This window comes from Gouania willdenowi, chromosome 7, assembly GCF_900634775.1.
Source record: "Gouania willdenowi chromosome 7, fGouWil2.1, whole genome shotgun sequence".
Lineage (NCBI taxonomy): Eukaryota > Metazoa > Chordata > Actinopteri > Blenniiformes > Gobiesocidae > Gouania > Gouania willdenowi.
In genome coordinates this window covers 28,519,312-28,575,148 of record NC_041050.1, presented here as the reverse complement: position 1 = coordinate 28,575,148, position 55,837 = coordinate 28,519,312, and the positions used below count along the sequence as shown (strand labels likewise).

At 38.0% G+C, this 55,837-nt stretch overlaps 1 protein-coding gene across 2 annotated transcripts; it reads right to left on the bottom strand.

The window, feature by feature from the left end:
• Window positions 1-14,925: 14,925 nt before the first annotated feature.
• calcoco1a (calcium binding and coiled-coil domain 1a) lies at window positions 14,926-36,490 on the bottom strand. Of its 2 annotated transcripts, none has more exons than XM_028453498.1 (15): window positions 36,335-36,490; window positions 34,467-34,631; window positions 34,284-34,386; window positions 29,244-29,446; window positions 27,947-28,159; window positions 27,696-27,844; window positions 27,552-27,621; window positions 25,797-25,952; window positions 25,463-25,717; window positions 23,464-23,589; window positions 22,801-22,896; window positions 21,576-21,636; window positions 21,222-21,469; window positions 20,892-20,983; window positions 14,926-16,836 (listed from the first exon to the last, which is right to left on the bottom strand). In XM_028453498.1, the coding sequence occupies exons 2-15, from the start codon at window positions 34,596-34,598 to the stop codon at window positions 16,809-16,811; spliced, it is 1,932 nt and encodes a 643-aa protein (XP_028309299.1). In that variant the 5' UTR covers window positions 34,599-34,631; window positions 36,335-36,490; the 3' UTR covers window positions 14,926-16,808. The 2 variants fall into 2 exon arrangements, with proteins under 2 accessions (XP_028309299.1, XP_028309300.1); XM_028453499.1 differs by having other exon boundaries at window positions 21,222-21,466.
• Window positions 36,491-55,837: the final 19,347 nt, after the last annotated feature.

Sequence of the window (55,837 nt, the reverse complement as noted above, 5' to 3'; positions counted from 1 at the left end):
AAAGAGACACACAAGTGTTTTTTTTGTGGATGAGTCATGAGATTTGATTGAAAGTTATGGTTGTATTATATTAAGTGTATGATTATCACACTGAAAAGTCTTAAAACAAGTCACACAACTATTAGATTTAAATTCAGAATAATGACACATCTGTCAGTCAATAGAAAAGACAAAGCCTTGAATAAGTTAAAAACTGTTTTAATATTGACACTTTGAACCCTTGTTTTTTTTTTTTTGTTTTTTTTTACCACTTTTCTGTTTGTTTTTGGCCACTTTTAACCACTTTCTATGGATTTTAAAATCCAATTTCACCACCTTTTCCACGTTTTTTGGTCACTTTTAAAGTTTTTCTCAGTGGCTTTGGTACATTTTTCAAATCAGAATTGAAATTGTCAAAACTATCTTCACATCATTGTGTCACTTGGGCACATAAAAAAAAAAAAAAAAAAGTTTCTCATTTTTTTTAAAACACGTTGCAAATGTTTTGGTACATCCATGCAAACGATTATGTACAATTATCTGTTGTTTCCTACATTATCAATTGCCTACGTGGTGTTGATCATAATGTATTGTAATGGGTCTCTGTTTAATAGTCTGACCCCCCACAACATTTAGGCATTAGTTCATAGCATCAGTCTTTACATGCAAATTAGTTTAACACGGTGTCATAATATGTCAAGAATATTTCTATACATTTCCATTAGACTTTTTTTTGTCCTGACTTGATAAATTGCTCACAGGTGAATCTTGACTTTCTCTAACGAATCAATCAACGGGTAAGTACATATATATATACATGTATACATGTATATATATATATATATATATATATATATATATATATATATATATATATATATAGGTGGAGAACAACATAATGTTATACTTTCTGACAATGAAAGAAGAAAGAAATGGATGGAGTCAACAACCAGAGAGAAGAGGAGTGAGGATGTGGAGGATATATCATATCTGTATCATATTTGTACATTTTGTATTATTCTCTATCATATTTGTACATTTTTTATTTATTTTTGTAAATATCTGTTTATAATTTGTATATTATTATTATTATTATTATTATTATTAATAATAATTTATTATTATTATTATTATTATTATTATTAATAATAATAATAATAATAATAATAATAATAATAATAATTATTATTATTATTATTATTATTATTATCATTAATTTATTATTATTATTATAAACCATTCTCTGCTATCTCTGAGAATGGTGTACGAAGGCATATTCCCATTATTGGGCCGTACAATAGAACATCTTGTCACCTTTTTAGACACAGTCTACAGGGATCTCATCCCTGAAGACGAGAGGGGTCAGATTGGAGATGACCTGCCAAAGTACGTGATAGTTTGGGACTATGTCAGTTTCCATTGCTCCAACATCATCAGGCGATGGTTTGCGGCCCACAACAGGATGCTGATGGAGTTCCTACTACCCTACTCCCCATTCCTTAATCCCATTGAGGATTTTTTCTCAGCATGGAGATGGAAAGCACATGATCGCCAGCCACATACACAGATGACCCTTTTGGCTGCCATGGATGCAGCGTGTGATGACATCACAGCAGATGCCTGCAGAGGCTGGATAAGACACTCTGGCTGTTGTCAGTAGTGCAGCTACAGGTCTTCAATTTCAAATGCCTTCGTCGGCCATCTTCCCGCCTTCCCCATCCCATCCGTGCTACTTGGAGGTGTGGTAGCAGCGCCCATCGGCAGCACGCCCATGTCCCCAAATGGCTGGAATCCTGTTCTTCTTCCCACCCGTCCCCCTCCCCCAGCCCACCTCCATACCCCACCCTACCCACGTGGCTTGTCTCGTGTCCTTTGAACTGTGTCCTGCTTAAATTTATGTTTGCGGAGGTTTTTTTTTTCTCCTGGTTTTACACTGCCTTCTCTGTAGGGAAATCAGTCTCAAACTCACCCCTCCTCCTGTTGTTCATCCCTTTTTCACCTAAATATGTGGGCGCCGCAAATGGCTGCTCCAGTGTGTTGATGTGTATTTTTCGCTGCAACTACCAAGTCAAATTCCAAGTATTGTTCTAAACTGTACCTGGCAAATAAAGCTGATTCTGATTCTGAAAAGATCATTTCCACGCTGCATCGCAAGAGAAAATATTCGTTGTGATGTGGATGACAATTTGTGGTCCAACAACAGAGGAATATCAGGAGGTGTAGGAGGACTTCCTAGTGCATGTACAGGGAGATTGTCCTATGTCTACATTTCTACTTTTGTTTCTTTTGTACTATACAGCTCTGTCTTTTCCTTCCCGTATCACAATGACCTGGTCTGTCAATAAATTACAGCGCAAACAATAAAAGCGCGAATGTGAATTTTGTCCAGTCTCTTGCAATCAAACTCCCACATACACTACGGTCTAACCTCCAATTTACAGTAATTGTCATCAAAACTTTAGCCACAGTTTACATCAGAACATCCCTCCATAGTACAGTGTTATACTGACAACATGACTAAGCAATTTGACTCTTATTCATACGCAATGACTCGTCATTTTGATGGCACTGACATGTTCACTGACACGGATATTTACTTTTGAGAGATGAACTAAGGATTTTTGAGCAAGAGAATGACGTTTGCATGTAATCCATGGTGTTTTGCTATTTGTAAAAATTGTTTTGAGAAATGCACTTATTGTCGAGGATGATTCGAGAAATGTCCCAAACTGTAGCCCATTTTATTTCTGAATTAAAACAAGGGTTTACATTTTTAAGATGACTATACTACGGTGCAAATAATAATACTGAACTTCCTGGATAACAGTGGATATTATTAAGATAAATGTGGTTCTCACAGATTCATAGAAGAATGGACCATCTATGACATGTGCATCAGATTGGTTTGATTCACCCATAGAGGGCGCTGTGTGTTCATTGTTTTCATAGCCCAAAACTGTCTCTCTTTTAAAACTGTGTTTACAGCTAATTTCACTGATAAATTATGACTACACACAATGCTGCATGTGCAACAGGACAATTCATTTATAAATGAATTATTGTTAATTAATCCAAGTTGTATTGTATATGTATATATGTATAATATTCATGGTATATTATTTAGCATACTATAATTAAATGTCCAATAGTTCTTATTTACCCATAATGAAATATATTCAGGTCAACTTTCTCACAGCCTATATTTTTTGGAAAAGTTTTAGAACATCTGATTTCAACTTAATCTGAATCTAACAATAACCCAAACAAGTACGTAAGCGATGAGACAAATCAGATATTAATAACTAGGACACTCAGATTAACACAAAAAAAAATAAAAGACAGTTTCACCAAAGTGCACAAAATCTAAATCCTTAACAAACAAGAATAATTCTATTTTAAATATTAAAATTAATACATATTAAACAACTCATATAGATATACCTAATAAATCAAATAAACAGACACAAAAGACCCCTAAATTATAAAATAATAATAAATCTTGAACGTAATTTGTATTGCTTTATGTCAGCAGTAAATGTCATCTTTAACTACCGTATTTTTCGGACTATAAGGCGCACTTAAAATCCTTTAATTTTCTCAAAAATCGACAGTGCGCCTTATAATCAGGTGCGCCTTATGCATGAAATGAATATGTCAAAATGTTTTAGTAGAACTTTAGTAAACTATGAAGCTGCACCACTTGATGGATTTTTGGCGCTTCAGGGCTACCGTAGTCAGACGCCTCGTGGAGTGATATGTACCAGTGCTGTGCTTCAACATGCTGAACTGAAAAAGTGAGTGTAATGTTCTGTATTTTATGTGTTAAACCTGAACAATGTTGAGAATTATTGTTAATGAGTTGAATAAAGTTTGACTTATCTGACTATTTTGTTTCGCTTAATGAGCCTTAATAATAATAATAATAATAATAACAATAATAATAATAACAAACCGGTGCGCCTTATAGTCCGAAAAATACGGTATCTATAATAACTGATTGTTTGATTTCTAAATGTAAAACATCTTCTAATTCAAAGAATACTGTTAGATTTAAACTTTTGATATCTATGCTTTGACCTATATACTTTGTGTATGTATGTTGACCCTGACAATCATAAATAATAATAATTAGCCTTTATTGTCATATACATAGGTACATATACAACATCGAACCCATCCCTAAGGAGCAGTGGGCAGCCACGGTGTGGCGCTCAGGGAGCAGTTGTGGTTAAGGGACTTGCTCAAGATCCAACAGTGTTGGCCCGATTGAGACTTGAACCAGCGACCCTTCGATTACAATGTCTCAGTATCATAACAAAATAAGACACATGTGCTGCCATGCCGAGAAAATGACGTTAAAGGACCAGGAGTGAGCCGACCCTGACGCCCACAGCTGTGCATTAGACGAGTGCCTGTTATTTACCGTTGACTTGATGTTGTTGCTGTTGATTCGTTTTCTGTTCATCTGTAATAAATTGATTGATTGATATGTCTCTCTGTATGCAATCTCAGGTACTAAACACGAGAGTATCTCAAAACTCTAACACTACCAACAGTTTGCAAAACTATTTTTGTTACACACGAACCACTCAGCATGTAGAAAAAGAAAAAAAACAAAACACTACTGTAATTATGGACATTGTTTTTCAGTCACAGTTCTTGGTAACTGTAGTCACTGTCTTGATTACGAGGAGAAGAAGAGGAGGATGAAAACTGTCGCCGCATTGATTCAAGTACGTCCTGGATATTCTCATTAGTCTGTTGAAGCCTCTCCCACCGCTGGTCCATGAGAGCCAACATATGGGTGTGACGGACTTCCTCGGCCTCCATAAACTCCCTGTGGTGCCTCTCCTGCATTTGGGACAAAATCGCCATCTCTTCCACCATCCTCCTTCTTTTCCTGCTGAATGAGGGGGTGAGACTCACAGAGGACCCACAGGGTGCAGAGGACCGGCTAGTGGACGAAGAACAGTTCACCTCAAAGCCCTCGGGTGAGCGTCTGCCTTAAGGGAGAGAGAAAAAAAACAGCATCATAAGTCATGAGTCATGCTTTTGGCTTCTCCCTCCAAAATGGTTTCCCTCTCCATAATATCACTGCCATTTAGTGAGTGGTCAAAAGCATTTCTCTACCTCAGATAGTAAATCCTGTGAATAAGTAAAGCTTGCTATTTGAAACTTAAAGATCCATGTGAGCAAGATTTGGTCACAAATGCTCAACATGTGGTCCACGCCCACCCCCCCAGAAATAGCGCCAAAATCATTACTTGTACATTGATCTAGCAAATAGAGTATAATAATAATATCTTTATTTTTATATAGCGCTTTTCAAAAAATACCCAAATACTGATGATAAAAAGAAAAAAAAGGTTTTTTTTAAGGCCATTGTAACATTAAAAGTCATATGATACGTAGTTTTAGCAGTTAAAAGCAAGTCTGAATAGCGTAATTTATGTTGAACAACTATTTTTTGTTATGGTTGACGTACAATGTGTTGTTGTATCATCTGATGGTTCCTGCAGGACCATCGACTCGAACACCACAGGCTGGCTGCTGGGTTTGGTACCGATGATGGCATCAATGGCTTCATAACACTTAAACTTATGAAGGGGACTTCCCTCCGGAACCATAAAGCATCTCTGTGTTTGTGATACAAAGAGCGTTGTTTGTTTATCATGTGTCTGCACTGATTCACAGAGTGGATAAAACCACAAAAACTGAGGAAATCACTCATTATCTTATAAGCTTTCGCGTTCTTGTGTGTCCGATCCAGAATATTCTGAATGACTTCCAGCAAACATTCCACTTCAGCATCGGACCAACGCACACCGTTCGCCACCGCCATCGTAAAAAAATAAATAAAATAAAATAAAATAAATAAATAAATAAATAAATAAATAAATAAATAAATAAATAAATAAATAAATAAATAAATACATGGTTGTTTTTTTAATTAACAAATGAAGTTTACAGGCTTACATTTTTCAAAGAGCAGTTGCACATAAAAAAAAAAATGAAATGAGCAGGAAAAAAAGAACATTACAATTTGTAACAATTGTACAAGCCAACAACATTACGGCATAGCTATTAGATTATTATAAAGCATACAACCTTCTTGGAGTTACATAGTTTTAAAGAGTCCTTCAGAGATAATAATAATAATAATAATAATAATAATAATAATAATAATAATAATAATAATAATAATAATAATAATAATAATAATAATAATAATAATAATAAATAAATAAATAAAAACACATAAATAAATACATGTGCGATTGTGCAGGTAAGCGTCGCGCGGTATTGACGTCATTTCCCTCACTGACTTCACTGACGTCACCTGTGGGCGTGCTCACCTGTTTTTTCAATGTCCAATAACTCTCACATTCTGGAATTCAATAGAACGCTATCTTACAAAAAAAAAAAAAAAAAAAAAAAATCATAATATAATACAGCAAAAAATGGAAACCATCATCACTTTTTCTGATCGGAAAACACCCATAACAAAAGTCTTCTTAGCCGAAATAAACAATTATATCATCTCTGCCAAACATTCTACTAATAAAAAAAGCAATATCCTTTATAAACATCTACAACAAATACGTCACTACAACTTTGTAACCGCCTCTATTGTTTGTTTCTTAATCCTGCATTAAATATGTATGTTATTTTTGTTTATTTATTTTTTTAATTTTTTCTGTCCTCTCAGAAAATTGTTCATTGTGGAGTGATTGTCTGTCTGTCTGTCTGTCTGTCTGTCTGTATATAATTTGTAAATACTGTTTATACATCTGTAAATAAAAAATTGAAATAAAAAAAAGAGGCTATGAAGGCTTCAATCTCTTTAATGCTATTTATAGCTTGAAGCACTTGAAATAAAGTGTAGAAATGTTGCCAAAAATAAATACACATAATAAATGGTGTGTATTATGATAGAGAATATTATTAATCTCAATATTTCCACATACTGATGTGTAGTAAATATTAAATAGTATATTAATAATATCTACATGCATGTGTACGTTTGCATATGTGTATATATTTGTATGCATGTGTGTAAATTTGGGAACGTATATGCATATATGTTTGATGTGCATATAAACAACTTGTGTGTAGAATATATATTGAAAACTAGTAACAGTAGCTATAGTAACTAGTAGAACTAGTAACATTAGTTTCTTAATTATTATTATATTTTTTGTGATTTTATCTAAAGCAGCGGTTCTCAAACGTTTTAGGCTCAAGTCTAACCTTTGTCCAACTACAACATTTTGCTCAGAATAATGTGAAAAAACCTACTATAGAGCATAATGATGGAGTGAATGAGTGATAACACACATTTTAAAGAATCTCATTTAGTAAATTAAAGGAATAGAACAGTATTTAGTGCTTCCTGAATAGATTTATTTCTATAGTTTTGATCATTTCCAGTGATCTCCCCACTGATCTAAGACCTAGACTCATGCTTGTATTTTCAGTTTATTTTCTTATGAAGATCATTTCTATCATTATTTTGTGTGTTTTTTGTGTCATTTTATGCATTTTGTTGAGATTTGTTTCATTATTCAGATATATTTTTGTCGTATGTTGTGTGTTATTGGTATTATTTCAATTAATCTCTCTCAGAATGTGTGTTTTTGGTGTCGTTTGGTTGTTTTTGTGAAGTCATTTTGTATGTTTCTCTGTTGTTTTTGTGTTTTGTAGTAATCTTGTGTATTTATCCCTAATTTATTGCGTCTTTGTTGTCGTTTTGTGTGTTGCTGGTAATAGCAATTATTGTTCTCACTTAGTTTGTGTGTTTTTGGTGTCATTTTGTGTTTTTTGTTGTTGTTTGTCAGTTCTTTTTATTATTATTCAGTATATTTTTTACTTATTTTGTCTGTTTTTTGTTTTTTGTTTGTCATTTTGTGAGTTGCTGGTGATATTTTACAGTGGCAGAGAAATGCAAAACACATTTACAAATACCACAACACTTTTAGAAATTATCGCAAAACTTTTCATTTGTAAAAATTTTGCAACAATTTGTAAATGTGTTCTGCACTAATATTTAGTGTGATTATCAAACCCCATATTTTTTCATGCTTTAATTTGTTAATTTTCCTCTATCTCTCACGTACCCCTTTTAGTGCCATCGTGTACCCCCATTTGAGATACACTAGAGCAGTGGTTCTCAACTGGTCTCACCCTGCGACCCAATTTTGCCACTATCATTAAATCACGACCCACTTTTTTTTTTCTTTTTTTTTTTTTTCAAGAATTTAACCAACCAAATTTAATCTTATTAATCCATATAATCTTTTTTTTTTTTTTTAAAAAAAACATAAATCTATATATTTGTTCATGCAACAAGCATTTCACAACAGGCCTGTCAAATGAAAAGTTTCTTTCAAAATAAAAGACAAGTCCAACCCAACATGGGAGACATTTATTCATTTTTGACCAGCTGTTCGCGACCCACTTTTGGGTCCCGACCCACCAGTTGAGAATCACTGCACTAGAGAGCCTTGTTTAGTTTGCTGTGATGGGGTAGGTGTGTGTTTAAGCTTTTGCTTCAACCTAAACCTTTTAGGTTAAAGCTGTACCTTAAACTTTTCATGTAGTACCACCATGTTTAACTAGAGGGCACCATGGCTTCATGTGTGGAGGAGATGGAGCAGGATCTGTAGGGTCATCATGGAGGTGTGTGTGTGTGTGTGTGTGTGTGTGTGTGTGTGTGTGTGTGTGTGTGTGTGTAAATGTCATAAATCACAGCTGGACACTGAACAAGGACATCAGATAAAGGTCTGTTTCCAGTCTGCAGTTGGAGGAGCGCAGGTGGTGGCGTAAAAAGTCATCACACAATCACTCTTTTCAACAGTGATGTAAAAGTTCAAGAATAAACCCATCGATTGTGATTTATTTGGTGCAGCTCAGAAAAAGGTCTGCATGTAATCTAAAACTGGGATGCACCATAACAAACTCTAGAAATTCAAAACACATTTAAATGGATGACAGTTTTTCCATTGGCCAGTGTATATCAACAGTACACGTTTAACCAACACGAGTGAAATTAATTATTCTGAAAGACTTGAAGGTGTCTGTTAGGAGATTGTTTTTCCATAATATAAAAAAAAAAAAAGATGAATACTTAGATGCTGTAGATGTGATAGAATATGTCTGCAGAGACAATAAAAGCAATGCTTTGGATCAATACGCAGCCCCATCTGCTCTGAAATGATATAGAAATTCCAGCTTGTTGAGAAGGGAACAGAATCCAATGGTTGATACAAAAATCAGGCCATTTATGAAAGACATACAGTTATTCTAACTGGCGGCTCAGGAGCCACATGTGGCCCTTGGTCTAATTTTGTGCAGCTCTCAACAACATGAACGTACAAAAAAATGACAGAAATACACAAAATTACGGCACTCCCAAAAAGCAGAAAACGAGTACAAAAATACACAAAAATACTGAAATATACAGACATGACTCCGAAAACATAGAAAATTACATAAAATACACAAAAAGCACTCCACAAATATGCAAAATTATCAAAAAACACAAAAGTATGATAAACATAGACAAATCTACTACATACTAAATACCTAAAAAACACACAAAAGACAATGAAAATTCTCAAAAAGCAGAGAAATACAAAAAAACAACTACTAAAATAACCAAAACAACAACAACAAATGTACTAAATGATAAAACAACAGAAATGCAGAAAAAAAAAAAAACCTCTTTGTTCTTATGTATTAATGATGGCCATTTTTCTAAATGTTCACATGAATGTTTGTGATGTGGCTCACATTCTTGTGGCCCCCATTGTGATCAAAGTCGCCCATCTCTGTTGTAACCTATCACTAAATAGATAAAGGCTATACATTATTGAGCAGCACACATAAGTTAAAGCCATAAATCCTCTTCCAGTCATCCATCTGACGGTGTTAGGACAGACGGTCACCGTGGCGACCTTGATACTGAGGATCTAGCACTTTTCTGTCAGAGTAAGAGTCATCTTCTTCAGATATTGCAGACTGACAGTTGGACACCTTTCTTTGTAAAGTTTACTTCTGACATTTTTAGAGATGCTCAGACACAATAGCGTCAAAATCACATTTTAATATTCGCATCCTTTTAATGGACATATTTTCTGCTTTGATGTGGATCCAAAATAATAGAGTTATTTTTCTGCTTTGGGGCGACCGTGGCTCAGTGGTAGAGTGGGTCGCCCAATAACCAAAGGGTTGGAGGTGTGAATCCCGCTCTATCCAAGTCATTGCCTTTGTGTCCTTGGGCAAGGCATGACTTTAACCACGTTGCCTCGTATGAAAGGGTGTTAACTGTACATGAATGTTGGTGGTGGTCAGAGGGGCCGTAGGCGCGAAATAGCAGCCATGCTTCTGTCAGTATGCCCCAGGGCAGCTGTGGCTACAATGTAGCTTACCACCACCGTTTTGACTGTTGTGATTGACTGGTGTTAATGAATAACGGGTTCTGTACGCACTTTGAGTCTCCTCGAAAAAAGTTCCATATCAATCCAAGCCATTGTTATTATTAGTATTATTATTATTATTATTATTATTATTATTATTATTAGGGTAAAATACACACTAAAAAAAAATGTTTTAAAGAAAAAAAAATCAATCAATTAATTAATTAATTAATTAATTAATTAATTAATTAAAGGTATAGAGGAGGATTTTCACAAAGTTTAAATAAGAAATACCCTCTCCACTTTTTTGAAAAAATGCACGTGCAACACTACCTGCTCCCAAAAGGGAACCCCTATTAAACGTGTGCGAGAGCGTGCACGAACCTAGTTTTCCTTGTGCACAGCTCTGTTTACAAGTTGGTGTCAGCATCGCTCATACAAGCTTACTTTACAAAATAAGACTTGCACTCAGAGAGAACGGCGAGCTTCAATGAATGGCTGAAACCGTAGCTCACGAGACACAAACACTTGAAGGAGCGCATGCGCAGCAAGCAAAAAAACTAGCGAGGGACGAGCACGTGTGACGGTCTTACGACTGGCCTTAATGATTGACATGTAGGAGGACCAATAGTCTTGATGATCCACCTGGAATTTGAAGCCAAAATAACATCCTCTACAAAAGACCCTTTGATTGTTTAACTTCGAGGCAAACCACCACAGACATATATAAACACTAGATGACTTGCAGGCGCTGTTAGACAATGCATGTACTATTTAAATAACCCTAATTTGCTCAATTTTCAACCAATTTTCAAACGGCAAGCGGCAATTTCAACATGTACAAGCATCCTATGTCATACCTACGTATAATAAGGTTTGTAATAAGGAAAATCGAGTCAAGGCTATTTTTGTTTAAGCTGATCACTCACCTTCCAACAGCTACCGTAGAGTGCGTCAAAATGTCAGAACGTTAGTTGTCAATGAGTCTGTTTTTTTCACACAAACTACTAGTTTGATGTAAAGCTGTCCTTACATAGTGACAGCTTTAGCAAATATGACAAAACGTTACTCTTATAAGAGTTGCAGACTGCACCTTTAAGGCGTCTATACCTTTAATAAAAACCTCTGCTCCTATTTTGTGCAAAGGTCAAATTGACTGACCCAATCATGTTGAAGCTCTGCAAAAAGAGCCAATCACACACAGGTGGTGCACGCATGTGAAACTAAAAACCCAAGTCATTTCTAACTAAATACACAATTAAACATAAGAAAGACCTCATAAAAAACACTGAGGATCAATGTTTCAAAATCAAATAGGCCTCAATCTGCTGGTGTTACATAAAGAAACAATCTGTGTGATTGATCTCACAGGTCATCATCTTATTGTAATGAACTGATGCTGCACAGAGAGACACTTAGTTTCAAACACAACCTGTGTAGACCTACACGTACGGTAGAACGCAGCTTATCCGTAATAAACTATTGAAAATCAAAGAACAGGTCAGGGCCCTTAAACGCCGCAGATGAATCACAGAAACAAACGACAGTATGGTACTGGACTTCCTTCTGATTTAAAACCCCTGACAGAGTAACAACAGGTTGTAGAAACTATTAAAAAAACACTGGTTTATTCTCTACAAACTGAACAGCAACAACTCTTGGGGTTATCGTACCAAACTTGACCATCTCAGTGACATTCTCCTGATTAATCACTAATCCTCCAAATGACGGGTCACTTATTGTAACCACTTCTTTTTATTTGTAGGAGCACCAATGCGTCACCGGGGCCGTATTCATAGAAAACTAAAGATGGTGATAAAACCCAGATGAGATTCTATCAATTATATGAATGCTTTAATTAACTATCATTAAAACACAGATCAATATCACCAAGCTGGAATTGAAATAGGGTCTATACATTATACAGCGTTTTACAAGGAACAGTCAAATTGCCTCGTATACTGAACTCTGGGTGTTGCCATGGAAACCCATGACTGGGTTTGGGTGTGCTTGGTTGAATTTAAAGGAGCCTTGTTAGACTGTATGAGCTCTCATCCTCATCCTCGATTAGGTGATAATTAAAGAATAGAAATGTGACATCTGGAGGTTGAACTGTACAAGGAATCAATAAGATAATAGAAGAAAAAAAAAAAGGCTCCCTTGAAATGTTTTTAGACATAAAATGTGAATTATTCACAAAAACTATAGGGAACAGTAGGGAATCTATAAAGTTGGTCACAAGTGTGGCAAACAAGGGAAATTCATTCAAATATTTAAACTCAGACACGCCTGAACCTCAGTAAAATACAGCATCGCCGTCGTGCACAGAAGGAATAAAGGCCCAACCGTGTGCTGCTCCACAGAGAGTGATGGTGACGATAAAGCTCAGTGAACCCACGTGCTCTTAGCAGCAGTCAGGGATAAAGATTCCAGGCTGCAGGTGTTAACATGCCACAGTGACCCGTGCAGGATAGTGTGACATAAAACAGTGTTTCCCAACCAGGGCTACGACTACGAGCACCTCTAGGCTGGGAACTTGTTGGAAATATGTCTGAAATGATGTGTGGCATAATGTGAAGATGCATTAGAAGCTAATTTATACATGTTAATCTCAGGCAGCGTTCACCTGTACTATTGTACTATCAAAATATCATTAATACCTGCACCAAATCCTTTCTAACATGTTGAGGATTACCAACCTTCTAACCAAATATTTATTCACCGATAATGAAATGCACACTAGAAATTATTTTTACTTGTTAATACTGGCTGTATCACCATGAATAGGATTCATATTTAGCTGTAAAATGACAGAAAAATTTAGAAAGAATCAAAATCAGGAAACTTTAATCATTGCTGTAGGTCAATTAGAGTGCATATAAAGAAAGAAAATTGAGGAAAAATAATAATTGGAATGAAAACAGCACTGATAATATGTATTATTATTATTAATAACAATGGCAATAATAATAATATAGAGAAAACAAAATAGAAATGTAAACAGCACTAGTAAAAATAACAATTCACACCCACACAGCAAGACAAGGAATGATAAAGTGTTGAATGTTTAGAAAATATGATGAATGAAATAAAATAAAATATAAATACATATGTAAACAGATTTTTACTCTGAATAGATGCAGTGATTGTATTTGTTGGGTTTTTCCCTTTTTTTTTACAAATCTTATATTTTGATAGCGCTTTGAGATGACTTTTGTCGTAATTAGCGCAATATAAATAAAGTTGAATTGAATTGAGTCCCACCACTGTGTAAGTTTCACAACTGTAAAGTCACACCATTTGTAGGCTCAGCTTTGTTTGCCAAATTTTGTTGAAAATGTATATTTTAAATACATTTACTCATTTCCACCTCAATGTTTGACCAATGAAAGACAAACTTTTTTTTTTTAAATTAAAAATCAACAGGAAATTATCTTCAACAAAATGAATTGGTGGTGGTCTACAGCTGCACTATGGCAACCTCGCTTCTGTCAGCCCGCCCCAGGGCAGCTGTGGCTACAATCGTAGCTTACCACCACTGTGTGTGGAGTGAAATAATAATTTACATCAATGTAAAGCACTTTGAGTGCCTATGATAATGCGGTATAAAAATCTAATGCATTATTATTAAAGCAGAGATGGGCCACATTATCAACGTCCATGACAGCATTGGGAATTTTATGAATTTAAGAAAACTAATGCAAACTTTTGACCCGCAAACATGTTAAAAACCCCATGACAGTTCTCGTGGTCAAGTGTGGGTCATGATGGGAAATACCAAACCATTTACTCTCTTATTTGGGCTGGAACTGGTGCTGCATTGGGTATAACCTACATGTGCAGACACGATAGGAGGGAGAACATAAATCTAACACTGTCCTCCTGTTGGAGCAGCCACACCATCAAGCTGAGAGGATAATAGAGAAAGACTTGAAGAAACCAGTGAGGGTGTCTATGACATGAGCGAGGCCAGTAGGGAGGTAGAGGACGTAAACAAGCCCAGGTAGAGTTGAAGAGCGTGATTTGGGGAGGGGGAGCGATCCTGGGCGAAGGCAGGCGTCTGCTCCATAAAAGCTATAGGAGATGTGTTCTGGCCTCGGGGTCTTCATATCTTTTACATTTCTAATTAAAAGAGATAAAGAGTGAGGGAGTCGTCAATCCCACAGTGATTTCCCAGTTAATGTTTTAGAGGGAGCTGTAAACTATGCAGCCCGGCGTCATTGATTTTATAATTAGCTATCGTCACCTCCGATGCAGGGAGTGAAGCACAGGGGTGCGAGCAGAGCTTAAAAGAGCAAAGGGTGCTGGGAGGCACGAGGATAAAGACGGATGAGGAGGTCAACCCCTCAGGGTGAGGGAGAGCCACCAGCTGCACGGGAGTCAAGAAAAATAAAAAAAAAGAGACAAAGGCTTTAGGACGCAGGTAGAGCTGAAGAATTAGCATAGTTTATTAGCAGTGAAATGTCATGTTGGGAACAAAACATTACTGTGATCTTTGGCTAGAAAAGACACATTCCACACAATAACGGACGCATAAACCATTTTATTATATCGTGTTCCACCCGAACCCTGTTACATGATGGGTATGAAAGTACAAAAAAGGTGCAGAGGTGGGAAAACCTTCACACACACACAACTACAGAACAAACTACAACCACTGGAGCTTTATTGCAGACATGGACATGGAGCTCTCAGCGGCAATAAAAACTAAAACTCTCCGTCCGACTACGACTTCAAACAAGAACCATGGAGAACACATGTAGTGTTTTAAGTTCGGGGAAAGAACACCAGGCTCTTCACAGGTGGAAAATAAACGTTATGTATTAATAATACCAACAGTAATAATAATCCTGCTCCTGTTGACTCACTTCTTCAGCATAGTGTACATAAAATCATCTTTTACATACGTTTGCATGTATCGATCTCTTCCTTTAGCATCAATAACATCTCACACGGATGTTACACCAAACCCAAACATAACACACACACACACGTTTAAAGCAAAAGTGAAAATGTAAAATAAATCTGAGTAAACACGCACACAAACAAAGCAACAACAATGATTAAAATAACATCATAAAAGTATCCAGAAGTCGACATTTCATCCAAAGCTTTTCTATAGTAAAAACTGAGTGCAGGATAAAAATGAAGCTTTAAAGATTCTCAGCCAAGCAATGACATTTAGTTACACATTGCACTCCTACATCTACCAAAAAAAAAAACCTATATATAGTTTAAACGCAGCATAACTCAAGTTAATTATAAATAGAAAAACATAAAAAATGCATATAGTATTGATTAAAAGGAAGGCAGCACTTTTTTATTAGGCAATACATTGCTGCAGGTCATAAGGAAATAACCAACACCATGCTGATATCAGGCTTTATAAAAATGACCTTTTTTTTTTAAACTCTGATTTTATTGTTTTAGGTACAAATTTAAGCCTTGTGCGTCTCTGTATACAAGTTCTTTACAATATAATTTGTAGGAAAGATTGACTCTAAATATCAAAATAAATGCCTGATAAACTCTGATAATTCTGCTTTGTAAAATGCATGTTGACAGAGAAATAAAAAGTGCAGCTGATCTATAACCACAAGCACATCAGCTTTAATAGTAAAATATTGATGGCATGAAGTAACTGAAGTAGAAAGCTGCAATCTGTTAAAAAAAAAAAAAAGAAAAAAAAAAAAAAAGCTCCTTCTTTTCAAAATTTCATTTTCCAAAGCGACAACGTTGGCAAATCATCTTAACTGCATCTGCGCAACCGCCATTAACTGCTAATGCATACAAGTGAGTGCATATCAAATCTTATTTCTGAGCAAATGGAGGAAAAATATGATGTCATAGACCTACATTACTGTCAGATAATCATCCCGTGTTGCTGTATCGCTGCTTTACGCTACCGTGAACTGCGTTCGAAGCTGCTGAGGAGAATTTAATGCTCCGGGAGAGTTTTGCTGGGATTCCAGTGGAGCCGGGCCTGCACAAAACATCGTAATTACAGTGCCTGTCATGACTCCTAATCACAAATGCCATAAAAACGACATAACATCCGTCGTAAAGCCCTCGACATAGCAATGATTCAACAGAAATCACTCCGCTACAGCCTGCAAACTCTCAAATGCCAGCGCCCGTGCCTAAAAGCTGGGTGTTTAAAACCGTGCACCGGGCTTATGTCAGACATTAAAGTGGTGTTAACCTGCCACCTCTGGCAAAATAATCAGAACTTGATCAATGACAGGAAATATCAAGGTGAGAACAGAGGGGATGTGATTACATTTGAACCTTTTGCTTGTGGATTTAGCAAAGCAAAGGAAGTAAAGTGGACCACGATAACTCTTAAAAATGAAACAAACTTTGTTTTTTCTTGCTGTTGTTGTGTATCTCTTGTGTAGTAGTGTCTTCTGGTTACCATAGCGACGTGTCAGCCAGATCACTGGAGGAAAAAAAGACAGAGTCAGACTTTTGAAGAAATAATAATTACGTTTTTATTAGCTGACAAAAATATCAATATATTTTGATATATATATATATATATATATATATGGGTTAAAAAAGGTTTAAATCAGTGGTTTCCAACCTTTTTGGATCATGACCACATTTTGATAGAATTTATTTGATAGAATTAAACATTTTAAAATGTTTTTTTTAAATCAGTAATTTTTTTTTTTTTAATAAATTACTAGACACTTCAGGTGACCCCATTTAAATTTCAGGCGACCCCATATGAAGTCACGATTCCAAGGTTGAAAAAAACTGGTTTAAATGCATAAAAACATACCAAATATGTAGTAACTTAAGTTATATATGTTCACTTTGATCTTTTTTTCATTTTTAAATGTTACTTACTAAATAACTCCTCTGTACTGGTAATTTATTCTGTTATTCAAAGTGTCAAAATATCATGTGGTGCCACTGCTGTTTTGAAAAAAAATCTTTAAAATGACTTTAAATCTATTTAAATTCATTTTCTGCCCTAATTCAGTTATATTATAGTCCTCAAAGTATTTATTTATATATTTAGTTTGAAGAAACAAACAAAAAAATGAATGAAAACAAAAAAAAAAAAAAAATCTCAACAGAAATCTCTATGAAATAAACAAAATTTAATTTTAATATAATACATTTGATTCTTTCGATGAGGGATAGTTGACAAATATTTTTAGTGGTCAAAAATGTGCCTGTATGGGATAAACTAATAGAGGTTTTGGCTGATGCCAGAGTGTAAACCAAGGCAGTGGTTTGAGTAGGAGAGCCAGAGTCTTAATGATGCTGAAAATTGGCCCTGTGACTGCGGTCCACTCCTCTGCTAAATCAGCGCTACAGCTCGCCGTCAACTTGCCCGTCCCCTCGTCCTCCCTCACGTCACCCTGACTCCACTGCTTTTATGAGCACATATTCAAAACTTCCATCCACTGGGCTAAAGCTGCCGCGGCGCCGTAAATAATGGCTTGATTATTTACGCTCTGATTTCAGAGTGTGTGTATGAACAGAAGGACAGAGAGGGACAGTAACAGAGTAGATTTATGCAGGATTAAAGTGCGATCCTGCACAAAAAAGAAATAATCATTTTTTCCTCTATTACACATGCATCAGGGATTTGTTCTAGAACTACTTCTGAACTGAGATCGTGCACACAAATCAAGTCGCGCGCTCATAAAGGATGACACACTGCTGGAGTTTAAAAACCAGCCAGTATGACAGAACCATATCCAGCAACTGGTTTGGCCTCCAGGAATGTTTTACTCCCGTTATCAATCAGCGATTGGTGATCTCTAGTTTTAACATTAAATCCTCATCTGTGCTCATTGGGATTGTGATAGTCTTTGAGGCTTGTTTAGCAAACTTTCATCCTTTATAGAGGAGAACGTTCTTTAATATATTCTGAGTGCTGACATGTAGTTACTTCGGCATTAAAGTGGCTATAACAACCACGGTTTATGAAAGTGTGTCATATCATCTGCCACATTAATGACTTTTTCTGACGTTGGTGAACAGCGATATAACAAAGTGAGGAAAACTCTGAGATTCAGCTCAACGTGCAAAAAATACATGATGTGTAAAGACTGTCTATAGAAAGGTTGTTTAAGGAAAACCCGAACACCAAAAAATGTACCAGATATATTCACAGTCGTCACAATAATGCATCAATGCAGATAAAAGCGAGAGTTTAAAGAAAATCCACAGAGGCTTTAGTCGGAAACAGCATCTAAAAACACAATAATTCTTCTTTGTTCTACATACACCTACATCTTTTTATCATTTAACATTTCCACCACGATTTGTTAGCACTTAGAGGATTTTAAAATGTTTAAAACTCTAACCAAAGGTAGACTTTACACCATGGAAGAGGATCCAGATCAAAATACGGATTAGTGATTACTGAATACTGATAGAAATCCATATCTATCATCATTGGTGAATTCCTAAAAACCTAAAAATTGACAGGCTGTTATGAAATGTGACTCGATTATGTCGAGTTGATTCCTCAATTACCCTATCGGGTTTCATTCAGATTGGATCCAGATTGCATGTCGTCGCAGTTTTTTTTGAAAAAATGGGGGTTGCCCATTAGTAATGTCACGTATTGCCGATATCAAGACACCGTGGTAACACAAGTGCCTCGATATCGTCGTGGTTCTGTCACGGTATAAAATAATGAGCCGTTGTGCTTAAAATAAAGTCTTGGATTAGCTGTAGCGGACCATTGCAGAGTGAACTACAAGTACAATAATGCCTTGGGGCGTCGTCATAGGTTACAAGCAAATGAGCCAAAGGCGTGCGACAGTGTGAGCACGGAGAGGAAAGGAAACACGGTGGATGGTGGCACCCAGCATGAATAATACATACATATAATAAATACAGTCAAAATGGTGAACAGACAAATTCTCAATGGTTTCCCACAATATCGCAATAAATACCGTACCGTAAGGTTACCGTGATTAGACCAAACAATGAGATTTAGATATCGTTACATCCCTAGTGCCCATACATTTGGCCATGGGGATACAAATTTCCTCCAAGCCTTTAAATCAGAGGTCACAAACCTTTCTGAAACTGTGAGCTACTTCATAGGTACTGTACAGTCCGAAGGGCTATCAGTTAGAAAAACACTTCTTTAATACTACATTTTCACGATTTCACTTTAATTAGAGGGTAAAATAACAAGAAAGTATAGCAGTAACTTAAAAAAGTAGGAAATGTTAGAAAGGTAGAAAAAGGTAAGAAATAGTGGGTGACTTTAACATTCATCTTGATGATGAAAACAAGAGCCTGAATAAATTATTTACCTCACTATTAGATTCAATAGGCTTTAAATAAAATATAAACAAACCAACTCATTATCTTTATCATGCGCTGGACCTTGTTCTAATATATGGTTTAGATATTGATCACCTGACAATATCGCCGCAAAACCCTATTCTTTCTGATCATTTTTTGTTATCCTTTGAATTCCGAATATCAGCTTGCTCAAACTCTGAGAGAAAAGAACACTATAGTCGATCACTGTCTGAAAAAGCTGTAGCTAGATTTAAAGATTTAGTTCCATCACTGCTTACCTCTGATCCATATGATATCTCAACAAAGAGTAGCTATCAATGTCTTACGACGGAGAAAATAGATGATCTTGTCAACAGTGCAATGGTGTAAATCCCTGGTATAAATCTGAATTGCATCTTTTAAAACAGGCATCGCAAAAATTGCGGAGGAAGTGGCTCTCTTCATTAAACATGGTAGAAATTCATATTGCCAGGAGAAAAAGTTTGTTAGCTTATAAAAAAGCTCTTTGCGAAGCTAGAACTTCCTATTACTCAACTTTAATAGAGAAAAACAAGAATAATCCTCAGTTTCTATTCAACACTGTAGCCAGTCTCACCAAAAGCCACAGCTCTGTTGAACCCTCTATTCCAGTCAACCTGAGCAGTGACGACTTCATCAACTTATTTACTGATAAAATTACAGTACAACAAAGCTAATGTCCCCCCTGCAGGAGTGCTCAATAATTTCTTAAACAAAGCAGCTCCTGAAATAACCCCAACATGTAGCTTTTATTTACAAAGTTTCACTTCAATTGGTCTATTTGAACTGACCTCAATAGTTAGTGCTTCTAAACCAACAACCTGTCTTTTGGATCCAATCCCAACTCCACTATTTAAAGATGTTTTTCCACTAATTAATTACTAATTAATACATCTCTAGTAACAGGTTATGTACCACAGGCTTTTAAAACCGCTGTAATAAAACCTCTCCTTAAAAACCTACTCTGGAGCTCATTGGTGACTAGAGCTCCTGAGGGCACCTCACATGGTCCATGCGGGCTACAAGGGTCACCAACAACCCCTACTTTAAAGTGAGAATGATCAGAATCACTGATCCAAATAACTGCTAATACTGTAATTGGTAAAGAGGATATTTGGCACGATATTTGTTTAATGTATGGATCCATTAAATGTGGAGGTGAGACTTTTGGGGTTGTGAGGTTGTTCATACCTGAGACCTGCGTCCGAGTGCTCAGGCAATAAAAGTGCCGTATCCTCGCCTGAGGTGATTCTTCTGCACTGAAGTGGGTCTGATTCCTCCTCCTTAGTGACACACACACACACACTGGCACTTAACACATATCTGTCCAGCAGCACTTACAGTCTAATAGCTTGCAGAATGGCAACCTAATTGCTTCACGGAGATAATGTCTGAATCAAACGAGCCGCTGCCTGCGTTAAAGTTTTGTGCGTGGCTATCAGCAGGAAGACGTTTCTCATTTTCACTGTTCCACATAATTGCGCTACAATGGTACTCAACGACTTAGATAGCATGACTCACCGAGTCCGAGCTGTGCGTCAGAGACTCAGCGCTAGCCTGGTGAGGCAGGGAGAGAGGAGCTGGCTGGTTGATGACCACGGCGCTCCTGTAGCCCTCCCTGGGAGACGGAGGAGGAGTGGAAAGCAGCATGGAGTCCGGCTGGCCCTGCTCACAGAGCCCATAGTGCCCCAAAGCTCTTGGTGGATGCAGGATCTGCAACGCTTCTGGGTTCTCATCCTCAGAGTCACATAATTCACTGTCAGGAGCTTCTGTCAAAGAGGAAGATAACAGCCATCATCATCAACCAGACCATATTACACAATATTAGGAGTTAGACCAGATTAACTAGTGTATTTGTTGGGCTGCTCAGATCACCTGTAGAGGCGACAACTGGTCCAAGTTTTTGCTCCAGCTGACAAATGTACTCCATCAGCTCCTGTAGAGAAAAATAAACAAGAGCTTCCTCACATTAAGGACTCATGATACTGGTTTCATAGTAAACACATACATTTGATCTATTACTAAATCATTAGAACAATAAAAACAAGAGCACTCAGAGAGAGCAAACCTCCACCAAGTGCCAAATATTCTCTTTGCCAGAGATCTTGATCATTCTACTATGATCATTCATACTTTACAGGATTGGAATACATTTCTACCCCATAAATAATGATTCAGTAGGTCTAAATGTATGGGTACCCCCATTTCTTAAAAAATAAATTCAAAAAAAGTGATTAAACGTTTAATGGGGATCTGAACCAGATGAAAGATCAACCAATTACGAACCGAGATATGACTTTTCGGAATTATCCAATGATGAGAGACAGGGATTTTTTTTTTTCTTTCTTGAAAGTGAACCAGAATCAGTATATTATATGCATCCAGATGCCTTTCAAAATAAATCTATCTTTGGTGAAAATTCTGTCAAAATCTAAAGGTAATCAAACAAAAATAAGCTGCTTTATGAATTATGTACATTAAACCGGTGCCAACTTTCTCTGATGCTCAGTGGTTCTCCATTCCCTCCATGCGTGTTCTCTGGGTACCACAGTTTATACACACATCTTACTAAATTGTCTCAAAGGCCTTGTGTTAGCCGTCTAATAGAAACGTGAGCTGTCCAGGCTGTTGACACAGGCTCAAACCTTAAACAGGACAATCCTATAATATACATGTATTGGATTGATGGATGTTTCTCTGATAGGCCACTAGAAAATGTGATAGATGTTAGCCAACAGCAACTCTGCAGGCACTTTAATAGCATTACACTCCCTGCCCTGAAATCCACCAATTTATATCACACCATAAACCTTTTATACGGCACAATAACAAGAGGACAACAACAGAGAGAAGATTCCCAGCACCCAGGGGCATTTCTAATTCCTATATAATGGTTATCTTAGTATTGTCTAGGGACAGTTGATGTAATAATGTGAACATTAAAATTAAACTTTGCCAGGTACAGTTAAAAGTAGCTGTGCACATTCAACATGTGTAGTAAAATCTAAAAACTAAACATGAAAGTGAGATTGCAGAGTCACATGCAGTATCTTTAAATGTAGTTATTTATTTAGTTTAATAGTGACATGTGGTGTCAAACCTGTTTTTCAGCCAGAGCCTGTTCCTTCTCTTTCTGGGAGACTTTCAGGCTGAATTTGAGCTCCTGCAGCTCCCTGCGAGTTTCACTCAGTTGAACCTGCACATCCCACATCAGAATAGGCCAAGCAAGGCAAAGTTATTTGTATATGGCATTTCATACACAAGGCAAATCAATGTGCTTTATATGATCAAAAACAGCTTAAAATCAATAACAACATTAAATTCGGTAGCAAAAAACATTTAAAATCATCAGTTAAAACATTTAAAATCATCAACAAACACATGACATCAAACAACAACATTGACCAAAAATCTCCCTGTCAGTCATACGCAGTAGAGAAAAAGAGCCTTTAACTTTGATTTAAAAATGTTCACATTAGATGCTGACTTCAACTCTGCAGGCATTTTGTTCCACTTCTTTGCAGCATAACAACTAAAAGCAGCGTCACCATGTTTACTGTAAACTCTGGGCTCCACTATCTGACCTGCGTTCATAGATCTGAGAGACCTGCTGGGTTCATACCCGACTAACATCTCACTGATGTATTCTGGACCAAACCCAGTCACAGATTTATACACCTACTGCACAGAATAAGCATTCATCACTCAATCATAGTTTTCATGTCTACTACATGTCTATCTTTGTTTAGGTTTTCTTTCTCACCCGGTTACAATCTTTTTCTCTTCCGAGCTCAACCTCCAACTTGACCTTCTCCATCCTTTCCTCTTGCAGTTTCTCCTCCGTCTGCTGCATCTCTGCATTGAGTTTGTCCAGATGCTCGTGTTCCTTCTGTAGATTAGATGAGCTTTGGTTAGTACAAGTCAGAAAATAACAAAGATGCAGACATTTTACCTTTGAAATCTTCACATCTTTGTCTCCAGACTTTTAAAGTTTGACTTTGGTTCCAATCATTTATTCACATCCTAAAACTGTTTTAATCATAGTCTTGGTTCTTTTTATTATTATCTTTTAATTATTCCAAGCTTTGTTAAGCTGTTATTTCTATCTTATCAGTAAGAAATTTTATGTATGAATTTTATTTTCTTTACCTTCAAATTTCTTCTTTTCTTTAATTGTGTTTCTTCAGCTCGTTTCTCAGAGCTAAAGCCAAAATAAGAGTAAGTGAGTGTGTTTGTTAGAATATGTAAAGCACATTCTATTCTTCTAGTAAATTTGACATTCATATTTGCATTTTCTATTTGACAATTGTATTACCAAGTATTTACAAAGATTAAATAATCCAAAAGAAGGGATCGTGGTTCAAAGAATTGAAAGACTTAAACTCTCTCACCGTACAGTGCAATAAAAATAAATATGTATTAAATTGGATTAAGATATAAAATTTGTTTTATTTTTTCAAAATTACGTGTTTTCCACATTATTTTTTTTTTAATTACATTTTTTAAGAAATATTAATACATTTTTTCAGAAAATATTTGTTTTTAAATCCTGTGAGGAAACAAAATAAATACTAATAACAAATAAAACCATAATTAAACAAATTTATGTAAAAAATAAAGTAAGACACATTTAAAAAAATAGATATAAATTGTACTGACATGGATTATTCTGACTGCTCCTTTTTAATTATTTATATGTCATATAAAGATGTATGTGAGCAGCATTAATGTCACCCAATTTCCCCTCAGGGATCAATGGTTTTCTGAATCTGAGCAGGTTTATTAAATAAGTTTTGATCAACTTAATCTAACGTAACTTAATTAAAATAATCCTGATGACATGGACGCAAGGATGCATCAGTTATTTCACCACTAGGGGCTAGAATCTTTTACAGTATTAGAAGACAATCCCTGGCATCGATGGTCTCGTCCACAACAACAGACAACTTGTTCCCACAGATCTTCTGTAGCACTGATGAGATGTTGTTCAAAGACTCTGAGTAACAAGCTGAGCTTCACAGACATTAAGCAGGAACTGGTGGCTCTGTATTTTGGAGTCAGTGATGGTTTGCATAGTTTTTTGGCAGTTTAGACGGTGTTTGAAGCGGCCAGCACGGTAGGGGGGAACATTTCCCCATAAAAAACGTTATCTGCCTCACGTTGATGGCATATCAGCCACATTCTGTTAATTTCCACGTTCAACAGTAGATACTGTTTTCATTGGTCGATTCCGTGATTCGGTCCGCAATTGTGTTAACGTGGATTTTATAGGGTCCTAGTATAGCTAATAATACATCGTGAAGCAAAGGTGTCAAATTCATTTTAGTCAGGTTGATCTTAACTAGGCCAGAAAAATGCTGTATTTCTTTAAAAAAAGTTGCAATTTCAACATTATGTCCTTTTAAAACTTCCACGAGTATTTGGTGATTTACCTAAAGATAAATGATATCACTGTAATTTTTATTACAACATAAACCTTCCCGTGGGCCAAATTGAAAGCTTTAGCAGGCTATAACTGGACTGCAGGCCTTCAGTTTGACAGGCCTGCTAACAAACAAAAACAACCTATGTATGAAGTTACAATAGTGCACATAGCATATCAGTAACAAGGAGGGCAATCGTGATAAATGACAGTTATAGCCATGGAGAAGTTTTCAAATGGCTTTTTATGGGAATAACCTTTCAAAACTTTACCTGCAGCATCATAAACCTGTAAAAGATTCTTTACTTTATGGCTTGTGTGTCCTGCAGGGTCAGGGTACCTCAGTGGCGCGCTGAAGACTTTGCCTCTCCTGAGCCCAGTGGGCTCGTCCCTCCCTCAGGGCCAGACTGCAGTCAGCGAGCTGCAGGGTGAGCTGGGCCGCCTGCAGCCGAGCCTGATGCAGCTCAGCCTGTCCATGGTCCCTCTGAGTTACCAACGTACTGAGGTCGCTCTTCAGGCCCTCGGCGGCGCGCTCGCTAACGTGCAGACGCTCCCGCAGGCTTCTCATCTCCTTCAAGGAGGCTTCGTTCTCCATCTGATCAGAAAGGGATAGATGGAGGATGATGAAACACGAAGCATGTGGGTGACCTTTCTGTGCGTGTTGAAGGCCGCACCTCCTTCCTGTGGGCGGTGGTGAGTTTCTGGGTGAGCGTGGTGATGGTGTTTTGAAGCTGCAGCACGCTGGTGTCTCTCTGGGCCAGTGAGTTTCTCAGGCCCTGAAATTCCTTGGACAGACTTCGGAGTTCACCTTCAGTCTGCTCCAGCTTGGTCTGAAGAACAGAAAACGCGACCCAATGGCCATGGTTACATGATGTTTTTTTAACTCGGAATTAGTTATTCTGAATGAAATTATTCGGAATTAAAGTGATCTGCTTCGTGTTTATATGGAAATAGTAATTCCAAATTGAGGTTTATATGGAAAACAGGTTTATTCTGCTTTATTTAATTCCACTTTAGGTTTGGGGGTTGGGAAGGTTTCTGATTGGACAGGGGGAGAACAAGACGTATCACGTCTATTGGGAAAAAACACACAACAAACCTTTTATTTTCGGTTACAACATAGAAGACCACATGAAAACTGTTTTCACTTTTAGGTGGATTGTAGTTTTGAAGCTTCAGCTCGACAATAAGATAATGTTTCACTTTGGTCCGCGGACCGGAAGAGAGACAGGAATTGATCATCGGTAAATAAAACCCAGTAAAACTCCGGAAAACAATAATCCGGAATACATATTTGCTCCCTGGTAAAGACAGCAGCTCTAACAACTGGTACAATGATAAACTTGTTGATATTACTGCCTGTGCATGCAGTATGGGGCCGCATTTACTCCATCTCCTGAATCAGAAATGTTTTAATGGCCAAGTACAGTTTTTAGGACAGTACAAGGAATTTGACTTGGTAGTTGGTGCGCGAAACAAAAAACAAAGAAACAACCCAGCAACAACAATAATAATAATGATAAATATAAAGAATGAGGGATAAATAAAGGATAGATAGAGAATAAAGGATATATATATATATATATATATATATATATATATATATATATATATATATATATATATATATATATATATATATATATATATATATACAGTGAAGCAGGTAATGTCTTCATGGAGGTGGTGATCGGGTGGGGTGGGGAGTGGGGTCCAGTGGGTGAGTTCACGTGGATGGTGGCAGAGGGAAAGAAGCTGTTTTTGTGTCTGGAGGTCCTGGTCCTGATGGACCGAAACCTCCTTCCAGAAGGGAGAGATTGAAACAGTTTATGACCGGGGTGGGAGGGGTCGGCCACAATCTTTCCTGCACGCCTCAGAATCCTGGAGGGGTACAGGTCCTGGAGGGAGGGCAGATTGCAGCCGATGACCTTCTCTGCTGAGTGGATGATACGCTGCAGTCTGGCCTTGTCCTTGGCCATAGCTGCAGCGTACCAGATGGTGATGGAGGAACAGAGGATGGACTGGATGATGGAGCTGGAGAAGTTCACCATCATCTTTGTTGGCAGACTGAACTTCTTCAGCTGCCGCAGGAAGTATCAACCGTGTGTGTATCCATGTCTTCTAAGGCTCCTATTAAATTGTCTCGGCTCCAGTTCGGGCCGCCATCTTGGATTATGTCATCACCGTGCGTCATCGCAATTGGCCAAGCATGCGCAGAACGAGCGGAATTAAAATTGGAATAAACCAGCCACCTAATTCGGATTTAAGTTTAATTCGGAATTACATTTGCATGCAGAATTAAGTGTTTAAAGAGGATTTAACTTTTATTCTGAATTAAAGAGGAATTAAACCTCCCATGTAAACGTGGCCAATGAAATAAAACATTTAAATGTAAAGCAGAGGAACGTGTGGTTTTCAGTCGTACTGACCAGCAGGCTCTTTCGCTCACTCTCTTCTTCTTTTCTCAGAGCTGCTGCCCTCTTGTTTTTTTCCTTCATTCTGCACAGACAGATTCACTTAATCACAAATGCTGTTTTAAACAAAAGCAGAGAAAACAAAAAAAACAGCCCAACCTCTCCAACTCGGTTTCTCTTTCCACAACTCTTTGTGTCAGAGTTTTGATGTCCTCTTCTAACTCTCTGATTCGGGCTTCACCAGCTTCCTTTGCATCCATTAAAGCAATTTTCTCCAGTGTGAGTGATTCTCCCTGTGCTTGATCCTCCTACCAGTACACATGTACATTTCATTTCAATGGGAATGTTTGATAAACCATCATCAAACAAAACCTGATATGTGTATATTTCTGACAGCCTGAGTGAAGCACCTTCTGCTTCCTCTCCATCTCCTCCATCTTCTCCAGACTGGATCTCAGCTCCAGCTGGATCCTGATGATACTCCTTTCCAATTCATTCTGCTGTCTGTCCCAGGCCTCCTTTGCTCTCCTGTACTCCTCCTTCTCTTTCTTTCTCTGGTATTTTATTGCCTCTTGCAACTGCAGCTGCTCGGCTCGCTCCCGCAGACACTCTTGCAGTCGACTCTGCAGAAAATGTGAACGGAAACAGATGAAGATTCAGTGCATGTGTTGTTGCTGCGATGTAAGGGTATATTCTAAATCAGCTAAAAATGGATGCAAATAAAAGGGAATCAAAATCAATACAGCACAGAATGTGCTTCGATGCTCAACAATAGAGGGTGCTGTGACTGTTTTAGTGCCACGTTTTGACATTCAGCCGCACATTCAGCTAAACCAAGAACAGCATTGGGAGAAGAGCTTTAGGCCCGAGCCCGACAGAACACGCCCCGAACCGCTCAAGTTCTATTAGTTTGAAGCCAGAGCAGGTTTGTCAGCCTTTTGGCTTTCTGAAGTCGTAAAACTAATAAAAATGAGAAGATAACATGCAGTAAGAACAAAGACTGTATGCAATTACAGACACATCATGTGTGTATTCCCATCTGTCTCTGCGTGTGCGCGAACGTTCTTGTCGTGTGTGTGCATCGTCCAGTGTGTATAACTGGCGTTCCAGCCTGTGTTCAGCCATAAACAGAGGCTGGAACACAAGTAATAGTGTGAGAGATCGTGTGTGTGTGATTGTTGTATTTTATCACAGATGCTACTGCAGCGCTGCCTGACTGGGCATGGCTTACTGCTTCTGTAGTAATGCCTATAATCAAGGCAGTTTTTTTTAATGGCAGGTCAGCAGAAAGCAGGGGTTTAGTTACTTTTTAAAAAACTCTTAACAAATTAAATAAAAGAATAGGAATCTGTATATTTGACTCATCTTTTTTTTCCTTCTCCAAAATATAATCTCTATGTATTGAAATACAAAGAAGTTAGGTTTTGTTATTTTGGACACTCAACAATCGTGTCAAATGAATGGGTGAGTGTCTCCTCAATAAATAATATTATTTATCATAATAAAGAATAATACAATAAAATATAAATAAATAAAATATAAATAATAACAAAAAATGAAAAATGATCCTTGATGTGTTGCATTGCAGCAGCGACCAAAAGACCTCTGACACGTTTTGCACGATGAGACTCCTTTTGTTTAAAAATGTTTAGAAGCGTGCCTCCTTCAGTTTGGAGTCTCTATAGAGGATATTTCTGTTAAGTTCACCTGCAGCAGTTCAGCCCTGGGTATGACCAGCAGCATGTCTGTGCCGTCCTCCTCTCCACACGTCTCTTCCTCCAGGGTCACCAGATCCTCCAGAGGCTTGGGTGCACAAAAAGTGAATTTGGAGCTGCAGGAACAAACTTCCCCCTTTGCATCGACGAACACAAACTCATACTCCTGGGAGCTTGGCTTCGGCAGGTAGGAAGCTAGAAGAAGTAAAAAAAAAACCAAAACATCAATTTAGAATTAAATTAAGCTTCAACAAAGTAGCTGTGTTTTTATTTCAAGCTTCCTTCACATCGTTTCTATGTGAAACTTTAGTTGTACTGTATACATTTGTGAGCACTAAGTCTCTTTTATGATGGCGAGTCATGAGCGCTCTTTTCTAAATGACCTCTGCGCACATGTGTCTGTTGGCACCAGTTTCATCTGAACTCACGGCACTTAAACCAGTGGTCGTCGCCGCTTGTTTAAATTGTAAATTCTAAGGTCACAATAAATTTTAATGTTCTGGTATTCATAAACCACAAACCAATAACAAATTTATCTGCGTCTATATTGCTCTTTTAGTGCGATAAATAAAGAAACATTTAGAGAGAAAAAAGAAAAAGAAAAAGGATGAAATCAAAAATCCATTTTACAGCCAATATTTTTTCATTGCAGATATTTGGGCCTGTCAGAAAGCAAACAGTGCTGGTATATTATAGTGATGGCTTTGGGGAGGTCCTGCTCTCGTGCATCCCTGGAGACCGTCACGACTTGTGGGACTCCCATTTGGAAATGGACGTCATTAATTTCACTTCTGCTTTGCTGTGAAAATTACACCGCCTGCTGAAGAGAAAGCCTCTTGATTTTACAATAACAATGATTTATGGGCTCTTTCTATTTTTTCAGTACAGCCTCTGACCACTAGCAGCAGCAAAACAAACATTGACTGGGGATGAGCAAGGACCAAAGACAAATTCCATCTAGATGTAACACTTTAAGCCCTTTGGATTGTTTTATGATATATGTAGGATGGAAACCCTACACACTCCAAAAGCATATATTGAATTCATTGGCACCTCAAAAAGTACAACATGATGTAATATATGTTTATATTGGTTTTTTTGGTGAACTTAATGTTACAAATGAAGTGATCAATTAAAAATGACAAAAAGTAATTAAATTAAACTTTTTTTTTAATAATAAAACCATTATATTAGCAAAAAAGTTTATTATTCTATATGGCAGGGGTATGCAATAATCTTGGACCAAGAGTATGAATTCGACAATAATAATTTATTATCAATTCACAATTTTACTCACTTTTCATTTCTTGGGAATAGTTTTAAAAAATGAGTAAGTAGTGGGAGTGTTAAAACTGTAACATGTTTTCTTTTTAACTAAGCTTCAATTACTGCAACGTAACAGTAAAAAGCATGCCGGTGCATATATTGTTTTGATTGGTTTTTAAGGGTGTCCTGATCAGATATTGATATTGGTCCAATATTAGAAAAAAGGGTATTGGATTAAATAGATCTGCATCCACAATCTCTGATACAAGCAGTCCATTTATTGAAGTAATTTTCCAGGAACTTCTAATTTATTTGTTTCATTTACTTAGCGGAGCCCAGCGGAGCCCAGAGTTCACAGTAAACATGGTGATGCTGCTTTTAGTTGTTATGCTGCAAAGAAGTGGAACAAACTGCCAGCGGAGCTGAAGTCAGTATCTAATGTGAACATTTTTAAATCAAAGTTAAAGGCACTTTTTTTCTCTACTGCATATGATTGAGAGAGAGATTTTTTGTCATGTTGTTGATGTAATGATGATTTTACTGATGATTTTGATTGATTTTACTGATGATTTTAAATGTTCTTATTGATTTAAATGTTCTTATTGATTTTAAACAATTGAATGTTTTATCATGTAAAGCACATTGAGTTGCCTGAGTATGAAATGCGCTATATAAATAAATTTGCCTTGCCTTGCCTTGCCTTAATGGTAGAATATTGTTGTTCTATTTAAGGTTAAAATGTATGTAGCCCATTGGTTAATAATAAATGGGTGAGTTTTTCTCATACCTACTGTTGCTGACTATTGTTCTCTGTGTAATATTGGGTACCTTTAGTGGAAATGTATATAACAAAAATTGTGTTTCATGTGATATCAATAAACAAAATATCTGTGCCTTTTTTATACAAATAAGAAAAAAAACCCACACATTAAAAGGACCTTTTAGAATGATTTAATACCTTTGGGCATAAACTAAGGGGAGCTGCCATTGGTCAGGATATGAAGTTTGTTGATCGGCATGGCCTGTTGCTTTAAAGAAATGGTGCATTGTGGGCCTAAAGGCGTAACAGCTCCGTTTATATTGCAGGAAGTGCAGTTTTATTCTGTTTGCTCATTGGCGAAGCAGCCATGTGTAACTTCTCTTTCAGTGATAAAGTGTAGCATCCAGGGTGTATGTTACAAGAATATTAAAAATCACTTTTCTCAGTAACTATCTGATTCTTGTATGCGTCCCTGCACTTACTCAGCATGCCAGATTAGCCTCACAGACAGACAGTGCTGTTGTTATAAGCAGAAACATACAGTACATTGCTGAGTAATTAGGTGTTAGAAGTGCAAAAAATATAACTAGCAACTGCAATGAAAGCTGCGTGAAAGGATATCTGTTCATGGATGAGATGATGCTCCACTACCTCCAAGGATCAGCACCTGGCGGCGCACTAACAAACAGGTAAGTTCTCCTCAGAGAGTTCTTAATTTAGTCACAAGGAAATAAAACTGAACAATCTGGGGAGGATGCGGTTAATGACACGACAGCCGCCCATAGTATCCTCTGTCAGCAGAAACGTAGTAGTGCTCTGAACAAATACGTTTACTAGATGCATTGAAACTTTTTGTGAAGGAATCCTGTCGGGATCGCGTCTGTTTTCAAACGTAACGTTGGCTTGGTGCCCATTAGCTTAGCCTGCAGATCCCTCTCATAGCAGCTCAGCTTGAAGTGGTCTCCGCATATCACCAAATTCCGTCCGAACAGAAACGTTTTAAGTGTGTATCCTGTACCAATAATATGAAGCAAAAGTCTGGCTAACTCTGACTTAGTGTCGTTACTTGGCTTAGACACACAAAGGAAACGTTTCTGCAGGGTTTTTTTCTTGTTGTTTTAAAAACCATTGGCTTTACACCACACCATTGTTTAGAAACTGTAGATCAACGGAACACGGTTGCCGAGCAACAGCTGACACAAATCAACATACTTGCGTCATATCCTGACGAAAAATGGTGGCTCCTCATAGTTTATGCCCCAAGGTATAAAATCATTCTATAAAAGGTCCTTTTAATGTGTGTGTGTGTTCTTTTTTTTTTTTTTTAAAGGTGCACATATTTTGTTTATTGGCAATACATTCAAATCATTTTTGGTTATATACATTTCCACTACAGGTAACCTTTAGGCCATTTCCAACATTCCACACTAAAAAATAAGTAATAAATGTATGTATGATTCCAGCTCATATTGTATCAGATCAATACTGCATGAGCCGGAATATTGGTATCATAACGGAAAATAAAAAGTTGCTTTTGTACACCTTGATAGGTTGTATACTGTAAACAAACACCACAGATTGAAGGGGTTCAACATGTTTCTTATTAGAGGTGATTTTTTTTTTTTTTTTTTAAACAAATAAAAATAAAAAATAAATTCTAAATCGGGAGTGGATTTCCTGTTATTGGTGTTTTTAACGCTATTAAAAGAAGAATAGAAGCTGAAGCTCTATATAGTATAATTACATTGTACTCAGAATTTCTCTCTCACAATGTGTGCACATGTAAAGCATACAGAGAGGGACATACGTTAAAGTTTATGAGCTACATTTAAACTCTCAGTACCTCCGAAGGTCACAGTCCAGCCAGCCTTCTTGCTAAATCACTGAGATAAGCAACCATGAGTGTCTTTTTGGAGACTTTCCTCTCTTTGCTTTTCTCTCCGTGAAGAATGTAATTGACAGTGTGCTTAAGTTGGTAATAAATCAACCCACCGGGGGGTCAATGGCACACCTGCTGCACACGTGCCCCTCACACTGAATCAGGCTTATCGGTGGCCCCTGACACACAGGACAAAGTAAACACTGTATCCTCCAGCCAGCCGAGCAGGCTGTCAGCCATTGTTTTTGTCATGATCATTACTCAACCTACTGCTAGCTAATGCAATGATTTCAAATCAAAGCATGGAGGAAAAACTGGCTCAACATTAAAGACTAAGCCAAGCAGGATAATAGTTTCTTTTTTAGACTGATAATTCGTGAGGATGCAGGAGGCTATTGTTATCCAACCTTTTTCAACCCGTTTTTAATGTTAAGCTGGTGTTAAGCTAATGCTTAGCTAATTCTAGGTTAATGTTATTGCTAGGTTAATGCTAATGCTAGGCTAATGCTTGTTAGTGTTAACGCTAGGATAATGCTATTGCTAGGTGAATGCTAATGCTAGGTTAATTTTAATGCTAATGCTAGGCTAATTAAATTGCTAGATTAATGCTAATATTAGGTTATGCTATTGCTGGGCTAATGCTAAGTTAGTGTTAATGCTAGAATAATGCTGTTGCTAGGTTAATGCTAGGCCAATGCTATTGCTAGGCTAATACTAGGTTAGTGCTAATGCTAGGCTAATGCTATTGCTAGGTTAATGCTATGCTAATGCTATTTCTAGGCTAATGCTAGGTTAGTAGTAATGCTAGGCTAATGCTATTGCTAAGTTAATGCTAGGCGAATGCTAAAGCCAGCTAATGCTATGCTAATGCTATCAATAGGTTAATGCAAGGCTAACGCTAAAGCTAACTAATGCTAGGTTAATGTTAATGCTAAACAATGTTATGCTAATGCTAAAGATAGCTAATGTTAAGCTAATGCTAAATAATGCATTGTGACGCGGGCCAGCACCTGCATCCTTGCATTTTCTTCAGGAAGTGCAAATGTTCTAGTTGCCATTAATGTTTTGCTCCTGTCAGTGAGTGCCTTGAGGAAATGAGCAGTGTTTGACTACAAAGCAAAAGTTACCATGGAAGTGCACACAGCAGTTGACATCAGTGCCCTCTTGGTAGTCAGCAGGTGCCACAGCCCAAACAAAAGTATGGTAATCCTTCACAGACGACCATCCCACCTGAGACAGACAACATTCAGGTCACTTTGAAACAGGATGGAACACGCTCATTGTGGGGAGTGTGTGCAGTGTTTAGTTACTTTGAAGAGTCCTATCCAATCACTGCTGGCCCAGCTGTGGTGGGAGCTCAGTGAGTAGTGGCAATCCACTCTACTCTGAGGAAAGTAACTGCAGCCCACGTTTCTGAACTTCACCCGCCAAGCCTCATCCATGGTAACGCAAAACAAAGGATGACGTCTTTACACCTACAAGGAAAGCAAACATCACAAAATCAATGCACACTGTGGAATTTTTAGTGATAATGTAGCAAACAGAAGACAATTGTTAGATGTTCTAAATGCTAAACCGCTACTGTAGATGCACAAGTGTTCAGGTCACTCTATTGCCAGTCTGTTCTGCTGTGTAATCAGATATCCAGACAGGAAGAAAGGACATCCCAGTTAAACCTCAATGACAGCACGGGCTCTGGGTAACTTAACACACTACATGTTTGTCACTTGGGCTATTTCAAGGATGTCAAAATGGTTTGCTGCTGTGCATCGACACATGCAAGGGTTACAAAGGCTTCAGAATGCACAGCCTCACCTGGCAAAAGAGTGAGAGAGCTGAGAGGCGGCATTTTACAACACTGTTAACTTAGAAAAACAATGATTTATTGTTGAGCCTTGTACCGCTGTGTGCTGGCAGACATTCAAATGTTCTCCTTATAAGAAACGAACAACACAGGAAGACAGAGAAAGTCAAACACAAAAAGAATGCACAATTCAATGTTAGTACACAAGATTTACACTGTCAAAGTGCTGTGTATGGACTAACAGAGACTACTACTATACCAGACACGGCCAGCCCGGGGGCCACAGGTGGCCCCTCAGTCTAAATTGGCAGGCCACAAAAGTAGATGGAAGAAAATGACTCCAAACACACACAAAATGACAGAGAAACACACAAAACAACTGCTAAAATACCCAAAATGACAACAAAAACACACATCAAAATAACACAAACACACAAAATGGCAGAATAATACACAATATGAGAACAAAAACACAAAAACAGCCAAAATGACAACAGAAACACAATACAACAACAAAAATACACTTAAAGATACAACATGACAGAAAAATATACAAAACAACAAAAAATACTTCAAAAACACACAAAACAAAACAAAAACATGCAAACAAAAAAAAAAGATGAATCTAAAAAAGGACAACAAAAATACACAAAATGACAGAAAAATCCAAACAATCCAAAACAACAAAGAACAAAAAATATGCAAAATGACAACAAAAACAGACTAAACCCTTTGTTTTTTCCTATAATGACGCACAGAATGGTCACTGTTCTAAATATGAATTGATTGATTATACTTTAATAATCAAACAAGGGGCAAATTAACTCGTTGCAGGAGAGAAAGATAAAATATAAATGCTAAATTTGGAATATACCCATGCAGAAAGAAAAAAAAATATATAATACATTTATAATTTTAGCAAATGCTGACATGAATATTGATAATGTGTTATTATTATCATTATTATTATTACAATCATCATCATTATTACTATTATTCATCTCTGCACTAAAACACATCTAATTAGGAAAACCTCCCAGATTTATATTATTTTTTTATTTGTGATTTTCCCTTTAAATTTTCGTTGGAAAACCCAGTGTGACGGAAAAGACGGTTTGCTGTTTAAAGCTCAGCTTACACAGCATGAGGCTTGAGGCCCAACAGCAGCACATGTCGCAGAAAACAACTTGTCCTGCACGTCAGTGATATTCTACAAATACTAAAGTGTGAATATTACCACTACAGCTTTACAACAACGATCAGCTGCCACCACCTGATTAGCTCATATGATGTCACTTTGAATCAAAGGAGACAATGCAGCCTTTGTCAAGTACAAAAGACGTCTGCGCACATTGTGTCAGACGCGTGTCTTACCTCTACTGCCTCTCTGACAACGACCGACACGGACTGTCGGTACAACACAGACACCTCACAGTGTGCTACAAAACTACAAAACACACAGATATGGACACGCTGTCCCCACGAGCTCAGCTGCTCCAATAACCCGAAACAATAACAAAAAACAAAAAAAAGCAAAACATAACCATGACAGCTTCAGCATCGACTGCAGAGTTGTGGGTGATGTAGTTTATCGTGCAGCTCGGGGTGAATCTGCTCACTGCAATATAAACTACAACTCCCAGCATGCAGTGAGTGAAGTGGGAAGCGCTTGTGATTGGTTGTCGTTGTTGTCAGCGTGGGACGTGTGACGAGGACTGTCAGAATTGGTTTTCTCATGAAAAGGTGCATCTTTGTGGATTACAGCTAAAGTTCACGACAGAAGCTTGAACAATACACGATTATTACACCGAATTGTAGCGAAAGCAGCTATTCATCCACTGCTTAACGCTCGTAAATAGCTATATATATAATAAAAAAAAAAACTATTCCACTAACTTTTTAAACAAGCACAGAATAATTCCAAGAATTTGCGAATAAGCTCAAACCAGGGCTGCAGTCAATTACATTTTTCAGTTGCAATTACGTCTTCAAATATCCATGTTCAGTTGCAATTCAATTACAATTACAGTGACCAGCATTTTTTTTTACGATTACAATTAAATTACAATTATTTTTTATCCTCAGAAAGTCACTTACAATTACGTTTTCAATGACTAAAGTCCAATTACAATTAATCAGAATTATTGAGCCTGAAATAAATAACGTCATAAAATGTAACCTTCCTCTTGTGTTAGCTTTCTGTTAGCATCACTTATGATAACAGGTCCTAAATCAGCTGTAAAATACACTAAAAACGAATAGTCTGAGCCTTTTTTTCTGTCACTATACCCCATAGAACATTTTTTAATGTTAAAATGTGAGAAAGCTTAATATGAAACACATTCTATTAATTCTTAACTAAATTTGTGTAGAACTGTACATTGAACTGTAACATGGTTCCCCCAGTTTGGCATTAAACTATAATTTACATTTTTTTATAGAATTTTCATGGTGATTACAAATACAATTACAATTACAGTCAGTTATCTGAACTCATTACAATTCAATTACGAGCAACAGATTCTTAAAATTATAAGTACAATTATATTTACGCCATAATTGTAATTAATTATTGCAATTATAAATTACCCCAACCCTGGTTTGAACCATGTCCGTTTAAAAGGTTCTTAATTGCCTACATTCAACAAACTTTTTAGATAATACACATTTTATTTTCAAGTCTAATGTATCTTATTTGTTTCAGATTATATTGTTATGTTCAGTTTTAAAGTTTTTTTTTCCCCTCTTTTTTCTTTTTTTTTTGTTTATATATGACTAGGGATGGGACAATATACAAAATTCACGAGACGAGGTGATATATACGATACTTGACTGACGATAATGATATATTCCTGGAAATTTATGACCATAAAAATAATATAACCTTTTCAGCTCAATGGCAATATAAAAAGTAAAATAAACAATAACGTTAGTAAGAACAATCGTTCCTATTTACAGTAAAGTGCAAAAAGTGCCACACTGTAAATAGAACATAAAAACAGAGACTGACAAATCATGCCAGTTTAAACTTGAAACCAAATCATGCCATCATCATAACCTGCTTCAAAAAAATATTAATATTTGTGTATGAACTTTGCATAATGTTTAAAAGAAAAATATTAAATTAGAACAGTCTACATAGCCCAGATTGAAGATATGGACATGTTCTTTTTCAACAATATGAGCATGTCTACAATCTCTGGCAACAATTGAGACCTTTAGGCATTGACTATGTCTCCTGCAGTTACAAATACACACTCGCTTGGGACAGATGTAGCAGGGATGGAATGGTTCACACCCCTCATTGCAATATTGTAATACGACTTGTACCATCAACGATATATCTTGTGACGTTTTAATATTGCGATATCTTGTTCCACGATATATCGTCCCAGCTATAGATATAACGACAGAGGTATTTGCTTTTTTGATGGTCTGTTAGGGGTTCCCAGTCATCCAGGTCAAGTTACTTCTAGTTTTTTAAGTACTGACAATATTTTGATCTAATTAAACTTTTATTGGGGCATTTATGTACAAAGGACTAAACTGGTGTCCAAAAATGATTGAATTCCTTCTATGTCTGACCAGGTTTTACTTAATTTGTTGATTGACACCCACAATGTAATTTCCTTTTTGAGTTATTTGGTTTAATTGATGCCATCTTCAGCTTGCCTTTGATGACAGAACAGCCCTGACCCATCAAGGCATTTGTGGCCTTTGATCTCTGAAGGTGTGTCATGGTTTCTTGTGCCAATAAGTTTGAGTTTAACCTTGCCTGCAAGATGGATTCTCCTGGTGTTCATAAACACCGGAATCCATCTTGTACTGTTCTCGCCATTGCCTTTCGAATCTGAACCAAATCGGTTCGAACCAATCATGAGGCAGTGTTGTGGTTTAGGGCGGGATATCCGGGTGTGACGAAGGCAGAAGTGCCGAAGCAAAACTGGCACAGTTGCGGGGAGAGGAGCTAGCTGTACCGCTATTAGCATAGCTCTGAATCAAAATGGAAAGATGTCGACACAGGAGGATGGTTAACGTGCCCTTAACTCACATACTCGTGTTGCAAAAAGCGTCTCTGCGGCGCATGCCGATTACGACATCATCATTTGTTACCATGCAATTGGCTAAAACAAATCATGGTGAACAGGCGCTTCGCCCAATCAGCTTCAAGCATTCTGTTCATGTCCCTCTCTGGTTCCGAAAGGATTCGCCAGACACAGACTCAGATCGATGTGGAGAACTCGAGTTAGAGGGAGGGCGACACATCAATCTGGCTCTTGCCAGGTTAATTTGAGTTCCTATAAAAAATAAATAAAAAAAAGCAAGATAAGGCCTCTATGGTTTTGTTTGTTAGATGTACCAGATTGTTGAATAGCTGAAGAAGTCAACACCTAGAACTTCTTGTCAGGCTCCTCAAATCAGTCCCCAACTATTTCACTTTTGCTGCGTATGACATGAAACAATATGGAAATACACCTGGTAGGCATAAATGTCACAGTAAATTTCTCATAAGAGATACGTATTTCTTGCTTGCTTGCTCAAGCCATGCTGGTTCACTGCTTGTCCTCTCTTGGACAACATATTGATTGATGTTTTGGAGGTGTTTTAATCTAATCCATTTATCTAGCCTGATTTTGTCTGTAGTAAGATTAGTCAGAATTATTCTGTTTACCAATTCTTCTCGGTTCAGCAACATCAATATAGAAAATGTATCGCACCCACTGACTGATAGGTGTCAAACTTGTAAAATATGTTTTTGTGGGAAGGTAATTCTGTATGATTGCCACAAATTGTTCTAAATGTGTAATCTATCAAACTAAGCCAGAGGTTCCCAAACTTTTTTGGGTCGTGACCCCATTTTGATATCACAAATATCTGGCGACCCAGTGACTTTTTCTTTTTCTCGAACTAATTTTTGATTATGTTTATTTAAGTGTGTTACAAATACAGAGTAGCCAGGATTAGTGCACAAAGTGAGAAGTGCGCCACCTTGGATATTTTTATACTACATTTATTTGAATTAGATTTATATTTGGGAAAGTTTCAGTATAGGATACAGTTATATGATATGTATTGTGTGTGTGTGTGTGTGTGTGTGTGATGTGTATTTGAAAAATGATAATAATTAAAAAAAAGAAGAACAGAATTTTAATCTGTTTTTGACCTGTGTTTTTTTTTTTCTTTCTACCAATTACTAGACATGTCATGGGACCCCATTTTCATTCCAGGCGACCCCACATGGGGTCCCGACCCCAAGGTTGAAAACCCCTGAATTAAGTCAAAGTGCTGTTGATTTTTATTACTTGGCAATTATTATGTTTTGATGTGCTACTTTTTTTTATCATTCATAGAATTTAAATGAATCGTGAGGATATTTAATCATTTAATCGCTTTTTTTTTTTGCTTTTTTTTGCTGTGGCTTCTGATGTAGAAACTGTCATGTGAACTCTGGATTTTAAAAGGAATTTGCGTTTCTATCACAAAAAAAGAATCTCCAAATAATCCATTAATCCTTTTTGGTTTAGATCCAGCTTGGCATTTTGTTTCAGTGAATCCTCTTATGTCCCATATAACTGCCTTGTGGAGTGGTTTAGGAGCAGGTTGGTGTTAAGTGCTGAACAGCAGATGGCAGTACACTATTTAGAAAACCCAACAGTTTGCAGGTTCTTATATTCTTGGTACTTATCACTGTAAATATGCAGCAATATTAATGCAATTCATGTAGAAATCTTCCCAGTTCTGCGTTGTACGGCCTTGTGGGATAATGATTTGCCCAGTATTAGTAAAGAAAAGATAAGATGTAGTTACAGTGATGAGATTTAATTATATACAAGATTTATTTTTTTTTAATTTTTTGTCTTTTTTAATTTAACATTTAAATTCATAGGTGTAAATTTGAATATATAAATACCACCTGGATACTGTCAGGGATGAGTTTTTATTGAAATTTATGGTTTTTAAAAAAACTTTACTGTCGTACACTCAGCGTAAAGCACTTGGCTGCCTTCAATCTCGTAAAATCCCAAACTCGGAAGGCGGAGAAGGGAAATTAAAGTTGGCATTTCACAGTTAAGGTTATTAAGCCTCCGCAACTGCTGGTTAAATTACACTCATCCCAAATAATTACAGTCATTGATGTTATCATTTTGTCTATAGTCCATCTGCTTATTTATCTCTGCTCGTTGAGTCGCTCGACTCGTGCAGTGCTTTTAGTCCACCTCAATTAGTAAGTCCAGTTTGGCTAATTTAGTTTGTTGACGACACTGTAAGGACGCTTCATTGTTCAGACCCTATAAATTGTGTTTAGGTTGATTAATAGTGTGCTGAGCCTGTGTGAGGGAAGCGGCGATGGAAGTAGTGGCTCTTGGACAGTGGGATAATTAACTAGATTGTTCAGCAATGAGTGGCATATTCACCAAGCTTTATTTACATGGTATTGGCAAGGAAGTTGGGGAAAATAAATGTTTTACAATTGTTGTACGTCTGGCAGCTACAATCTCCTCAACGCAAGAGTTAAACACGCATCAATGCAAAGTGGTTTTCATAGTTTCAAAGGAGCTCTTTGTTCCTGGTTTGCTAACCATTCAAAGGTTTATGGAAGTGCTCTTACAGGGGATCTCAGGGACACTTGACTTTGAAATGTCACTGTTGCGTGAAGTTTGAGGATGGCTGTTCTGTAGAAATGTGTGCCTGTCACTACAATGGAGACTACCCTGAAAGTGCATTGTCCATGAAACTGCCTGATCTGGACCCGGTATTCTTGTGTAATGGGCAGAGGTGTAAAAAGTGCTGATATATCCTACTCAAGTAGAAGAACTGTTCCATGATTGAAATTGTACTCATATACAAATACAAGGAAGTCATACATAGAAGGCAGTGGCTATCCGTACAGTTGCCGTATCAATATACTGACATTCTATCTGTACGCAGCGCCCCTCATTGGCCAGTTTAGGTCACGTGACTAAGACTAAACCAAGCCATAAACCTAACCCTGACCTTAAAAATTGTTGCGATATAGGGTTATAACCTAACCCTAACCCTAACCATAAGACGCTACTTCGGTAAACGTACCAATAGCACCAGGGGTTGTCCGTACAGCAACCCTATACGAATAGACACTTTCTACATAAAATACTCAAGTACAAATAAAAAGTAGCTCAATTAAATAGTACTCAAAATAAAAGTTACTAGTTACTTTCACCCTCCATGTTAATTGTTGGTTATAAATCTTACCTCGGTTCCTTTGCATACATCTTGTGTATAAACTTAAAAAGGAAGAGCCTAAACCTACCTCATTTGGAACTTAATGCATTTGTATAAAATAATTAATATTTTGTCAAAATGTACAATTCTTTTTAAAATAAAATAACACCAATGAATTCAATTGAAATTAAAAAAATAGAAAATAAATAACTGGCATTCTATGCTGTTTAATCTGATGATGAAGCTTTTGATTGTTGTCTGGTCATTTCATTTTTTTGTACTTTCATAATGTCTGTTGATCATTTTGAAACAAAAACTATAATTTACTCAGTAACGGTTGGGCGTAGAAATGTAAATAATTACTTTTTTTTAAAACGTACTTAAGTACAAGTAAAATGACTGATTTAGAAATATACTCAAAGAAGTACAAGTACCCATAAAAGCAATTCAATTACAGTAACGTGAGTACTTGTAATCCGTTACTTTCACCTCTGGTGATGGGTCTCTGTCGTAAAGTCCCGCACCTATCCTCAAAACTTACATACAGCTATGGACACAACAGGTGTTACACTTCATTTTTTTTTTTTTTTTTTTTTTATTCCTTTGTTGTTGAAGATCCGCACTATGTGAAGTTTTCAAAGTAAAACACACACACACACACACAAATTTGAATCCCTGTCATCTGCTGATTTCTAGCTAGCTTGGAATTCCTCTCATTATAAGAAAATAGTATAGCTGCCGCAGAGCGTTTATTACCTAAGGATGTTTATCTGAATATATTTTACCACATGTCTCATTCAAAGGGAATGGCAGGTATGTGTCACTTCTCATAAATTGCAACTTGCCTTCAGCAGCAATTAGTTGCCAAGGAAACCTTAAATGGGATTATGACCTTCTGTTTTGTATAGAGAGGCAACGAGTTTTCAGCATCCGAGAGACGAATAAAAAAAGATTTATGTCTGTAAACAATTTCGTTTGTCATCATACAAAATTAACGCATCATGCATTTAGTATGGAAATAAAACTAAAAGACAACAAATTCCTGCTGTTACTCTTTATCAAATGGTTTTTATAGCAAAATGAGCACATTACAGGTGAATAATGCCCATTGCAGTTGGACTGTGTGACCGCAGAACAGAAGACAACCATTGGGGAGGCAGGAAAACAAAGAAAGACGGTGCGAAGACAGAGTTGCCCGAAAGGAGGCCAGTGTGTTGGGAGGGTGGAGACCGAGAACTGGGGGACTGTGGTATTTAGTATGCACGGCCAAGCTGCCCCATCTGCTTAGCGCAGCAGTCCCTGTCGTATAACTGTCTACAGGCCGTGGGCCACATAAAGAATGTCTCAGATTTGATGTAATTCCGCAAAATTAATGACAGCTTTACTCGGTATGAGCCGTGTGGGAATGATTAGTGTTTGATCGTCCATCTGATCAGTTCCCTTGGCTAGCTGCAGAGAGAGATGCCCCACAATACACCAGTATGGGTATCACACATGAACAGACAGATACACCTATCCCACTATAATTCCTGGCTCCCCATGCGCTATAGCTCACATTAAGGTTCTGGTTCCTGTTTTGCTCTGCAGCAACAACCAATGCCTTGTTAAAATCTCTGTGCTGTGACACTTCACATCAGAATGAACACCTACTGATGGGCCTGATGCACGGCTCAGTGCTGACGTGACAGGATTCAGGGTGCTTTTATTTATTTTTTCTAAGCCAGTGTGGTATTTCAAAGGAAAGTGGGCCAACCAGCATCCAATTTAGAGAACTCAGAGGTCACACATGACCTTTTACAAGGTATGCTTTACTGCAGCTGTGATTGGAATTGGGTATTAGTTTTTAAAAGAGATGGGGAATGGATTGGGAATTTGAGAGAAAAATTGATCCATTGAATGAATTGCCTGAGTCGGACAAGTGGAAAACCTCTCCTCCTTTTAATTCAGCCTCTACCTCAGAGCACCCAACCCCCAACTCGTTCATCCTCCTGGGCTGCTGTGTTTACAAGCGAGAGGGGCATTCGGTTTTACAAGTGAGCCTGGTGCGTCTCGGTGTGCTAGCAACATTAAAACTGAACTCGCCTTATCTGTTCAAACCGTGAGGCTTTACATCAGAGGCTGTCGTGCTGCTGGCGTGAGGCACCGGTGTGCTTTTATGTAATGTGGTGCAGTCAAAAACACGGCGGACAGTTAAATTGAGCTGATAGCTAGAAAAGTGATTGAAGACCTGCATGTGGTTTGTGGCATGTGTGGAAGAGTTTTCAAAGAGCAACTCGTGACATATAACAAGTGTTTGTCTGCTATTGCAAACGTCATCATCTCTTATCGACGGACTCAGCCGAAGAGAAAATGTAGTTGGCAAAGTTAATTTTGCAGTTTTTAAAGCTTATTTTCCATCTGGCCGTGAGAATCCCCACTCTGGTTAGGTCCCAAGCTTTAGGATCCTAACCCAGCAGAGTTATGGGAATGGTTGCGTGTCTGCCAACACAGATTGTTGGGCGCGCTGGCAACCCTCTACTGTTTGTGAACGCAGTGTTTTTTTCACAAAATTGTTGATGAATCACTTACACAAGTCCAATTAAAGTAAACAAACACTCTTCCAGCCCCGCCATTCATTATCCTCTATTTTTTCTTCTCCGTGTATTATTCAGATTACACAGTCTTTCCAAATGACTTTAATGGGTTTCCTCCCTTCTGGATCACGCCTCCATAATCGGAACCTTCTGATCTTTTCCTCCTCTTCTTGGCCTGCTCTTCCTCCCCCATTGCTTATTCTCCCCTCTCTTTATTTTATATTTTTGGCAGAGCAGAGGACCTTTCCTAGTGTAGTGACCTTTCTGGTTTTAAATTAAACCCCACTGCGACATGTCTCTCTTCATAGACCGTCGGTTACGAGCCTTCAGAGAATCGCAAAAAAATAACGATTCTGATGAAATGGCCCCTTTTAAAATGCTCTTCCAAATTCCTTTTGCATTTTTCTTCCCCACTTCCCCGCTCTCTGGTTGCATTAATATTCACACTAATGAAGAACATCCTATAGAGGAGACCATGGAAATGATGAGACGCACGCACATGCCTTCCCACGTGCGCGCTTTACGCACACTGTTGCACATTGCTAATGGGTTCCAATCAAATGCCATGTATGTTTGAGGTGATTTATGAAAACTAGCCAGCCTATGCTTGCAATGTGATTACCTAATCAGAAAGAGGCAATTTTTCATTGAGTAGCCCAGTTTGTGGCCTTTAAGAGGAGACTGCGTTATATATTATATGATTAATAGGCTTCTAATAAATTGTATTTAAATGATAAGGAGTTTTTTTTCCTCTTCCTCTTTGCACATCTTGGTTGCTCTACAGTAGATTTGTCGCAATACTTCATGCGTATCACAAAGTCCTGACAGTAGTATTAGTAGCCTGAACTTCTTTAAAATGAAGCACAATGCAGAATGGTAACTCAGGATCTCCCAGGTGCTAAATATAAGTGAAATGGGTCTAATGCAATAGGTTGTCTGGGATATATGTGTTTGATGCTACAGGAATTCTACAAACCTAATTTTTCTCTTCACACCGAACTATAGTTGTTTAAATCAGCCATGATGAGTTGCTTGAACATTGTTGTGCTTTTGGCTCGCTTTAGTGCTTCATTGCTTCATCTAACACACCAATTTCAACGCCCCTTTCTGGCTCAATTTTAATTTTCACATAAAACATGGCTGACCCTCCTACGATTACAGCACTGTGCTTTGTTGTACAAAAGCCAGAAACGTCAGAAGGCTAGATGCAATATTTTATTTAATGTTGTTGTGATCCCAGTACAGGTGTCGTACAAGTCGGGGTTGATGACTTTTTCTTCCATGTTTCTCCAGTTATGTGATGACAGGGAAAGTGACGTAAGGAGAAACTCGTTGCTGATTGGATGTCACGACACAGCGTCACTCGAAGTCGCTTGAAAAGTTCAAAATTTTGAACTTTGAGCGACTTTCAGAGACTCAGATTGCACGATTAAGTCGCTAGGATTACGTGAATTGCATCGCTTGAAGGGAGGTCGTTTGGCATCATCTACTTTGATTGTGAATGTAATCTAGTGGCCAGAGTTGCTGAAGTTGCTTTCAGTGTGAACGTACCTTTAGAGGAAATGTTTAAAACACCAAATAATTACAGGCCAGGCTGAAGGATGCTTTTTTGTATTTTATTGGAAAATTGCTTGTAGCAACTGTTCTGAAAGTTCATTATTATGTTTTCTGTATAAGTTTGTAAGTTCACAACAGCAGTATTGTGAACAAAAAGTACCAGCTGGATTGTTAGAATTTGTCTAGGTTATCCAGAGTTAGCTTTCCTCCAAGTACGATAGCTTAGTTTAAAAACGTGAGCTAAACACAAAGTGAGCTGTTTTGTAGAGCATTAGCATCTCGGCTTCACAGTAGAACAGCTGTGGGTTCTGTGGATCCAGTTGCTCTTGAAACCAGAGTCTAAAATGCATACATGTGTCAAGCAATTTATAGTTTTCAAATAAATATATGCATTTCTATACGTAAATTAGTGTACCTGCCTTGTTCATTCATAGCAAGATGAGAGAGGCCCCAGCTCCAGGAGTGGGATAAGCAGGTTTACAATATGGATGAATGTAAATAATTTGTCTAATGTGTATTTATTAAGAGTTCGTATAGAGTTGTAAATGAGTGTAATTTCCTTGTGAGGACCAGTGTGCCACAGACCCTGTAGCACCTAAAGCAAAATTATATTTGCACTAAGTATTGTAGTCATGGAGGAGACCTAAAAACAAGCAGAAGGGTTGTATATGAAGACGGCTGCATTGAACGACAACATAAAAGGTAAAACATCCACTGGCACCCTTAAATACTGGCAACGTATCAAGTAAAACTGTGTGCAGTGTTTATATCATCATGTGACGTATCAAATATGTTCATTTTCACCACTCAACAGATTGGTCTTCTGTACGGGAGAGCTCATTGGCACACAGCAATCGTGAATATTAATGCCTTCTCAATATAAACGGCATCTAACAAGATGCAGAGATGATTTCTGGGGCCTATCTCCAAAGGTGCTACTTGTAGCCTTGGTAACCCTAATGAATTATGAGCCAGCCCAGTTAAAACATGTGTGGTATTACCCCATTCCAGGGTGTGTCCTCCTGGGTCTCTATGAATCACTGATCTCATCAACCTGGTTCCCTCTCGCTCTCTCTATTCTTTTCATCTTTTCCCATCTCTCTCTCTCGCTCTCTTTCTCTCTGTCTTTCTTTGTGCCCCATCCCCCACTCTGTGTATCAGTCAAGTCCCCTGAGGCGTCTGTCTGGGATCTGCCAGGCTCATCAGCAAGGATAGGAGAAGGCTAACTGGGAGCCCTCACTGGCTGTAAATCTGTGCAGGGAGGGCGGGGAACCTGCAGTGTCCACATTACTACGGCAGCCTGTTAAGAACACCAGCCCCCCCCCTCTGAACGCTTACTGGCTTCTGCATGCACGCAAGCACTCACCAAGGCCGTTTGCATTCAGGTGTTTCAGACATTAACAGCTCATCAGCATCACTGTCATTAACCTGATACCCATAATGAGATCTCATGCCATAATTCTCATGACGTGTGCAGATAGATGAGGAGAGATTTGAGATTTTTCCAGAATTAAATCAAATGCATTGTGGCTATAGTTAGAAGTTGTTTCCCATTTGTTCTTATTTCGTTTTTATGTTATAAATTAATAGTTTGTGGAGATGCATTGAAATCCTATTTGCGTCCAAGTGTTTGTTGTTTTTTTTTTTCAAAGAATGTTTCCTTCTAAGGAGATGTTAGGAGTTCTCCCAGTTGGAGGTGAGATGTAATCTAATCCATGGTGCTATGCAGAGGTACTTTCAGTCGCAGAGAAACTATAAAGCTGTGGAAGACCAGCACAGATCTGGACTGCAATGCAGTGAGTTGGGCCCTTCTCCCTCCTACATACATTTAGCTGGGTGTGATACTATTCCATACACATAGACACACACCCTCCCTCTCCTTATCTGAGAAATAAGCATTTTTACAGAGTTTGAGCTGTAAAAGGAGAGGAGCAGATAGCCCATAAATCTAGCCATAAAAACGTTAAGTTGTCAGAGGTGCCATCAGCTATCAATCGTGTGCGGCAAGCTGATGAAGGGGAAATAGGTGATAAAAAACAGCATTTTAGGGAAATTATGTCCAGTCTTCCATTTGCGAAGTGCTGCAGTCGCATCGCTGCAGAATCCTAATCACTGCTGCGTGGTGTGGCCAGGGACAGTGGCTCAGTGCGACAGTGAGAAGGAGCACACCCTAGTGGGTGGGTGGGATATGAGCGAGGGAAGGAGAGCCGGAGCAAAAAAGCAGGGTGGATGGTGTAGAGAGGCAGGGTTGTAGAAAATTATACAACTCCCATAAATCACATCTACACTACTGCTTTTCCATCCCTCTCTCTCTCGCTCGTGCTTCCCCCATTCTCTCAAATGCTCTCTGCCTATTTTTCCCAGTTTCTCCGCCCGCTTCATGGTTGTGCATCTTCATTTTCATCTCCTCTGTTGCTCTCTTACCCTGACCTTCTCTGGCTTTTATTCCCGTCTCCATCCCTGCCAGGGGTCTCTTTCCGAGGCACTGGTCACCGTCCCCATCCATCTCAACTTCATTTACACTATGCTTTGTTTACATGCTTTCTTTATTGATCTCCTTTTTGTTACCAGGCAGGGATTTATCCCCCTGTCCATGGAACAGTATTAGCAAACCTAGAGATTGACCTGTCTCTTTGAGATATTCTTCGATATTGTCTAGTCCTGGAATAAAAGAAAATGCCACCTCGGCTGCAGGTTATACGACACTTTATCAGACAGCACTGTGACAGGGTTTCTGGTGGTTTCTTTATTAGGGATTTGTTTTTTTGTTTTTTTTTCTTAAATAGAAGAGCAACTGATGATGCTTTTGTATCCAAAATAGTTACAAATGACCAGTCCGTGTGTCACACCCCGTGACTGTGTTTATATGAGCTAATGTGTAGCACAGTGCGAGTACCTTTCCTGTCTGTGCAAATGTGGCACAGAGATGTGATAATAGCAGCTTCATGTGAGAGTATCCACACTGATTGAATTGATAAATGCCCTCATTGTCTGATCTGTGGCTCCCTCTTTAATCCGAGGTCATTTGTTAATTAATTTAAATAGCCTTACAGGCTCTGGTAATGCTTCAGTTGCCGTGGTTGAGTGATGTCATTCTGCACTGAGTTGACATAAAGCACTGTGAAATAAATGCAGTGATGCGTGTTCATCTGCAGCGGTCCCTGAGCCACGTTCTGCCCTCTGTCCATTCATCACAGGAAGGAGTTGGCGGGCACCAGGAGTAAAAGTGACCATGCTGTATGTCTCACTTGAGATGGTGACAAGGTTACAGCAGACCACTGACTAATGACAGGGCTAATCATCCTTATCCTGATGAGTTTATGAAGGTATGAATTGAACGCCGGACTTTTATTCACCAACGCTGACTCTGATCTACCATCTCTGAGGCTCTGGTGGTTTATGTTGAGAGATGGATGCTCTCTGGAGATGAGCACACTGGGATAAATCCTGTGTCAGAGGCTGTGCTGCCACCTTTAGCTAGGCTGAGGTATTGTAATGCAGCACACACTTGCACAGGGTTGGTCTTGGTGAGCTGCTCTGCATTTCAGTCACACAACATCTGTTTAAAGACAGAGTGGCTTAAAAACAACAACATTCAACCCGAATGCACCACTGCACTGGGGGACAGAAACACACGTAGTCCAGTTTCCTTCACAAATATGTTTTAATCAGTCATCAATAAATGAAATTTTACTCTTTTAACACTAGCATGACCAGAGTGGTGTCATTTGACACCTATACCTTTAATGTCCAAGCTGGTGTCAGATGGCGGGTGTGAACAACTCAGCTTGTGACCATTGTTATGTTACTGAGGCCACTACTCCCCCCTCAGCTAGGGTGGGGGGGTGGCTAGGTAGGTTCCAGGACACAAAGACCTTTTGTATTCTCCTTTGTGTTTCCCATACAGCAGCTACATAGAGGTTGCAACTTATATTTCAACTTTTGCAACAGAAAGTAGTAAGTAGTAAGAGTGAGACGGCAACAGTTTGTTTGCATTCTTGGTGAAATTTATTTAATAGAGATTTTGTGAACATTTCTGGCACTGCCACACCTCCTTTATGCATTTGCCACATGCAAACTTGTCACAATACATACAACGCTTGGTGGCACGGTTTTTCCTGCAGCAACACTTCACCTGGCACAATGCCCTTTTCCCCACATCAGGTGTGGGTGGTTGTTGCTGAAGGTTTTGCTCATTCACCTCCTTGGCTGCCAAATGAGACTGGGCAAGCTCATTTGCAAGCTCCAGCAAGAAGTCCACCCTCCTCTCCTTGACCCCAGTGCATGCCTGATAAAGCACATGTGCGTTCAGCGCTGCAATGTCAATCATGTTGTAAAACACAGCGACTGGCCAACGCCGTGTTCCTGAACGCACAGTGTACTTTCGAACCATCTGGTCCATGACGTCCACACCGCATTTCATGCTGTTGTAGTCGGTGACTGTGTTCGGCTTTTTTTTCCGAGTAGCCTCAGTCTCCACCACGCTGTGCACGCTACTGAGGAGGCAGACAGTCTTCTTTCGTTTGGGCACATAAACAGTCAGTGTGGCACCAGAGGTTGAAAACACTTGTGTGCTGAATTCCTCACGGGCCAAATTCTTTTTAGCTGAATCTGGAAGCTCCCGGCGAATCTTATTGACTGTGCCAAGGAGGGTGCTCTTCCGGCTGTGCAGTCGACGTGCTAGTGACAATGAAGTGAAAAAATTGTCGATTGTAACAATTCTTCCTTTGTCCATAAACGGTTCCATAAGCTTCATCACCACATTTTCAGACAATCTCTCCCCAGGTGGACGACTGGGGTCTTTGCCAAGATATGGGATGATTTTGCACACATACTTGGATTTAAGGTCACATGCCACCCAGAACTTGATACCAAACTTGTCCGGCTTCGTTGCAATGTATTGCAAGAAACAGCAGCGAGTCTTAGTTGGAAAAAGTTGCTCATCTATGGTGATGTGCCTGCCTGGGTTGTACGAAGTGATGCGGTTGGCAACAAAAGACCCCCAAACGTCAGAGATTGCAGCAAACCGGTCAGTCGCAACTCGTTCACCACGTGTGTCCTTGTCGTCGAAGCGTAGATGCTGAATGATGTCCTTGAAACGGTTTCAAGCCATAATCCTGTTGATCAGGGGCGGTCCCAGTTTTGCTGACCATGCGTCATGCAGCGATGGAAGGCGGACAATCCCCCACAGAAGCAGGATGGCAATGAACGCCATTAGTTCAGGTATGGCCATGAACCAGTTCTCATGTTGTGTCTGGAGTGCATGCTGGACAGTCCACTCCTGAATGGTCCGAAGCATTTCCAGAGTTATGAAGCAGAAGAAACTCTGTAAGCGACTCGTCACCTTTCTTCTGGCCAAAGCAGTTGGCTCTCCATCTGTGACGTGACCTTCAATTGGGCTGTGATGGAGAGGCCTTCCGACCTGTTCTTCACGCCACACTGTGCCGTCTTTTGCCGTCTCTGTCAGCCGCTCGTGTGTCTCCAGGCGACCTCTCTTTTCTGAAGGTGGCGAATCCTCCTCATGTATAGGGTGATCATATTTTTGAGATGTGATTAATGAAACATTAAAAACACAACTGCCATAATCAGCAAACGAAAAAAAGGATGTTTAGAAAATCTTACCGGAAGAAATTTCAGAGTCAGAACTCAGCTGAAGGGATATTTCTTCTCCATCGGAGTCACAGGGGTTGGCGTCATTTAGGATCATCTCCAAAGCCTGCTGAGAGCTGTAAACTTTTGACATCCTTGCTTCTCAGTCGCCAGAGTCAGTGAAATATCTGCCCTGAGTTGGCTATTTTTTCACCTTGAGATGATAAGCCTTTTCAAACTTTCACTATGGTTCAGTACTTCCGCATTGGGTCAAAGGTCAAGAGGGATAATGTCTGCATAACTGATGGTGTAAACAGAGATTGAGATTGTTTTTCCCTGTTGAAGCATTGATTCTTTGTGCATCTTGTGCACTTTCTTCAAATTTGTAAAATAATAGCTTAATAAAATAATTCATGGACCTGGTTAGTGAATGGTGGACCTCGTGAATTTACCTTTTTAAAGTGAGAACTCAAACAGTCCTTTTCACACTCGGAAATCTTTCTTTACCATAAATAGCAACAATACATTTGATTTATAAGCACAAAAACAATAAAGGTAAATAGTGAAAATACAGGAGTAGGAAACAGGAGCTTGGTTGCTTTATTACTGTTTTTATTTTTCTAATTTTATTTATTGTGGTTTATTAATTGATCACAACACACATGGCTCATATTAATTTGGCCATTCTTATCCAATAATTCCATATAATGTTATTTGGATTAACAAACATCTACCTGGGAGAAACTGGTTTCTCAACACTGGCCATCATTTACACCAACCCCCAAAGTTTGTCACTGCCCAGCTGCACATTCCGATCGAATGGCTTTATTTACATAAGAGAGGTGGCCCCACTGAGTTGCAAATGAGTGTCATTTGGCGGCCTCTGGGCAGGGCAGCAGGAGTAAGAAAACCTTGGGCATGCTAGTGTTAAATGCCTGCATTGAGACATATTTTGCTAGCGACGCAAAGTAGTATAAAATCTTGACTGTTGGCCCCTTTTTCAGCGTGCTTTCCTAAACCCCTAACTGTGTCTCATTGGTTCACAACATTGGTTCCCTCAGACTTAATTTACAAATTTAAAACAGTGAGTGGAATTTATATTAAAAACAATTACAACACCATTCAACTTTTATGTGATTAACTCAATAGTAAGTCAAATACAGTCTTCTTTGTAAAATGTAGCTTAATTGTTTCCTATTGTCAGAAATGTGACTAAATGGCCTCTACAACATAAAAAAGAAAATAAAGTATTTTATTAAGCATATACTGTTAGTTTGTGAGGAATTTGTCAAAAAAAAAAAAGCCTAAAAAGGAACATTTCTTTTTATTATTATTATTTTTAAATTAATCGAAACCCCTGCAATGTGCTCCTGTACCCCCTGTTTGAGGACCACTGGTATTTACTAAAAACCTGGAAAAATTCAATAAAGATACTGTATAAAAAAGAAAATAAATGAAATTGTACTTTCAGCTCACATTTTCAGGTGTTTTTCATATTATTTATAAATGTTCATGCAAGGTTTAAGATGTGAGTGTACTGTTTCGCTCATGTGGACTAAACACTCTCTGGTTCCTGTTAGAAGAATGTCTGTGCCCATAGGACTATTCAGTAGCCAGATACCAACAAACACTTCAAGTCTTTGCTTTGAAGGAGGGAAAAAACAAAACAATATCGCAGTTAGATGGCAGTGCTTTAATAATAATGGCTAAAAATAGAAAAATGTATTGTTTGTATCTCTACATTTATGTCAGTTGATGTGATACTGAATGTTACTGTATTTGTTTATGGTTTTCATAGGTGTTCAGATAAATCTTTATGTTAGATTTAATGCTTTTTTTGGGTCAAGCCTATATGTATGACATATACAACTGCACGGTGGCCTCATGCGGCCCTCGCTCTAATTTTGGGCAGCACAGAAAACAGCAGCAAAATGCACACAATGTCAAGAAAAATAGAGAAAGTAACAATAGAAACACAAAAAGATATATATATATATATATATATATAAAACCAAAACAAGTATTTATAAAACACAAAAAATAACAACAAAAACACACTGAACAAACACAAAATGACTACAAAGACATCAACATGTACAAAAGGACTTCAAAGACACACGAAACTACACAAAATTACAGAAATATACACAAAACGACGACAAGAACAGAAAAAAATTGAACAACATCACAAGTAATGACTTGAAAAACACAAATTCTTCATATTGACTAGAAAATCTACATAATTTAAAAACACACAAAATGATTTTTTTACTCTTTTGGCAATGTTTGAGAGAACTTGTATGCTTCGGTACTCATGTTTTTTTGACTAAATACAATAATATTAGATAGGATTTATTAAACATAGCTATTTGTTTTGTTGCTGTTTGATGTAATGTTAGTGCAGTGACATTTTCCTCTACCAGGGGGCAGCCAAGCCCTCACGTCCACTCAGCAGCACTGAGCCAGTCACACACTTCTATTATGAAGGTTGCATCATTTCCCTGCTCAAACTATGAAACCAATGTGGAGCCCATTATTAAGCACATCAGTGTAATAATGAATAGATAATTTTTAACATTACTGCCAGGGGATGTATTGAATTAGTTTAGCAAAGCTTGGCTGCGACTATCAGCATTAACTGGTTTATATCACTTTTTTAATCTCCTTCATCAGTATTAAATCACATCAGTGTTTTATATTTAGAGGACAGAGATGAATTAAAAAAAAAAAAAAGAGTGGCTTAAAGGGCTATTTTTATCTATATATAAAAACAGGAATAAGTACAACCATCTCAAATTTATATCTAAGGATTTCATACAAGGATTAAACAAAGCTCAACACCATTTAAACAATTGTGCCATCATGCAGAACTCATACATTTTTAAAGATGATCTTAATACTTCTAATTTTCTTGCTCAACCACTTCGTGAGCTGTAAAAAAAAAAAAAAAAAAAAGCTATATTATTATTTTTGCATTATACAAAATTACTTGATTCTCTTCCATATAAAACCTGCTTCCATGATGTAAAATCTCTCTCTCACAAACTAAATAAATAATATTTCATAAATAGAATTACAGCGATTAAAATATAATAATAAAATAAAATAATTGGAAGCAATGTCAGATAATTTTAAATAGTCTTCATTTGATGTAATACTTGTAAAAAAAAAAAATGATTTGTAAGCGAAAAGAAAATATTACTGTAATTTCAGGAAATAGTATTGTATCATATTTTCTAGTTTTGGCTGAGCACTTTCACTCTAGGGTCTAAATGTTATATTAATTGTGTTATTAAGGTGATTTAATTCTCGGTTTAAAATAGTTTTCGTGGCCCTCCACAGAAGAAAAGTCATAAACCTTTTCTCCTTTTTCTCCTCTTTTTGAGTCGCTGTGTTAAAAAGAACACCTGTAACTCGACACACACAGACCTCTCCACTCAAATGCCGGGGGCCACTTTATGACTCATGGGAAAAAGAACACGGAGCTAAATAGATAGTAAGCGTCCAAGCTTGTCTTTTAGCCGAGCATTTTCTCAGTTTTAAAAACAAAACACGCTTTTCGAGCAACACAATAGGCCACGCTTTTCTGAGCGGTGGCCATTTTGGTTTGGTCTGATGTTTGCGCAGTCCTAGGGTTGTGCAATTGCGGATGGGGGGAGGGGTTTGTTGCTGCTGCTGCTGCTGCTACCCTGAAGACTCCTTTTAATGTTTTAGTCATTCAGGAGCCGCTGGGCTGGGAGACAGATTTAGTCAAAAAGCATCTGAGCACCCTTAGGTTCTCCGAGTGATTTATTGCGTATTTGGACATCTGCAGAAAGCTCTTGCACTTTGAAAACTCTCCTATCTATTTTTGCAGTAGTAAACCCTGGAGAATGTTCTGTCATACTGAGTCACCTTGAAGGTATCTATAGGTGTAATCACTTCCTGTTGCTTCAGTTCAGCCAACCTGCCTTCA

Bases quoted from the DNA above. Each gene is read 5' to 3' on its own strand.
- calcoco1a (XM_028453498.1), bottom strand. From the start codon at position 34,598: ATGGATGAGGCTTGGCGGGTGAAGTTCAGAAACGTGGGCTGCAGTTAC. The intron at 21,470-21,575 runs GTGATCTGAGCA...CCTCTTTGACAG, and splicing joins ACCAGTTGTCGCCTCTACAG to AAGCTCCTGACAGTGAATTA. The intron at 16,837-20,891 runs GTATGAACAACC...TTTTTCCTCCAG, and splicing joins CACTCGGACGCAGGTCTCAG to TGATCTGGCTGACACGTCGC.